The sequence below is a fragment of the Centroberyx gerrardi genome, chromosome 13 (assembly GCF_048128805.1).
Source record: "Centroberyx gerrardi isolate f3 chromosome 13, fCenGer3.hap1.cur.20231027, whole genome shotgun sequence".
NCBI lineage: Eukaryota > Metazoa > Chordata > Actinopteri > Beryciformes > Berycidae > Centroberyx > Centroberyx gerrardi.
The window spans coordinates 19,890,188-19,958,072 of NC_136009.1; the positions used below are offsets into that span (position 1 = coordinate 19,890,188).

The window sequence follows — 67,885 nt, forward strand, 5'->3', positions numbered from 1 at the left end:
CATCTTTATCAGGGCTGACAATAATTCTGGAGGGCATTGTATGTGAGGTAAAATACATCATCACTTAAAAATTAACACATTTTCTGTGGGAAGGGTGCAAAATAAGAAATAGAATAGTATATAATAGAATAATATATAAACACACACACACACATGCACACAGGCACATAAACCCAGCGGGACATACTGTGGCGGCTGTGAGTCAGTGAGCACTTGTTACTGGTCAGGCTCTTCCCCTCCAGTTGGCACGGGCCCCCAGTGACTCAGAGAGACTGGACGACCAGGAGCCAGAGCGAACAGCAGTGTCAAAACACACCAGAACTGTGGGAAGAACACAACTTGTATTAGAAGCTTTTCACAGTATCACACCGACTGAATCAGAGCTCACATTTCAGTTTTTGTTTAGAACCGGCCTCACGTGTCTCCAAAATTGACTTTCCCCGCTCTGTCCGTCGCAGGATCTTTAGTTACTCAGCTCACCTCTGCGCTGTATTGAAAGATTCCTTTGGCGGAAAGCCCTGACAGGTTGTTTTGAGTTTCGACTTTTGGAGTTCATTTACAATCAGTCAGGCAGAGTCCTGGGGGAGCCTGATGATTTTTGACATCCGGACAAGCAGGTATTCAGAGGACATGAATAAAACATACAGCCCAATTGACCAGAGACTGGAGGCTTTCCAGTGGGCTAATGAAATATGAGGCGTGATATCAATTCACAAAAAATCCCTTTGTCAGTTAAACTTGACGCAATATGAAATATGTATGACATCTGTGTAGCCTGACCTGGGTGGCTAAATGGGGTTCAGTTGTGGTTATGACAATCAAACCTGAGACAGGTTTGTCAAAGAATTTGTCTGCTGAATGGAAGGGAAAGCAATGGACCTGCCACTACTGGCCAGGAATATAGAAATAAACATGATTGTGCCCATTGACACCCATGTGTTTGCTCCTAACAGAGACTATACACTTATGACATTTATGACATTTCATCAACCGATAAAACAGCATGCGTGTCGGACAGCAGTGTGATAAGATGCATGTTCCACAGTACTTTTCACACATTCTGCTCTTTGAGAAAAATATGAGTTGTTGTCCTTTTTTTTTTTTTTCTTTTTCTTTTTTCTTTCCGTAGAAAAGACAGTGAGAAGGCTGGGCTCGGCAGTTCAACCCAGTGGGGGGGCAACAGAATGCGTTACCACACCACCCACTCAAAGCTTGTCCTGTATTTAAGCTAGAGAAGCAATCACATCATCCATAGTAGAACTTTAACTGTACAGGAGAGCAAAGCACAATTCATTCAAGTGAGAAAATCAAAAGAGTGTGATTGTTTTGTTTGATTGCATGATGTCTCATTTTGGTTCTCTTTGACAGGGGAATACTTACCTACCTCTATTTTGATTTGTGTGCATGTCCTTTTGTCATTGTGCTGTTGTTCCTGTTTTTATTTTTATATTTATTAGAGGTGTGGGAGGGAGTGTTCTTCGATTTGTACTCTGTTTTTGATTCATACTCAGTTTTTATGCGGACCGCAGAAAGAATAATCTTTGTTCCAATGTTTACAGCCAATACAAATTTAAAGGAAATGTACAGAGTCTCAAAATACATTTATAACTCATGGTAACCTGTCACATATCGTATCAGTAGCTCAGTGAATCAGTTTAACGGTGAATAAATGTTTCAGCCCAAGGAAGTTAAACATAACCAAAGCTGGTAGAGGAGTGACACTGGCTCAACAAGGGGCGTCCAACTCAGATTCTAGATTTATGTTTACTAGAGTGGACAAATGGAAAAGTCAAACATAAAATAATTGAATGTCATTGTGCCTTAATTTGGACCAGTTTGGGAGCTGGTGAGAGTTATTCACTGCAACAAATCCCTTCTTGTAGAGAGAAGACTCGAAGATTACAAGCAGGAGAGGGAATAATAAAATATACCAACAGCAAAAGAACAGAATAGAAACAGAGTAGAAACATTACCTTTGGCTTCACTGTGTTGGAAAACAAAATTAATAAAGAATCAAACAAAATTAATAACGAATCAAACAGTACAGGACAACAGGGACGACATAACCGAGCTTCCAGGACACACTCCAGGTGTGCAGTGGAAGCTGGTGTGTTGTGAAAGTTCCTGGTGGAGAATTGGTAGAGATTCAAATTAAGAATTCAATAAGGTAAAGGCATATGGGATGAGAGACTACTGGCTCTGGATATTCTGTAGCGCCTCCCAGAGGGCAGTTTGTGAAATTCATTAAAACAGGCAGTGAACCATTGCCCATATTTCACAGAGCTTTCTGCCTGCTCTGAACCACACACATCTCAGACAGTTGCCTCAGTGGTTTTCCAGTAATTTTGCTGTCCGTATTCACAGTCTTTGCCAATTTGCTCCAATTCTCTGCCCCCAGGTTGCCATACTGAGTTGAAATCAGTCACAATGCTTTTAATGAGGCTTTGGTACACTGACTCTAAAATGTCTTTCCTTACAGCAAGACTATTCAGCCTCCTCAGAAGATGCAAACATCACATAGAACTTTTCAAAATCTACTCTGTATTTACAAACTAAAAGTACCGAGATACTTAAAATCCTTTTATTGATTTTTACAGGCTGACTGGGTTGGAGGTGGCTGCTATTGCTGCTGATAACCAATTCCTTACTTTTCTTAGCATTTATGACTAGAGCGCTAATCTGACACCCACTAACCAGCTCACCAATACAATTAAAATATGACACTTTCTCTGCATCATCCTCCTGCCCTCCTGCAGTGGCCCATGTCATCGGCATACTAATACAAATAAGACGTTGAATCTGGTATTTGCATGTAGCAAGTAGTTCAGTGAGAATATGTCATGTAGTACCAGTGGTTTAGAGCAAATACAACGTGGGTAACATAAAAGCAGCTCGAAAAGATCTGATCAGTCTTACAAGATAGGGGCACCTTGCAAAGGTTATTTTCATGCAGTTCAACCCATATCACACAGCCATGTTATGAGGAGCGGTGTGACTTTCTGCATGGAGCAAAATCAAATTGTCAGGCTGTTGTCATAAGATGCATGGAAAAGATGAGGAGGGCTGGCCTTGCATCCTACAGTTACTGTTCTTTTCTTCTCGCTTTAGACCTCTTTCTCAAATTTTGTTAACACCTGCAAGTCCACTCTACTCCCACTCTTCTTTATCTATCATATTTGGTAAAATGTTGGGTGTCCAATTTGGTCAATCCACCTCACTCTCTCCTCCGCTCACTCTTGTCATATTTGCACCAGCAAGTTCAATCCACAAAGGCTGCATATGGGCCAAAATACCAATTGTGAGAATGTGGTCACTGTGTTAACAGTGAGCTGCAGCATGAGGAGAACTGAGAGGGAGATTGCCCATGTTGCAAAAAAATACATTTCACAGATACTTGAGAATATGTTTGGAGATATTTATACATATATATGCCAAAAATGGCCAAAAAAATCACTTGTACAGTACATGTATCATTTGCTTCATTTGAAATATATTGAAATTAGGGTTCAACCAATATGGGATTTTAATGGCCGATATCAATAATGTTAATAATGTATTCAGTGTTTCCTCCTGATTTTTTTTATTGGGCTGGTTGGAAAAACCTCTGAAACAGCACAGACCATTATGTAAGACTAAAACTCTCCACAGCATGTATTCAATGGTAGGAGAAACTCTGGGACACACTGAGCCTTTAAATGAAGAATTAATTTACAAGATTAATTTACAGACTATGTTTCTGTATCTGTGGTCAGGGAGGAACCTCCATCATAACAGATGTGAACAATATGACTGGCCAATATTGGATATTTAGCCTAAGAAAAGACCAATATTTGCCCCCATATAGTCATATGGCAAACCAATATAATATATCAATCTATCCAATACAACTGAAATAACCTAGAAAATCAATTTCAATTGTTCAAAATCTCTTTCCAATGGAACATGAAAATATGTATGAATGAAATATATATTTTTTGCAGTGTAGGTAGCTATCTGTGAGGAAATTCCTGCTCCTGCATCTTAAAAGTGTCCCCGAATGCTCAAAAGAAAGCTCTATCTATTGTCACCTAGAATATAATCACCACAAAGAATTACAACAAAAAGCAAATCCCCCTTGCCACAAAAAATAAGTAGATTGATTTTCATGAGATGTCAATCGATGTGCCGTTTTGCTGATGGCATCAGAGGGCGGAGTGTCACATTTTCTGCCGATGAGATTGAGCGGCAACGAGGAGCTTTAGTGGCAAATAAAATCGAGGAGTGTAAACATACCGGGGGCCACAGAGGCCGATCAATGACTCCAGTCTGGGATTGATTAATTACTCCAAGAAAGAGACTGAGGTATGAGAGCAACAGAGAAACCAGATCAGAACAAGATTTATCACCCAATCTCTGTGTCACCACTCGCTCTCACTGTTTTTATCTCTTGGGCTACTTAGTCTTCTTCTTCTATATGTGTGTGTGTCATGTGAAAATGAGAATATGTGAATGAAACCCAGACATGGTAAAGCTTATTCCTAACAGAAAAGAACTAGGCTATAGTAACCTTATAATACATTTTAGAAAGATACTCTAAGCTCCAAATGTCACAGCAAAACTATAAGTCCCCATACAGCTATTAACCTATATTGATATTAAAGGAGATAGAAAATACCATAAAGCATGACAACGTCACTATATACTCACTATTGAGAATCAATAACACACAATAAACCCCTATAGGAATATTCTGGAAATATTATAGTGATGTTTTCTTAGTGATTGTTGTGTGAAAAGACTTTATAGTCTCTTAAGAATTCATAGTGTGAAACTGCTTGAATAAGAAAAAGCACCTGTAGTCTTTATGCAATGGTGCTGTAGTTTAATTCAATGCATTGAACAAGTTTCTACAGAGGAATGTCCCGAGAAAAACATTCCTTTGTCAAAACGTTGTTTCTTTTTCATGCATTGGATAAAAGCACTATTTACATCAAGGCTGTGACTTTTTCTTATAGGCCAGCTCTGTTTTGCTGCAGCGCCTCAATATCCCAGGTGGGTGTTTCTCTTTACCTCCTTGAGCAATGTGACAATACTACCAATTGTCTGGCTTCCATTTCCCCTCAACCTAAAGTTTCTTTTAATTTGTTTTCTGTGGTCTTCGGGTTTATGTTCGTGTTTCAAATAGAAAAGATGCTGGCAGGGAATAGTGGAGAGGAGGATGAGATAAGGAAAAGTTAAATCTTTACTGCTCGTCACTAAATGTAGACAAAAATCAGGCTCACATTTCAGACACAACCACAACCAAGCACACAAATGTAGCAGTTTCTCTCTTTCCTCAGGTCTGCAATTACACTGCAACTAACTGCAAATCATTGTGTCCTACAAAATGATTGCAGCAACACAGTGTGCCTGGGTTTGGCTCAACTTTAAGGAGTATCCACACTTACCATCACTATAAACCTTCAAGAGAACAATGGAGTTGTTGATTGGAGATGCCGATGGTTCACAGGACCCATTCAAAGTTCCCACAATGCATCAGTTCCATTTGTAGCACATCTTAATTGCACCATAATGATAACATGCAGGTAATCACACAGTGCACCTGATGAGAGAGAAGGACAGAAGCAGACCTGGACCTGGATTAGTATTTGCAAATACGTATTATAGTTTGTTTTAGACTACTTTGGTGCCAGATCAGTCGGGTCGACCTCACAGGACAATAAATGTGAGTGAAGAATGTTTAGCAAATCACAGTGTGTGAAAGCCAACTTTTTATATTTCTCTATGAGTGACATTCTATCTGTCACTACCCACATTATCCTGATGTGGTAAACCCCACCCATCTGTGCTTCATTCAGGTTAAAAACAAACCAAGAATTGAATTATTTGCAATCATTGCAGGAAACTAATTATTTTCATCCACCAGCCACAGTGACTGCTGGATTCCAAACCTGACCAGCCACTTGAAACATTTTACCAGACATGACTTTACAGGAAATAACTTCCAGCTGAAGGCTGCTTACCTGCAAGAGCGGCTGGTTGAACAGACAAATTTACTTGCCACAGCAAATAAGATAAGATAAGATAAGATAAGATAGCACTTTATTTATCCCCTTGGGGAAATTCAGGTGCCACAGCAGCAGTTGACAGACAAAACCAAAGAAGTAAAGTAAGTCAAGTACAGGTAATAAAGAAATAAAGGAAATAGCTACTAACATAGAATAAAGGTAATGAACATAATATACAACAATAGAGACAATAGCGATAGTGCAAATAATGCAAATAAATGCATAAATAAATAGTTACTAGCATTTGCATGGTGGTAATTTCCCACACTGTTTGCAACTATTTGACCCGGGTCAGAAGACAACCATTCCACACAATCGTTGCTGGCTGTGTTTATATAAGGTCATGTCATTGTCTTTTGTCACTGCACTGTATTTTGATTACGTTAGTCTGAAAATACACTGAAAATAGTGTTTTCAAGATGTTTGAGTATGCAAGAAAAATACTGCATAGATAATCTGCATGGTGAATTGATTTTAGTTTAATTTTATCGGTAATTCCTTTTTTAACAGCAGGCCAGATATAACTGAAAAGAACTCAATTAGATTTGTGACATCTAATCCCTCAAGTTTGGTTTGAGTCTATCATGACATTTTTGGCAGGATCACATTCCTCCATTTCTGTGCTAAATGTCAGCTGAAGTTAGAACCTGGATCTGTTGAATGGTATTCTCTTTCCCGTACGTCATGGTTCTACCCACACACACACACACACACACACACACCTGTGCAGGCATACATGCATGCACAATAATGAATACAATATTATTGTCTATTCACAAACCACATTTCGAGTCAATATGCTGTTGTAGTCCATCATATTAATCTCATCTTTCAAGACCAAAAGCCGTGAGTAAGGACTGATCATTATAATAACCAGGAGGATCACATGACAACGCTGATGTCTGATGCATGACTGTCTCTCCGCTGACCTACATCCTCACTCGAACTAATGATGACCTTTGATTCCCAAAAGATGTCAGGAGACAAGAGAGAAAACGCAAGCGCACCCAATTAATTTAGGGTGAAGAAGACTGGAACGTGTGAGCACGTCATGCTGCGGGAGTGAATGGTGAGGGGCTCCAGGAAAGACAAAGCACAGTATAATTAGGATTCAGGAGCCCCTTTGTCAAAGATAATTAAAGTTGACAGCCGCTGTGGAGAAGAGAAAAAGAGAGCAGAAAACCTCTTCAAACTACATGCCTCACTTTAATAGACTCCCAACATAGTCTTTCAATCTCTCTCTCTCTCTCTGTCTCACACACACACACACAAACCCTCAGCGCCATTCATCATCCTACCTTGCTTTGAAACTGCATACTGGGCAATAAAGTAGATGACAGATTAATTGAGAGAATAAAAGCAGTTATAGCATCTATCGGTACAATCTTCGGAGGTTGAAGTCAAGCTGAACAACATCATCATCATTAGAGGCGACAGTTTCAACAGGGTACAGACAGCTGGCCATCTCCCGTGTGTGTATGTGTGTGTGTGATTTAATTAGCCTCCTCGCTCTTTATGGGGATTGTCAAACTGGATGTTGTCTTCAGTACTTCACTAATTACCAGAAGTTCAGTGTCTTTCATAGCAGGAGTGTGCCCTTTTGTTGGATCCCCTAAAAACTAGCCTGTGGTCATCTTGCATCCTTCATTTTGGTCTATACAGTTCATTTTCAACTAGTCTCTTGGGTACTTACTTATTTATATACAACAAGCTCAGTGAAAGGATGTGAAATGATGGAGGAACATAGTGCCATAACAGTATTACCAGGAGCTGTTACATCTGAATCTTCCAAAAAAACACAACAACTTTGTAATAAAATCATGACAGGCACAATATAGATTATTATCTTTATTTTGATAATACAAAATCATTGCTGAATGATCATATAAATGGGATTTTCTTTCTTTTTTTTGCATGTTCTCCTTGTCAAGGTTTGTCTGCAGGAATGGAATATCTTAACCAGTTGTACACTTCTCAGAAGTTTTATGCAGCATCAGTTTATTTTCAATTGTACCATTACATTAGCTTGACATACACATAGACAAGCTCTCTCTCATATGCACAAATACATAAGCCTACACTTACACATACGTCCTTCAAAACTGAAATGACACAGACATGAAATGAAATCACATATACTGTACCAAACTGACGTGTCCCTGAATAAGAACGACACGTCTTCCAGTCTCAAGTTTTGTTTGTTTTTTGACACAAATAGTGCCTTGTGTACTGTCCATGTAAGTCCAAATGAGAATCTTGTAGAGGCTAAAGTGCATCATCACAGAGACCACCAGAGCCACTGTAGGGAAGGCACTTATTAGTGACAGGTGAATTGTGATTGGCTGAGTGTGAGCTTTGATTGGAGGAAGAGTTGTGGAAATTTAAGAATACTGCTGGGTGAATTTCTGGTGGAACTCCTTCACTTTATTTAGCAGGATCTTCAGCTTGTCCGTCGGTGGCAAAATGGTCATTCTGGATCGGGAGGGGAAAGGACAAAGAGAATATTAATAATGAACCAAAGTGACACAATCACTTGCAGACGCCTTGGTAAACGGTTACACATTACGGATCGTTGAAATGAGTAATGCAATAACCTGAGAGGGTCTAAAAGGCAAAGTGTGTGTGACGAAAAGTCTGACAATGACATATCATTCCCTTTCCTAAACTTGGCACAGATGTAGTGAAACGTGGTTTTCGCAAAGACTGTTCTGCACCTGAAGTGGTAGGTTCCATCCCTCTGGCCGAAGCCGCTTCCAGGTACCAGGCAGATCCCCGTCTCCTCCAGCATCTTCATGCAGTAGAACATGTCTGGAGCCTGGCCCTTCTCCTGAGAAGGAGAAGAAAAGAAAAGGAGGGAGGTCAGGAATACAGTTCCTACATGGAACAGCAGATCCCATCGCGTATTGGGTGGCGATAAATGAGAGTTAAATAACTACTGCCCCTAGCTCAAGGCCTTTCTTGCCAGATATTCTATATTAAGCACTTACCAGTCTGGATTCAGGGCTGAGCACAGCACCAACTCTCTAGTCGTCAATCACATTGTGTCTGTTTTGGATGACAGGCAAACTTGTGCTGCTCTTTTTTTTGATTTGTCTAAGGCGTTCGACACAGTGGATTCACTGTTCATTGTTGGATTCACTGTTCATTGTTGGATTCACTGTTCATTGATTGCTGTTAAATAGACTTTCACTCGTTGGTTTTGATGCTGCTGCTTGTGCCTGGTTTGAAAAGTATCTGTTGGAAAGATCTGAATGTATAAAGGTGGGACATGTGCAGTTTTTAAGGAAAACTAAAGGGGTTCTACAAAGATCAGTATTAGGCCCCATCCTCTTATATTAATGACATCACTTCTTAGAGAAATACCTGTAAGGTACATCTTTATGCAGATGACACACAATCTGTGGTTGAGAACCTACAGCTTGCCTTCAGTGCTCTCCAGAAGGCTCTGATTGGTCTCAAACTTGTATTAAATAATGTTGAGATTTGTACTATGAATGGTACTCATATTGAGCATGTCCCTCATCAAAATTTGAGCTTCTGGATTGATGATAAATTTGCATTCAAAACCCTTACAGGTAATTTGGTAAAAAGTTGCAGTTGAAACGGGCCTGCTTCCCATGTCTTGTAGAAAGAAGGCGGTGGAGGGATTATTGCTTTCTGTTCTGGATTACAGATGTAATATATAGACATGCAGCTGTCTCCACCCTTAAGCCGCCTGGTCGCTGTCTACCATTTGGCTCTTACATTCATAACTGCGGATAACTATAGCTTCATCATTAGACCTTACACAGAAGAGTGGGTTGGCGTTCCCTTCATGTAAGAAGAAATCAGCACTGGTAGTCTATTTATTAAACCCTTTTCCACAAACAGCCTTTGAGTGGCTAGAGCTCCAGGTACTCGTGTTAGATCAGAGTTAGGAAAGACTTTAAATTAAATAACCCTCATACCTGGAACAAATTATAGTGTATGTTGAAGCTTGATACTCTGATAACAATTGGAGTATTGAGTAGTACTTTGGGTAACTGTAGCGCTGTTGTAATTATGCTACCAACTGCTTCGTAGGAGCATCTTTCATTATTTCCTCCCCACGCCCCTTTTGATCTGTGACTTACAAGTTCACTGGAAAGGATTAATAATTTGCAGAAAATCAAATCCATTGAGTCCCAAATTGGACCAAAGGAAAGCACAAGCAGCTCACTTGAGCTACTCTTTGTATCAGCAAAAGTCACCTCCTCTAATGCCAACATGGGAATGGGTAATCACAACTAAATTTACAGTAATAAAATTTATGGAAGAAAAAAAATCCTGAAATCCAACATCTTTTCATGTCAATTCATTTTTACTTCACTATTAATTCTAGCAAGATTTATCCAGTGTTGGGCTCGTTACTCCAAAAATGTAATTTATTACTCATTACTCGTTACTCTTTTCAAAAGTAATACTATTACTTTACTTATTACTCCCTGCCAACAGTAATTCGTTACACTACTCGTTATATTACTTTTCCGTTACACCCCACAAAATTGGTAATTGCGTCCTTTCTCCTCAAAATTCAGAAGATTTGCATGTGTGTCTCTGTGTGAATGTCAGGGTAATCGCCGGTAAGCGCAGCTACGGCTTCAAACTAGCAGTTTTTTTCTACAGCCTATGAATCCATAAAAGTTACAGGCTAGATGAAAAGCACACCTGGCTCAAACTGATGACGAGACACAATCTTTCTGTTATTTGCACGCCGACGTGCACCTTGTTTTGCGGCAGGTCGTTTTGCGACGATTACGAAAATGAATCAACAAAAGTAAGGTTGTAACAAGTTATTTTTTTGGGGGGTAACTGTAATATTATTACTGAAATTTTATTAGTAATTAGTTACACTACTCGTTACTGGGGAAAGTAATATTATTACTGTAACGCGTTACTAGTAATGCGTTACTGCCCAACACTGGATTTATGGTACTTTTTCATGGCAACAATTGTCCTTTTTTTGCCCTCATCTTCCAGGACTATTAGCACAGGTGCCCTTCAGAGTTGTACACCAATGAAGGCAAAAGCACTCAAACCTGAGCCTACATCACTGGAAGGCTTTGAGGAAGAGACAGGAGAATTTATTCAGAGGTGCAAAGATGACTGAAGGTTGGCGTAAAGAAAACAAAAAGAGATGGTTACAGATTTGAGGTGAAATAAATCTGGTGTCCTCTCCTTCCCCCTGGATCAATAGCCTTTGTAAAGCCTTTTCAAAGCCTTTTTAAAGGGTGTCAACCTTAGAAGGACCCGAGTATTGCGATTGAGTCTGAGAACAAGCTCAAGGTTATGGACTGAGCAACAGCTAAGATCACAAATCCTTTTATATAAACTGGCAATTTTAATGTTGACCACTGTGTTTTGCAACTTTCTGTTTTACAAACAAGCCCTGTCTTTTGGTTCTACGTGTGCTTTTGGAAATAAGCGCACCCAAGACAAGGCAAAACCTCACCGTATGATCAGGTGTCAGTAGGTCAGCTTTACACCGACCTTATCCTGAATAAGGCAAATCCGATTCTCAGTGACTGCTCATCCCCCCAACCTGAATTTCCAACTGAGCAGTCAACCTCGGGACAGAATTGAAACAACGTATTGGAAATCATTTGTTCCCTCAGCAAACAAGATACTGGACGTACAGCACGCCTAATGATTTATGTGGAGCCTGGTTAATAATAATTTAATCCAGCATAAAGTGATGTATGAGATGTAGGTTTCAGGAGTTTTCGCATTGTGTACCATATCTTATGCGGGTGTATTTAATGCAAGCCCTGATTTGGGTATGTATGAGTGTGTGGGTTGCAGATTGTGTGTGTGTGTGTGTGTGTGTGTGTATTGAGGGCATGCACTGATGAATGAGTGGGTGATGTTGTACGTGAGGGTCAGTGCAGATTCTTGTATAATTATATAATTAAATATATTCCACTGAATTCTTTTCATTCTTTACTGCACTTGACCAACATCATTTTCTTGAAGGGATAAAAAACTCAAACTTAAACCGTGAAACATTTATCAGAGCAGATTAAGCACTGACCTTGGCCTCTTTGATGGCCTTTTCAGGGATGGTGATGTGAGGGAAGGAGTACATTGCACCCTGCACAGGATTACAGCTGATGCCAGGCACAGTGTTCAGAATCTGCTCCGTCAGCTTGGCCTTCTCCGCTAAGACACTTAGGGTGGCTGTGCGCTCCTGGGCATGGGACAGAGAATAGAAATAGAAATGGAAGTAGAGGGAGGGAGAGAGGGGGAGAGAGGGAGAGAGAGGGAATGAGAGAGAGAGAGAACAAATGAAATAGTGAACATTGGTAACATTTGCACTGCCTGGGATTTTAGATGCTTGATTGTACTGGACCTGTAAATAGAAGTCACATGAATAACATGCGGTGAACAAACAACCTTATCACATGCACAACAATTTCACACCTACAAAGAGTCGTGCCTTTCAGGAGTTATCATAGGTAAAGAATCTGCTACGCACCACAAGACCTCTACATTTCCCAAAACAATTTGACGTCAAGATGTACAAATATGAAGTCAGTAAAGACTGTGGACAGGACTACTAGAATCATACTGTAGATAATGAGAGTCGTGGGATTAAGAACGTAGGTCTGTGTACCTTGATGAAGTTGTCGTAGGAGGGTTCCCCAGGCTGGGGAGAGTTGACCACCAGGTCCATTAGGGCCTGTCCAGGAACGGGGGGACACAGACGGACCGACACCAGCTTGGTCAGCTGGGCCTTCACCTCAGCGTCCATGTTGATGATCTCCATGTAGCCGCCGCGGAAACCACACCTAGGGAACAGAGAGAACATTATGATGTGACCCAGCAGAAAGGAGGCAGCTTTATGAGACAGAAAGAAAGAGAGACATGATATGAAGTAGGGAACAAATGAATAGCAAAACACAAGCTAAACATCTATTCCAAGCAGTTATGAGTACAGATAAAAAAAAAAACCCTGCAAATACTTTTTGACTTCGAGTTGATTTTAGTCTACTTAAATGTCAAAATTGGTGAGATTTGCCAAACAAAAGAGCCAGAAAATGAAAGGAAATTACTTGAAAGTTGATTTAGCATAATGATCTGACTTGACAACTTACCTGACATTATCTGAACTGACCTGATGTGATAAACCCCATCCATCTGCTACTCCAAGCCAGTTAAAACAAAATGCCACTATTATTTTATCAAGACCTGACATAGATTTATCTCAGAATGAAGGTAAGATGACTTACTCTCCCATGTAACATTTAGAGGTGGAGTGGAAGGATGCCAGTTCCACAGCGTTGGAGTACTCTGGTCCCATCTCAAACAGCACCTTCTTAAAGGAATGGAACTGGCAACCATCAGCATACACATTATCCTGGTAGACCTGGGTGATGGACACAGAATGACAGATACAACAGGGTAAAGAACACAATAAGGTAAAGTAGAAGATGACAGAGACAGAAAAGAGACAAGTTAGTCACAGTCATCTGGCCGGTTTACAGTACCTCATCAGCCATTAGGAAGAGACGCTCCTTTGCGGCAAATCGGATCACATCCTCAATGCACTGTCTGCTCTGAACTTGACCTGTGAAAGAGAAGGAGGTCCATTATCAGGGAAAGGACTGTGTGGTGATTTGACTGGCAGTTATATCATTTGCTGCCATCTAGTGGCTCTCATTGGAGAAGTGCATGGTATCTGTGGTTATAAAACTGACTGACATTAACTGGTCTTTTTGACTCTTACAGTAATCATCAACAGTGCTGGACAAGACGATGTAATATCTCTATTGATATCATGATGTCTGTCCTGAACAACAGCAACAGCAGCAACAATGGCAGCATTACTACTACTAGTCATAATAAGCTGGTTGTGGTTATATTTCAAGATCCCTTTGACAATAAAAATCTCATCGTTTTCCACTGTATGATGACGGAGCGTGTGACGTGAAGTCTACCGGTGGGGTTTCCAGGGTTGATGATGCAGAGGGCTCGGGGGTTGCAGTGGCGCCTGGCCTCCTCCAGGGCGCGCTGCAGCTCGCTGATGTCCAGGCTCCAGCATTTCTGCTCATTAAGGTAGTAGTTGATCTGCACGGCGCCCAGTTCGGCCAGGGCGGCCGAGTACAGCGGGTACTGGGGGATGGAGATCATCACGCCTGTGCGGGTCGCGCCCTCACCACACACCAGCAGCTTCAGCATGGTCTAAGAGCGACGGACAGGGCGGTAAAGGAGAAGGACGTGGGAAATATGAATAGTGACGGGAGAATACAAGTCAGCACAACCATGTCACCTGCATACACTTGATTCCTTTTTACATTTTGATGTAGCTTTGTCTGCAAGTCACTTCATAGCTATTTAATGTACTCCAGTACAGTACATGTGTATGTATGATGTATTATGGTATATGACATGCATATGATGGTATGTAAAGCCCTTTGAGCCTTGACGGTGATAAAGGGCTATATAAATAAACAAGACTAGACTCCAGTCCGACATACTATGAACAATATGCACTTTAACTGTGAGGCTGCTTGCATTTTTTTATATATTTTTAACTCATGATGTTTTTAACTATTTTGCAGTTAAACAGGACGCTACATTAGGGGTGTGCACTTTAAAGTATGCACTTTATCCAGACATGTTATGTACTTGTCATGTACTTTATGGTATGTGCTTTATCTTGATATGTGCATGACACCTGAGGGTTGCTGACAACAAAGCACTGAAACTCTGAAATTATTACTATAAACTATTACTGCACAGTATGCATAATCTAATCGAATCTAAGATGATAAGGACTTATCTGTCCCACTGTACCACGATGCCGTCGCTGGCCCCTGTGGTGAGGTAGATGTTGTCTGGATCACAGGGAACACCGCCATCCCTTCGCTCAATGTAGCCAGCCACATCCTGACGCACACAGTCTATGCCCTGACTGGCACTGTAAGCACCTGAAGGAGGTTCAGATGGAGACAATGGAAAATTACTGTGACAAATAACAAGAATTGAGTAAACTCACAAAAGTTTAACTCCAGAAAGCACCAAGAGAAAGCCTACATAACACAAAAGTTAGGTATAAAGAGACTAAAAGGTGATAATGAGTGATAATAGTTAAATAAAAAGCTTACTGTTACATGCACAACATGCCAACACACTAAATACACACCTATACTGCTCCCTCCACAGGACTGCAAAATGCGGCGTGCTCTACTTTTAGCATCCTCTGGGAATGTGCTGTCATTCAACAGTTCAGGGTAAGAGCAGAGTGCCAAGACCTTGAAAAAAGAGAAGGGGGGTGTGGGGGGACAGGGGATTATGCAAAATCCTGCACACATTCCTCCACAGGACAGAGAAAATCAATTGACACCAACTTATTTACAAGGCAAGAAAACTGTTTTATCAAGAGATTCACAAATCATAAGAGAGCCGCTATATTTAGATGATAGGTCGGGGGAGCTTAGGTGCAGACCTGACGGAAGAAGGTGATTGGCTGCTGGCCCATGGCATGTGCGTCACCAATGTTGGCCTTGATGACCTCAGCAAAGGGCTTCTTGACTCCCTGCAGGACATAAACACAACATATAGAAACGGTGACATGGGCAGACTGGAGACAGGAGGTGCAAATGGAAAAGAGTTTGAAGAACAGACATTTCAAGCACCGTCTTCATTTACCCGTTTAAGATGTGATGCGATTGTCTTTTGTACAATTTAGGGTGAGCGCCTATGAGGAAACCTGACTTGATTTGTTAGAGGAAAGGGGGGAGGGTGAGAGCGGGTCATTGGTGTTATCAAGTGAGCACCTCCCATCTTTTAAAACTAAATTTAATTTGGGTAAATTGGTCCCACAAAACGTCCAAAGGGCTCAAACATCCCAGAAACAACCGCCCACACACCTACACTTACGCTTTAACTTTCACCCAACAACTTCACCCACAATGCCCTGCTGTCTTCAGATGGCTTGCTCAGCAGTTCAGAAACTGAATGTAGTAAACTTTTACCTACATTTTTTAATTTATAGTTACAGATAGTCGTGCAACACAGAATTATCAGGATTTTATTAATTTAAACTGGATTACTGAAAAAGGCCTATATTTTGAAAGTCCTAACATAAGCCTGTTCTGGACTAAAATTTGTCTGAGTAAATAAGAGGAGACTACAGCTTCTCTGCTACCTCAGGAATAAATGAGTGCTTAAATTAAGCCTCCAAATGGGCAGGTTTAACTTCAGATTTAAGTTGCTGCTTAATAGCAGGCAAGGAGAATGCAGAGTGTTCAAAGGTAGCGGCAGTAGCGCATACAATGGGCAAAGTACATTAAAACACATTGCTGATTCACACTTTTCTAGTTTTGGCTATATAATGTATTTCAATTTGTGGATTTCTTTTATATAGTCAGTAATTAGTATGATTTATCTCATTTCAGTTCCACTGAAACAACACAAAATACATATCTTTTAAATTCATTCCAAAGTTGAAAAATGAAACTTTCCACACATCAGATTTTCTAAGTTACAGTACAGACTCCAGAAATAACTAAACCCAGTTTCAGCTATATTCAGGAAAGCCACGTAAATGCACTAGCTCAGCCATTTCAGAAGAAGGCCTAGTTCTGAATGAATCTAAGCAGTGCCAGTGAAACAAGCAGTATCTGGAGCAGCAAGAGTATCTGGATCATCTGTAAATCTCTGTATCTAGGCTTTGATCATACCATTGCATCTGCCACTCATTGTTATCATAGGCAACAAATAAGAGGTAAGGATGCCCGTCAAACTGGACTCTGTGCTATAAGGAGAGCAGACAAGAAGAATGTAGCAAACTTAGAAATGCTTGGTGTCAGCTGTTCTCTCGCTCTTTTGTGCTCCCTTACGGTCCCTAGCAGTGTGTGAGTGTGTTCGCTCACACTCACACTATAGATACAGTACAGGACATTGCTTTACTGGCAGAAATGACTTCAGGACATTTTATGCAAGCGTGCATCTATTCTAAATAAAGAACATCATATAAAATATCGATACAAAACCACTGAGTGAGGTCAATTTTAAGAGTAACGAACAACATATGACTTGCGACCTTATCAACAGACTTGATGCAAAGAGTATGTGTAAATATGGGACCAAAGTTTCAACCTGCGCAAACGGTCTTATCGTACCGATAACCTTAACCTTCTGACACACAAACACAGAGACATACATTACACAGAGGCTTTTAACCTCGCTTAGTGTCAGCTTCCAACTGGAAAAAAGAGGATTTACAAGAGTAAAGCAGCAGTAAACTGAATATGTCAAACGAATGGAGAATGTAATGCTGAGAAAAAAAGGAATTTGGAGAATTTATTGCCGAAAAAGTGTGGTTGCAAGACTACTGCTTTCCAGGCCAATAATATAGAGCTTCTAAAACTACAGAGGACAAACAGCAATGCAGGCATGCATGTGCACACACACACACACACACACACACTGTTAACACCAGATGTTTGGAACAGCGTGACAGTGCGGAGAGGCCGCAAGTGGAGCCTCACAGCGACACCCTGCAGAAATCAAAAGCAGTCTCTCTGTTTGTTCTGGACAGGGAGGAACATTTGTCCAATCCAATCCTGATTTTAGAAAACAGTCTCTGACTCTCTCATTGGTCGCAGAGCGGAGGTGTCTCTCAGGCTGGGCCAATAGCACGCCGCAGAGTGAATCACACCCCTCGGCCAAGGTATCCTCCCATTCATGATGACGGGATCTTTTATTGAAACCGGCCTCTGTCCCTGAGAACCAACTCGAACGCCTGTGCTTTTACAGAATGTCCTCTATCACCGATAAAAACAGTCAAGCAAACAATCATTGTTGAAGTGCCAACACAGAAAACAGGAGCTCTTGTTGTAAACAGTGATCTTGGTGTAAAGCTCAGGCAGCATTTATTATGTACTCGCAGGGCCTTACAATGAAAACACTTCATTAATGAAATAATACCGCTCAAGCTCGTGTATGGTGTTGTGGCTTAAGCTGTTCCCATTATAAAATCCAAATAGCAGAAATATTTCATTGCGTAATATGGCTGTGTGTCATTCTAGTTTCTCTGGTTTCTTGTGGTAAGTCAGGCTCTCATTCATTAGAGTTCTCCAGAAGGTGATGCCAAATACATATTCAGTACAGACCAAAGCATTTGAAAATGCTTTGAGACAGAATACAAACCCTTGGCTTCCCTCCTCCGTGGAAAATATTTTTCTAGGTTTGCATAATGCCTTTCACACAACCAGAATGTGTGGAAAGAATTTGACAAAAACTAGCGTTCTGTTTCTGTCCCCGTAGAGACCCTTTGAGCTTTAGAGAGCATTTCCACAAGGTCCCTATTCATCATCAGCTGCTCATTAGCACAAAACAAAGACCACAATGTAATAACTGTACAGCCTTTATTTGGGGACTTGTTAATTGGTGGAGCATGCTGACTCAAAGTCTGCCTCTGGAATGTCTTATGTCCATTTGCTGTTTGGAAAAGCGCATAACAAATTGGAGATATTAACACATCTTTGGCATCAGGAAAGAGCAAGAACAAGGCAATATTCTGTCACAAAAGGTCTCATTTCTAAAAACAGGGTGTGTAGGAAATAGAAAGACGGCGACTGGGATAAGCAGCGTGCATGTGTGTGTGTGTGCGTCTGCGGGTGTTCATTTCACTGACAAAAACAAGTAAATGAAACCACTGTGACCCGCTTTCCCAAAGTAATCCAACACCATTCAGAATTGAGTTCGAAAAGGGAGGTACTCGTAAAATGAGGAGGGAAGTGGTCTAGAGGAACTTGGACCGGTCTCACGAGAGGCCGCACAACGAAGATGAGACAGCATAATGTAAAAATTACTAAATACTTTTCTCTGATTCTGCGACACGTCAAATTCTCAAATCATACCCACTTGCAGAGAAAAGGACTGTGATGTAGAACATGAAGAAAAACAACTATATAACAAAAATAGTACTATATGACTTGCACTACACACTAAGGCGAACGACTCAGTGCTCGATCCTCTGAAGGCTCTTTGGGGGTCACGGAGTAAACTGGGAAGACTGTAGATGTTTAGGTACAGGACACATTTTTTTGTGGCTGTCCAAAATGGAAATGGCAACACTTCCAGTACTCTAGTTTTTAGTGTTCATGAATATAAAGATAATTTCATCAGCAGTTGCAAGAGATATGGGTTTGGGCTTGGGCTTGTGTTTGACCTAACAGAATCCAACTGCAATTTCTTCTGCTTTTTGAACTTCTAAATGTCCGACAGATAACACCTGATCAAACTCTTGTACAATTGAGGAGAAAATAACACATCCCACATTCCCTGCTGAGAGGGATCGGCTGGATGAGCGAGGGTCTGAACAAACTGAATAGAAAATCTTTGATAGCATCTGTGCAAAAGGTCACCGCTGTCATTACCGTCCCTGCTGGCCCCAAGCCGCTAAATGTACCTTTCACCTGGGCAAGACCCTGTTCACATGCTCATCCCTTCCTGAACAAAGCACTCAAGAGAGGACACTTTTCACACCACACTGCACTCTGTACACCAAAGCGTTGGTTTCCGTGACAACAACAGAAGTAGCGCGAGAGGAAGGGGTCAGATGATACTTTTATAGGGAAATGCACCAATGGTTTTCGTTGATGGTGCCAATTCAGACAAATCAACTTGAATTGCGCAATAAAAGTGCTGCTTACATATAAGTGCTTAAAAATGCTGGACGCAAGATTTGAGAGCATATTATAAACATTCCTCTTGACTGCTGAGTGGACCATTAACTATGAGGATGTGTGCGTTGGGGGAGGAGGAGGAGGGGGGTGGTACAGACTAGACATTGCAGACAGCGTATACTGTTTCAGGTAAAGTGAGGCTAACAGAGTTTGCACATTCACTGCGAGGTCAGGCAGTGAAGCGTCGATGTAAACAGGACAGATAAATATCCACTTGTACATTCAGACTATGGACTTTCACCTCTTTCCTCAGGATCTCGCCATGAGCAGCTGTGATAACAGCAAGGAGAACGGGGAACAGGGGAGGGTGAAAAAAGTTCAAGAAGAAAGAGAAGGACTAAACGACCACAGTTAGAGATTATTATAGAGAGACAGAGGGTAGAATTTGCAGAAAGGGTTCTTCTTCATCGGGGTGTTGATGCATCTTCAAACCAATGATTGTTTAGTAACAGTAAACAGACTTTCAAAACAGGTCTACAATTCATCTGCAACACGCTCAACATATATTACTAACTAACTGATGGACTTTGATAGGAGGGTGTGTAAGCAGACCAGCAAATTTCAACACATGGAGTTTTCTTTTGAAGAATGTTGGTAATGGTAAGCACATGACAAGTAATGGACATCTGCTGATCTACAATTAGAGCTAATTAGATTCATGTTTCGAGAAAAAAAACTTTAACGAATTAATTTAATGAATTGCAAAGTCCAATTAACATTTAGAGCCCCTAGAGAAGGTAGAGAGAGGAAGATTAGTTGAGCTCTATTCTGGCAAGTCCTGAAGGATATTAATATCTCTTTAGCATTGTGAATTGTTCTATTTTAAGTCTTTGGCTTTTAAATAGAAAGACTAACAGTTATAGCTGTCAAACAGATGTCCACTTTATAGGCAGCATGACGTGGCAATGTACTTTATAATGGGAACTGGATTGAGACACAACATATTGAGACCGTTTGGGTGGTCAAACAGCTGCCGAGTGAGATTATACAACTTTTTTTTGTCACTGTCAGACCAGCAGAATGAGTATAAGACAATGGCTGATGTAATGCAAGATAGACAATGAGTGCACTGCAAAACAAAAACTTTACACATGCATGAATGAGAAGTATAGAAGCGAGATGAGATAAGGACACACAGCACGGCCTGTAAAGGCAGAGATAAAGCGGACATAGAGGCAGAGATCTGCCTGCCAGCTGGACAAACCTCTCTCAGCTCCTGCTCGATCTGCACGGCGCGCTGCACGATGGGCCCGCGCACGGCGTATTCCACCTTCTTCACGGTGGGGTTCATGGTGTCGATGGTCAGCACCTTGCCCCGGGACGACACTCCATTCTCGGTCATTTTCTCGTGGGGGAGTCCACGCCGCGTCTCGCTGAGTCCTGAGAAGGCTCTGCCGGGGAAGGAGGAGGAGGAGGAGGACAGAGTAGAAGTGACTGAGCGGACCCTCGGACCACACTCATTTCGCCCCCTGCTTAAAATACGGACGCTCCTACACGGGAACATTTGTATCCGTGCAGCTGACATGTTACACAGTCTGCTTGCAGTTCCTTAAAGTTGGGGGAACTTAAAAACTCTGCGGCGCGCTGAGACCACCACACTGGTTGCAACACCCGAGAGGACTGTCTAAGATCTAAGTTGTGCACGTGCAGCCGCCGCGCTCCGAAAACTAACTTAGGCGCCCACCTGCAAGACCTTTGGACTTTCAGATTGGGCTTCTACCAAATGATAAGACCCCCTGATAGTTTCTCTGTGCCCGGGCTGCAGCCACAGTGACCTAGCCTTTCAGTCTGAAATGTATCCCTCCTGCACACATGGCAACATTATACTGAGCCAGTGCAACCCTCCCCTTTGTGGGCTCTTCATTTCCACCGTCATGCCCTCCCCTCCCGTTACTCTACGCACCGTTAGGTTGTCAATCAGGACCGGTGTTCTCCGGTTACTGAGACGACAGACAGGATCAGAGGGCCAATGCCAGGGAACCGGGGCCGCTTCCAACTTCTGCAGCTCACTGCACTGCCTTCTTTTGTCATGCAGCAGCAGCAGCAGCAGTGTGCTCCGTAGATTTTTTGGGAGGAGACTTTCAGGGCTACTTTGCAAAAAAAAAAAAAAAAAATCCTGCTCCTCCTATTTGGACGTGAGCCCACTTAGCTCCCCAATAGCCTGCAGCAGCAGCTTAGCTCAATGCACTCCATAAAGCACATACGTTATACCATGCACCTGCCTGTGGTACTTAGTATGTTTATAGTGACCTTTTGCTGTGATATTTGTATATTAACCTTCTAAAACATATTATAGGATTACTATAGTCATTTTTCATTGGAGAAATTAAACCCAGCCCCTTATTCTCGGCCTATTTCTATAGTAAACCCGAACCCTTCTGTACAGTGAGTGCCTCCTGAGGCCAGTTAGGTGATGGAAACCCAACTACAGAAATACAGAAACAGATAGCAGACAGCCAAAGACGGTTTATGCAATTCTATATGGTGTATATGCTCCGGTTTGGAGTCACTTTAGCCTCAGCCTGAGCATGGCACGGTGGGAATTTGGAGGGTGGAGGAACAAGGTCAGACCTGAGAATGGAAATGGGTCAAATTTCACATTAAGTGGAAGGATCCTCTGAGGAAATACAGCATGTCATTTTCTATAAAAGACTCTCCACTCACTCACTTACTCACTCACTCACTCACTCACTCACTCACAATGAGCAGTCTGTCAAAAGCAAGCGTCATAAAGATGCTGATAGCAAACTGTGATTAGATAAACACTTGCTGGGATATGTTATTGTTCCTCAATGTGACTTTCAGTAAATCCCTGTGCCTTGACAAAGTAAGAGAGCAAAACATTTCTAAACATTTCCAGTACAGTTATAAACAACACAAAGGCGCTGCCCTCCATAATTATCATGACTTTGCCTATTTCATACGATAATGGTGTGTAGGCTATACAGTATTTTGTCAACAGTCACTACCACCATTATATCATTACGTGGCGTTGAATTATAGTGAATTTTGTTCCTTTGAAGGTCAGATTTTGCATATTATCATTATCACATCAGTGGTTTAAAACAAGTAAAATAACTCACTCATTGATACAAATGTCCTTAAAAGTAACCAAATATATTTAAAGTTTAAATTTACAACTGTTTTGTTCCCATGATCTCAGAAAATTAACAAAACACTTAACAATTTATGTGTAAAAACAGACATTACTTCAAGACAACTTATACCAGTATTATAATTCAGTCAAATTCATCCCATTTATGAGGCCAAAGGATTCAAACTGTCAAAATGATGAACAGCAGCACGTATTTGAACACACAGCAGATATTAAAAATAAGAAAGGCTAGAGCCTATCCCAGTGTAACTTTTCCCCATGGTTCTCCAACAGTAGTTCTAATAATCAAGTTTGAAACAGTGTAATCCCAGTGATTAGGGTATTATTCAGTGAACCAGAGGGACATTCAGGATTTGGACTGAGGTCTGACCAGCACTGACATTACTGTTACAGGGCCAGCCTTGAAGCCATTAAGGCTAGCTGTGATTAGGAAGGCACAATAGTGCTCTTAAATGCAAAACAAAACTTAAAGCAATATTTCACTTCAGTATAACATTTTCACCAAATTTTCAGCATTTTACAGGTTTCAAGGTTTATATCCTCAAATGAGTTCTTGAACAGTAAATCACTAAACTGGCTATTCAGACAATCAATAGTGAAACCACACCCGCTACGTTTCTTTCCAGTAGTCTGATAATTATTCTCCTGAGAACAGATGGACCAAGATACATTTTGTTCCTGGATCAGTTTTTCAAGAAGTAATTTTGCCTGTTTGCAATTATCAATAAAGACAGTCAGAAGAGAAGCCCGAATGCCAGCATTGAATAAACATTCCAGGGGAATAGGTAATATAGTGAATTAATGGCTGATTAAGTCATACCAGGCAAGCTTAATGAAATGTTGTGCCAAAGTAAAATGTCACATTAAAACCCAGTGGTTGCAGTGATAGCGGAGAGGGTCTGTGTGGCCACCGTGCGCAGGGCGAAGGTGGGTACTGAGAGCGGGGTGAGCAGGAAGAGCTGGTGCTGCGGAGTCTGTAGGCCAAAGCATTTACACTCCTCTGCAACTAGATAGCACTGTAGCGGCTGGTGGGAGAAGCCAAGGGCAAAGTCTTCAGTGTTGACTCTCTGAGCCTTCTCCTCCGGGGAAACGCACAGCGTCTCCTCCTGGCTGAAGTAGCGTGTGGTGCTGAAGATGTAGAAGAGCTTGAGGAGTTCCCAGCAGCGGGCCTTGGAGGGCAGAGTGGAGTCACTGGGCGGGGGGTGAGTGAAGCCCCGCACACAGGAGACGGAGCGGCGTGTTTCACGGTTGATGAGAAGTAGTGCCAGCACATCAGGGCGGAGGGATACAGATCCTGGCAGGCAGCGCTCCCCGACAGCCAGACAACCTCTCAGGGTCTCCACCATGGGCGACCACAAACGTCCCACCAGCCCGCTCTCGGCTCGGTGCAGGGAAGGCGTCGGGCCGCACAGCACGCACACATCTGCCCCCGGGAGCAGCTGGAAGCGGAGCAGGCGGTGGGCCACAGTGGGGCTGCCCTGCGGAAGGAACACTGGGTAGTCACAGGAGGCCGATCCAGATGCTGCGAGGGACCGCATCAAAGCAGCCAGCAGCACTACTTCCTGCGGTGCCAGGCGCCACCACTTCTCAGTCGCTGCAGCTATCCGCCCATGGACCATGAGGCAACCGAACTCGCTGTCCGCAGCCTGCGTGAAGCCCTCCACAGCCTCCTGGAGAGCAGCAGGGTTGGGAGGCAGCAGGCAGTCGGCGCAGTGTGTCAGGTTCCCCAAGATGCCCTCTTGCCTCTCCTCCAACAGCTGGTCAATGAGGCCGAAGCAGGATCGCAAGTCCCTCTTCAGCCGCTCCACATTCCTCACACTGGCCAGCTCGTCCTGCCCCAGCACCAGCACCATGCAATTCCACACATTCTCCAGCAACCGTCGTAAGTGGAGCTCCTCCTCTTTGCTGCTGCCTCCACCACCTCCCGCCTGTTGCCCTCCATTCACGGCGATGAGCATCACACTGTCCTGGAAGACTCTCCACACCACTTTCCCCCCACGTTCAGTCTCACAGCTGGACAACAAGACTCCCTGGCCACCTCCGAACATGTGAACCCCATTCAGGGAGCCAATGACAGAGAAGGGGAGTTGTTTGGAGGCTCCCCTTGTGAAAAGTGGAACCCCACTGCTGGCTGTGAGGCAGAGGAGCTGCGTTGACCCATCCTGCAGCATCATCCTGGGGTTGAATCTGGTGACTCTTGCACCACAATCAATAGATCCGCTGTTCAGATGCGGGAGACATTATTCAGCCAGGTAATGCTGTTCATTAGGCTGGTGTAATGACAGTCAGCAATAGTTAACTTTGGTTTGAGATCAGTGAGAAGAATGGTAGCTAGCAGCCTAGTTACAAAGTTAACCTAGCTATTAGCCTCAAGTTACCCAATTTAACTGCAGCTGGCTGGCCTGAAGTACGAACAAGGAGAAGACAAACCATCATGCAGCAAAAGTAAGTTGCAACTATGGTGTCGGTTACGATTGGGCCGGTCATTCACTGGCCACTTAGCTTCGTTAGTTCTATTCAGCTTGACTTGCTAGTAAATTTTAGGCTAACAACTAGCTTGTATCTGTACCTAACGAAACAACCGTCGTTTCCACAGCAACTCGGTCACATGATTCCTTCTTCGCGCTGGCGAGAGATTGATGATAGCTTTACTGAGCTGATCTAGCAGCAGTTATTCCTTACCTACTCTCTTATAAGCACTCGGGGAGAGAGATGAGAAGACCGACCTGGGTTCAGTCAGTTAGCGGTTCAGCGTTTCTCTTCCGACTTCCGCTACCTTGATTCTCGCGAGAGCCGAGCGCTTTGGGACAATCACGTGTTCACCAACAGAGGGCGCTGTAATACAAGCAAGCACACTGCGAGTAGAAGGATTTAATGATCAATCAACTAAAGTAATATGTAATAAATCTTAACTGATCAAAAAAAGGTGATGTTAATGTTTGTTTATTAATTTCACCTCTCATACTATGGCAGCCAGCTTCATGGGAGTGTTGACCTGTGGTTCATGTTGCTTGTTCCCTCGTGATCTCTGGTCAGGATTACTTCCAAAACGCAATCGGATTACCTGATTACGTTTTTAATCATTAGCCTAATGTAATCTTCTCTAATCTCCGAAATCAGTAACTTCATCCTACCACTGTCAGTTACATTTATATTACTTTGCCTTCAAATCTATTAAGAATATGCAGATTAAACTACTTTTTACACTGGTGTTATCATCACCATCTTCTACAATCATTAATTTAGGTTTGGGAAGTTTGACGTCATGCCGCATTACTTCTTGGAACAGTCTTGGAACATTTCACAATTTAGATGCCATCATCCTGCAAACATGTTTCTGAGTAATACACAGAGTAATCACCTACTGTTTATTTATTATTCATATTCGAAATTATGTAACCTGATTTGCAACAGTTTTTACATAACTGTACCTGTTCAAACTTGATTTAAACAGATGAATTCAGTGGACGGCCATCATGAGCTAGAAGTAGTACAGCTGAGTCAGGCACATTCAGGTTTTGATCACAGTAGAATACAGTTCTTTATATGATACTACAAAAGCCTCACTTTCTAAAAAAAAAAAAAAAAAAAGGCATTAAATTCACTGTGAGACAAGCGCTTACTGTTGCTGCGTGACTATTATCATCTTGTTTACCTTTCAAATTACAACCAGTCAACTGAAGTCAGATGCTGGAAAGCTATGTTGCACACAAATGAACTCTTTGAAGCCGTCAATTGAGTTTAACTCTATTTTAGCTTTTCTATTTTACATTCTAAACATCAGGTGCCTCAGTAATCCAGTTACTCTACAAGAGGACCTCTAAATAAAAATGCTTCTGACAGCACACTGATGCCAACATGTTTCCACAAGTAGTTATGTCTATCACTTCAAATAATTTGCTTATGTGACCACAAAAAAAACAGAAAATGCCAATCAACAAAAACTTGGAGTAGTAAAGAATGTATTTTAATCATTAAATACAAAAAGTCAAGAACAGTGATGACTAAAATAGAACAATAGAAAAGGCACAATAATTTACTCGAAAATCACACTGTGCCATGAAAAATAAAACTGTCTCCTTTCGTCTACTGTGGCTGAAAATAGATGGTCATCTTGCTGACATGATTCCAACGTGTTTACACTCAGAGAGATCCCGTGGCAGTATAATGGCTTGGCATGAGGAGCAGTGTTGAGGTCAACTTTTCCCTGTAGCATCAAAATGAAGGCCTGTGGAACCGGAAAATAAAAGCACAAACAAAATATTAGAGATTAGAAATATGAAATGATATCAAGAACAATGGTTAAGGTGTGTATAGATATTTAATTCTACAATATAACCCCATTCATACAAATTGTAGAGATCCAAACTGACCCCTCAACCAAATAATTTAGGAATAATTCATGAAAATGTGAAAAAAAAGTGCTTTTAATAGTGCACAATTTGTTTCCCTGTAGATGAACGCAATTAACCCTCTAACCCCCATAATGGCAGTGAATGGCCATATTGTAATCTACTGTAATCTGCATTGTACAGCTGCATTTCCTTGTCTTTGCAGCATCAAAAAAGTACTGATCGGCCATCTACTTAACTGTGAGATTCTCAGTGAGAAGACTGGAGTGATACAATAACGTGTGGCTATTTTAAAATGTTGGTGTTTAGCTAGATAAAAATGGGATACAGCAGCTCTACAGTGAAACAAAGTGCTGGTGGAGGTCTGCTGACCTTTACATTACTTGGAGAACAGCAGAGAAAAGTGAATAAACAATGAGCTCTAGACAAGCAAATCCTGGCCTTTATCTCACTGTTGCAAGCCTCAAATAATTCTTCTCAACCAAAACAGTGGATAAAAACAATGAGCTTTAGTCCATTACCGCAGCAAGAAAGCTGGGTTAGATGCAATCTACTGTCTAGCTAACTAGCGTGTCAACTAACCATTTCTGAACACATGGAGAATGTGCATCAACAGCAACACATTGATTATGTTTTCTGCATTTGGTTATCCTATATGCATCTCTATAGAATTCAAATAGAAGCTCCAACTTGTTTCACATTTTTACTTTGGGGTACTTAATATCAAACTGAAGTATGTATCTAGTCTTTAAAAATAAGAAAACCTAGTAAGCTGTGAGCCTGCTCTAGGATCCTGTTGGGGTCTAGAGGACCTTTTTGTATTTTTATAAACTTTGCCAAGGTATTTCATTCTACCTCAACATTTCAGTCATCCAAACATTTCATTGGCCATTCTTGAGTCTCTGCTGGACTAAATTAAAAGGCTTCCACTGTAGCGAATTCATTTTATTCCACAAAAAGACACGATAAACTGAGAGGCACAGTCAGGTGCATTTCTGAAATTCTCTCTCCTTCCATTAGTCTCACTCAAAATGCTTTAAAGAAATTACGAGCAGTACTTTGACTCCTTTTCAAAGCTTTATGAAGTTTTCCAGAAATCTCAAGGAAATTCCACCCTGACGAGGATGAAGAAGATGCCGACAGCCTACACCAAGTGTTTGTGCGTATGCATGTACAGTATGTCTGTGTCTGTGTCAACAGGGTGACGTACTCACCAATGAATGCAGTGGTTTCACAAGAAGGAGCAGACCTTCTGTGGCCTGAAGGGGTTGGTGCTGGAGGATACACCGGTGAGCAGGGGGTCCTGCATGGCGTTCTGCATGCAAAACTGTTGAAGGTCTGCAGCTGCCTGGGAGACCTGGTGATGATACAAGGGACCACAGAAGAAAAGTAAACCATGACATCAGCCAGCGGTCCTCAAATAGTTATCTACAAAGGGGTCAACCTACAAAATGTATTGTTTAATTTCCACTTCATTTACAAGAAGCGACAAGAAAGACAAAGCAGGACATTGTAAATTTCAATCTCATCTCCCCACCTGCAGTATGGACAGTTATACTGACCACTCTGTTTCCAACTCTTGGATCAACATCATCTCAAATAGGGATCCTCACCTAATGTGCACTTGCATTACTGCTGTTTAAATATAGTTTACTTTGTAATTTTGATTTTAAATTGTCATAGTGTTGTCAAAGGCTTCTTGTAGTCGGTAAATGTCAATATTACCATTTTAAATCTGTAAACTACTTTAAATATAAATGTATCAACTACTAAAATATTACCGTATTTGTTTCCTCTGGTTTCCTCAGCACTTTGAAAAACACTTTTCAAAAACAGTTTCAAATTATTAACATTATCACAAACCAAACCAGGTCGTTGTTGGTAGTGCGTTTCAATTTCAGTATTGATATTACAGAACAAATCAGAAATAAGTTATTACTTCTGTTATCGCTACTCTAAGTATCAGATTTAAGTATGAATAATCCAACAACTGTAACGTACCCCACCCAATTTCCAGAACTTTGATTTGATCGAGCAGAAGGATGACAAAAACACAGGGTATCAGCGGTATTTTTCCACATTTTTAAGGCGAGAGAGAAGGGGTAACAGAAAAGTAACGTAGCAGGTATTGTAACGAATTGCTGCCCCTAGGACGTAAGAACATTACTTTGTGATTGAGCAACGAGTAATGGATTATTTTTTTTAAAGTATTATTACCGGTTATTGATACGTTAGTTGGATGCAAGCTAATAAATAAAATCCATCTCCGCTTCTACTCTACAATATAATAACGCCAAACAGTGTTAGGACTGATTTCAATCCTTCCCCTTCTGTCCAACGCCCTTCTCCGCTAAGCAGCGTTAGCGGCTAACGTACCGCTGGAAACTGGTACTAGCTAGCGCTGTTAGCGGATCAGCTTGATGGCTGAGGTTTTTCCACTCGTTTTGAGCCCAAAAAAAACAAACCCATACCTTCACTCTGTTTATGCTCGCCTCAAAGCGGAGCTGCTGTACGATTTTCTTCATGGCTACAAGATTGGAGGAACCCGACATTCTCGCTATGTTTCTCTAGAAAATAAACGCTGTGCGGTGGGTGGGCTGCTCGGCTGGATGCGGAGACAAATGCAAAAGCAAAGATGATGACATCCGGATTCCGGTTCTTGTAACTGCAACTCCTATTAAAATTCACTAGCGGGCAGCAGATCGGAGGGAAAAAACAAGAAAATAGCTCATTAAAAACACCTTTATTGCACTGTTAGACCAGCAGATCATAATTAATCGAAGTTATATAACTATTATAAGCGTCCATTAAAATGATATTCATAATCTATACATCTAGAATGAAAGAATATGTAAACATTCAAAAGAACTTTCAACTAAAAACTAATCTTAAGCATCCAACATCTCATCAAGATGTAGAAAAATGGGAGTGTTCTTGAGCTCCAATTTATCCAATTAGTGCTTTGTAGATATAACCTCCTCCACCTGTAGCTTAATGTCTTTTAAATGCTGATTTGCCTATAAAATAATAATAATAAAAAAAAAAAACATTGGCAGATTCATTAAAGTGCTCTCTTGTTGGATCAGCTTTGGTGAATGATAAATGAATGTCCATGATAAAGCAATGGTGTTGCAAAAAAAATAGCTATAATTATAAAGTAAGTGGCATCCTGAGGCAGTGTTGATGGCAGTCAATCATGGATTGTTGCTCAAGTTGTCTGTGAAGTGAAGTCCACAATAATGGCACTGAATTGTCTTCAGTTGAGGCTGTTTTCATCTTCGCCCACAGAGAAGATACTGAAGTCTGCACATCGGACTCTGTGTTTCGACTTGACCCGAGTGTCTCCCCCTTGGATGGTGCTGGACTCTTGCCAGCTCCCTCGCTTTGAATGCCTGGAGGAACTGAGAGGGGGAAAAAAAAGTATTGACTGTGAATGAGGTGGTCCTGTGTAGTTCAATGGGTATGGCATGGGTTTGATCTTCACTGAGTCCATGAAAGATGGAAAGAAATGAAATCCCAGTAATGCAAACATGCCTAGGAAACCTAGACGACTGTCGACAATACTAATTTCAGTGACTGAATATACCTGCTGTCTGGTATTAGGCGGAGCGTCCGGTAGAGTTCTGCTGTGGATGGCACGCCGGCGCTGTGTGCAGCTTTAGGAGTGGAGAACGCAGCGTATGTTGAGGATTTGTTCAGCTGAGTTGTTGTGGAAGACGCTCTCATCTCTGGCTCACTTCCTGCAATGAAAATGATACACAAATTAAGATCAGTGTCATGGTATATTGATCATATTTTTATGGATCAGGTATGTTTATGGATGAGGTATACTGCTGTATATACACACAACACACAATTATATTGCAAAATGTGACACAAGTCGATTTCTGAGTTTCCATGCAGACAAATAACTAATTTTATGCCATTAGTTAAGTGGTTTACATGTATAGCATGAGAATATTCTGTTAAGATTCCCTATAGTTTCGTTTTTTGTTTCTTATAGCTTGTGTTTCTTTAGTTTTCATTCAATTGCACAAACTGCAATGATGGAATATGTCTTGTGTCTCCTCCCTTATAGAGGAAGGGGGTAAACCATTTAGGGGCTATGTCACCCTCTACCCCCGTCTTATAATGTCTTATAACTGTATTCCAATCAATTTGCATGCATGTAAACACCAGTGTAAATATAATTACGACTTACTGATTGATAAGGCACTTTGAGACACACTTTCAGACACAGAGTGTCTCTTGCGCTCGACAAAGGGAGTCATGTTCAAAAACTGATTCTTGAGCCAAGAGGCACGGTCCTCCTCAAAGGCCTTTTTCTGTGGAATACAAAAAGGTTAAATGAATGTAATGCAACTACAACATCCACAATCCACGCAGAACAAAATGAGTGTACCACATAATAAAGACTTGAGCACCTCTCGCCCAAGGCGAATAGCAGCCTCTGTGAAGTTCTTCCTCTCCCTCTCAAAGTTCCTCTTCTGCTCCTCAAAGAGCCTCCATTCCTCTTTGAGTCGCTCTTTCTCTTCCAGCGTGTAGCAGTCATTAAGAAGAGCTGCCGTCTCATCATCAAACGACGAGTTGAGCTGCTGCTGCTCAGGCAGAAACACACACACACATACACACACAAACACACTTAATTCATTAACCAAATAACTCTTCATCATTTCAAGAGTAACAGCAGGTGATGTACAAGAACCAGAGACTCAATTATCCCCACTGCAATTATTTCTTAATTTGCACATGTAGTGAAGTAATAACAACAATAAACTAGTTTAAGTAGTCTCTTGTTGGTATAGAAACTTTGTGCTCTGCACCAATAAGCACATTTTTTGCCCTGTATGGACCTATTGACCATCTCTGGTCTTATTATTAACTCTTAATTAACTGGCACAGGCACCGACCTGGAGGAGCTGCTGCTGGGTGTGAATGAAGTCTTTGCACTGCTGCACTTCAAGCCTCATCCTCTCCATCTCCTCCTCGTGGATCTCCCTGGCCACCGCCTCTTTACCAGACTCCAGCTGATTCTGCACTAGGGATGCTTGGGAAATGAAAACATCTATGATTGATAAACTCAATATCTTTCCAGACAGATGTCCGTAAATTCCAAATGAAACAAAGCTATAATGTTCTGGGCTCCAAATTGTTGTTATCTTACATAACAGTATATATTGCTCATTGCATTGGCTTGGTATATAAAACGGTAGCACTTTTAGAACTTCAATTACTTTTTGCAGTATATCAGGGTATGTGACAGTGCCACTGGTACCTTGGCTGTCTAATCTCTCCATGTGGTTCTTCAGTCTCCTCCACTGCTGGCGGATGCTGTTGGTCAGCTGCTCCCTTGCATGCTCACAGGATTGGTCCAGGGTTTCCCTGCTGGAGTCGCCCGCCTTCTCCTCTCCGTCTGAACCAGCCTGAGCAAAACAGCAGAAAGAGACAGGGGAACTTTTCAACATTCATACAAAATCATGTGTCTAGTCACATTACAACCAACTTGCAGGGTCCGAAATTACCCACCACCAAGCACCAAATGCCGGCAAGATCTGTCTTTGGCAGGTAAATCAGTAAGGGTCACCCATCCCACTGCCGGTAGCTTTGAGACGATAACATTTGAAAGCCTCTGTTATATATAGTCTTTGCCTGTTCTCAAACTTTAAACCTACACTTCAAAATTCTTGTTTGTAATCTGAATTCTGCTGCACTCCTTGATGAATTACAAACTTGTTTCATTGTATAAGTAAGTGAACAAGTTTTAAATTAACTACTGAAAACATGTAAGGTGACAGTAAAAATGTATATGAATTATTTGGGCCAGCAAAAATCTTGGCGGGTCATTTTTAAAAAAAAGTTTATCAGCCCTTGGCAGGTGAGCCAAAAAGTTAATTTCAGACACTGCTCTTGGTTTGTGACACTGAATAAGTTGAACTTCACCAAGTTTAATCATACAGTGTTTTGAAATGGTATTCCAGGTTTGTGGGTCGTGTTATTTTCCAACAAGCATTAAGACACAATACAGTGCACACTGTGTTATTGCTCAGTGTCTGGGTTTGGAGCCAGTGTGTGCATAATGTTTTCAAATTAAAACCCCAAAGGAACATTTCACATCAAAATCAGGCTACACAGGAACAGTCTGGAAAAATCAAGTGGACAGTAGAAACCAGAATTAGAAAATCCCCCAGCATAAATTATGCCTGCTGTTTGGGAGAATTATTGCTTCCCATATGGATCAAATAATAGTGGGAGAAGACTGGTGGATGAAATGGCAGACTGTATGCAGACACTGCACAATAAAATGACCTTATGTCTGTGAATTTTTAACTCCCTCTGGTGTGACTCATTTCTTTCCAAACTGAATATGTACAGTAAAGCACGGTGGCCCCAAAACTAAAGTGCATACCATACTGAATTTTGTGGGCACATCCTTCAGACAGAGCCATACACTGCTGCAATGCACAAACACCCAAGACCTTGTTACATCATCCCTGAACCAAACAGCGACATACACTACATCAGACCAGCTTTTTTTTTTTATTACTACAATCAGAAATAATGATAGAAATACCTGTTCGTGGCTATCATCAGCATGGGCTCCTCTGGCACAGGGTTTGCGCGGACTCAGGATATGCATCATCTCTCTCTTCATCTGCTGGAGGACTTTCTTAAGCTCAGCGTTCTCTAGCATCAGAGACCTCTGACGTCCCTCGTAGTCGCTGAGCAAGGACTTGTACATGTCTCCCTCGTGGCTGCAGAGAGGAATTTACAAATCGATATTGTATAATCTTAAAAACACGGGAAACGGCTGACTGGATTGCAAATTACATAAGGCATTCTACCCGGTTGCCACTTTCGCAGTCCTCCACTGGCTCCTTTTGCCGTCTGACCGTCCCAGGTAGTTCAATACATCAATAGCTAATTGGGAAAGATAGATAGATAGGGAGCCAGAAATAAGTTCAGTTGTTCCATATTCTCCAGAATAAAAGAAGTAAAAGCTGGATGTATTGCATTTTCCACATACAGTATATCTGATAGGAAAGTATACATCCATGCTGGAGACTAGCGTGCTTACCTAGTTTCTTATCCTTTTTGTCTACCAGTAGCTGGCTGAGGCGTTCCTTGAGCTTGGCACACTCTCTCTCTTTCCTCTTGGCATCGTGGTTGTACTGAGAGGCACGGCTGGCGATGATACTCTGGAGCTTCTGAACCTGTCCAGGACGGTCGCAGGAGAGTTTGTCAGGTTTGTGCATACACACACACACACACACACACGTGCTCACTGAGAAACTGAAATCATGGATGCTGCTGATTATATGACAAAGTAACAAAGTGAATGTTTACCTCATCTTTTTCAGTTTTTAAGCAGCTCTGCAAAGTCTTAATTTTGAGTTGTAGCTGCCTCTCTGTCTCATGCAGACCTGACTTCTCCCTTTTTGACAGTTCCAACTGATCCTGGAGGGAAATGCACAAAACCCTATCATGAGTGCAGCACAACACACACGGTATGAATCTACTGTATTGCATTTGCCTTGTGTGAGATGATAATATGAGCAATGTTTTCTATAAGCAATCAATTCAGAGTTAATCCAAGAGACACAAGGATATAACTCATGGGAAACTGATAAAGAGAGAAAGGAAAGTGCGCTGCCTGGTATTGAAACAGAAGTAACAGCAATCCTAACAGACTGTCATACTTGCCTTGAGTCTGGAGTTGCTGATCTGCAGGTGATCCAGGGTGCTGCAGTTCTTCAGCTGCTCTTTCTCCAGCTCCTCCAGTGAGCAACGACTGCGTCGCTGAACCTGCAGCAGCTCGTACATGGCGTTCAGAGCTGGCACTGTGTTCAGGCTGGCTCCCCCTGCTGAGCTGGCCTCAATACATGTGGAGGAGAGGCCCAGTGAGGCAATCTCCTGTGAAAGAAAGAGGAGTTGCATCACTGTCGTGGTGTTAGTGGGTCATCGCTATAGAAAAATGGTTAAATACTCATAACATACAGCAAAAAAAGGAATGCACTGAGCATTTACAGCAAGTATACCAACACAAACACAGAGATACACTGGTACAAATGTAGAATCAAATCTATCTAATGTGATTGACCCCAAGACTGCACACCATTACAGTACCTGATTGATGTATGAAATGCACTGAGGAATATTCTCCTCTGTACAGAAGGCACTTATCACATTGTAGGAGCTTTTGGACAGAGGCAAGGAGTACATTGACACAAGGTTGTTCTGCCTGGAGGGGGACATCGTCACATGTGATATGCTGGAGATCTCATGGCTTCCTAAATGCAGAGGAGAGAGAGACAAATAATGCAGACAGTCAGTACAGTACAACTACATTCCACTGCGGAGAGGCTTGAATTGGGCTATTGCTCTAAAATGAGGACAAAAATATAGGTCACCCCTAGCAGATCTCAAAAACATAGCCTATGGGCCTTTCTATTCTTGAAATATCCTTACAGATACACCCCCATTTGGCGAAGCTGATTACCCATAGACGTCTCTAGTGGTGCAGTTGTCCACCAGTCTCCCATATCACCAAAACATCAGGACACTGGCGAGGTCATGAGTTATGCGAGGCGGGCGGGTGGATTAGCAGTCATGCAGCAGATCGGAGGCTCCCACTGGACCAGAGCCCTGAAATAGAGCATCAAGCCATGACACAGAGCGGCACTAGATAATCTGGGTCGGCACTTCACCAACACAAGATTAATTGTCAGCTGTGTGCCAGTGGGGGTTGGACTTGGGGTTTAAGAGGCTCTCCTTTTGGCTACTGGCAACTAACCTACTCAATTGTAGGCTAGTTAGATTATCTTTGATTCAAGAAAATGCGTTTGTAAAATAATGCACTTATAAAAACATGGGAAACCATTACACAGGAGCAACATCTGTGTATTTTACTAGTCTTGGTCTTCTAGGACAATATGATCTTGACATGTTCTAGTAAAACAAGCTAAACCACATTTCTACGCCTGCCACTCCCACTATTCTAGTATATAAAACCCCATGTTCCAACTTCTGTTTAGACGCTGTACATTGCTGATAAACAACGGGAAAACCTTACTGTCGCATTCAGTAATGCAGCAAAAACAGCTTGAAGTTAATGAGGCTAACAGCTGCTAGAAACAGGTAGCCTGGCTCTCACTGTCAGCCACAATGTGCTAAGAGGACAACATCCTAGCAAACTCTCTCCTTATCTATTAATGCAGAAAACATTCAGCCCTAATCTAAAGTTCATGCCGCATGTAGCCCTGAGGCGTTGAGTGGGTTTCAAGTACTCTAGCTAGCTGTACACTGCTGCTGTTGACGATGTTGATGACAATACGGCTAAACTTTGCGTAGGATTCACGTAATTGTAGGTAACGTAACGTTGGTGGACACAGTTAAAATTGTCCTTTTATTGCCAGTGTGAGTGACAGGTTATGGTGGGTTAACTTAACTTACTACCTAGCCGATATAGTTTAGTTCAACATGCCTGATCTGTAAGTTGAATTTAACGTTAAAATCATAATTTACAAACACACACTATTCACCTGCTGGGCCTATAGTTAACACTGTTAGCTAACCTGGATAACATGCTAAATATACTCACGCGAATGAGTCCGACGGCGTGAAACGTGTCACTTCAATTCAACACCAAGTTCAATAATGTTGACAAAATCGGAAAGATTTTCTTCAGCGAAACACCAACTGCCGTGCCGAGTTCAGTCGCCACCTTGTCAGTAGCAACAACTGGCTAAATCTCACCTGTTTAAGCCCAATGCGGCCCAGAGACTCGATATCCCAGCGGTTAAGTTAGGTGCTGATTGTTTTGAAGCCTATTCCTGTGCTGGCTTCAAACCAAACGCCGCTGTCATTGGAGACTGCGTTGTTAAGCAACCAGTATCTGAGCCGTGCATTGGATGTGAACCTGGAGTGGTCGATTATGCAAATGAGAAGTGCCGTCAGGTGTTAAAAATCTGTTTGCCACTCTTGTGCTAGTGAGAAGCAAATTTTACCCCCCCAAGTACAGTGGATTACAGGCAGTCACGTGACCACACTCTTATAATAGAACACAAAAATGACAAACATTTGGTATTTATTTACATAACTGTTAACATACATTGAAAATACATACATTTCCCATATACATTGAAAATACATTTCCCTTATAATATGACTGGAATATAGCAAAATAAATGTCCCACACACCATGCTTTGCATAGACAATGGAGACACTCTAGGCTAGCTTTTTCATAGCTGTGTTAAGCAAAACATAGAATATAATCAAATGCTCCATTCAAATAATCTGAACTATCTGGGGCTGATGCCTTATTCAATTTCATGATGTCAGATCTCTGCTTGCACTTCTTATTTCATCCAAAGCAGCAACTTGGAGAGGAGCAGCAGGACGCTGGCTCTTCATCAGTCTGGTATCTTCCAGACTCAGGCTGGTCCCTGCACTCCGCTATAAAGGCCTGAAGCTGGGACACTGGCACCTTGTCTTGTTGGTGATGCTGGAAAAGAAGCAGTGTGCAGTAGTTAAACCAGGTGCATTCAAGTGCAAGCATAAATAACACAGACTTCTGATGTTGTGCAGGTGATTGAGGCTGACCTTGATGGTCTCGTAGGTGTCAGTGATGAGAGCGATGAACAGGCTGAGCACCATGTAGATGAAGAGGGAGATGAAGGTGTAGAGGTAGAGTCTGCTGAAAAGCCACACCATGTAGCTCTTCTCCCTCATCTTTAGAAAGGTGGCGTACATGTCGTCCCCATTGATGAGAGAGAAGAGGCACTCTGTCACCTTGTCCAGCGTCCGGAACTGGAAGAGAAACAGTTTGGTGACTGGTATGAAGTCTTATTATTTCAATGGTAGATGCACTGCCAGAACATATGAGCACCACAATACTCTAGGGAGTCTATTAGGCTGCAGATAGCATGAGGACATACGTATCTTAGATGTGATTAGGCAAGGCAAGTTTATTTATATAGCACATTTTGTACACAAAGGCAATTCAAAGTGCTTTACACATGGTATATAAGACCTTAGATAAGAAATACAGGGATAAGATAAATAAAACAAACAAAAAGAGGTAATAAAGTGTATAAGAAGAGAGAATAAATACAGAATTAAAATGCATAAAAAGAGAATAAAGATCAAGATGCATAGGCAGTGCAGAATAAAAAAAAAGATTTGAGCCTAGTTTTAAAAGTGGTCAAAGTTGGGCCGCTTTTGAGATCTTCTGGGAGTTTGTTCCAGCTCTGTGTAGATTATGGTTGTCTTAATTACTTTGTCATGGTAAGGCCCAAGAACGATCCAACCACAGAAACAGTATCCAAGGTAGATCATGGCTGCACAGCAGGAGAACCGGATCACATTTGGGAACGCGGCCCTCAGGGTTAGGATTAAGATCTAGGAAGGAGTACAGATTTTGTAATTTTGAACATGTATTTTCAGATTTTTACAGCATAGTCTGATGTATTATGCAAAAACAAAAAGCAGTTCTTACGTTGTATTTCTTGAAGAAACCAAGGTAACGAATCACCCCGACCCAGACGAGCATTGTGGCTGTTCCCAGCAAAATACTACAAACATCATAGTTTGTCAGGTACTGTAAAATGAAGAAACATACAACTGGATGATGATAGATATTAAATCAGGACTAGGCCCTTCCCTTGTGTCATACGACAAACATAAAGGGCTTTATAATATATCAAGTATCATAAAAAGTGCTGATCTTAGACCATTAACCAGGTTCCCTTGACCAGCTCAGTCATTATGTCATGAAAGGCAAAACTGATTCTAGCTCAGCTTTCCCACCCTGAGATGTTGGATTACTTTGAGTCAAAATATCTCCAGTAAAGCTAAGTGATAAACATACCTTTGTTTGAATTCCTATTTTTAGGGCCGACCCTGCGATGGTCAGTGTGTCGCTCACAATGATAAGGATGTACCAGCCGTTCACAAACTCCATGCGATCTGACCAGGACACGATTTTATTGTAGTAGGCATGGAAGAATATGTTGTACTCCTGCATGAGAGGAAATGCACATACTGTAAAATGCATCAGTTACAAGAAAAGAACACATAAAACATGAATTTATTTATACCCATGGCAGTTAGCTTGCTTAATTTGCATATGAAATTATTTCATGTCTGTTGTCTGTTTTTATGTTGCATAAAAATGTATAACTGTGTGGCTGTTGAAAAGAACTACACGGTGTTCTATCTTTGCCAGTGAGTAAACCCTTAAATTGATTTTGATATTGATTACTTGTTCTTCAAAACGTACAAACTGGAGTTGGATGCCGTTGATGATGGATCGTGTGCAGAGGATGAGAGAGGTGAAGCAGGCGAGGATGACCAGAGAGTCAAACAGCAAGAGGAGGTGGTCGTTCTTCCCAGCTAGATAAGAGAACCATGAGTTTCAAGTGTGTTGTTACATTAATGCTACTTCTAAAAAGCTGAGAGATACTGTACCAGTCTCTTTCAGTCTCTCTAATACAGGATCACACTGCAAGGGTTACAGAATATTACAACTGTGCCCTCTTCTGGCAGCAGTAGCAGTTATAATGAGTACTTTTGTTTGTTGGGGTGCACTTAATGCATGAGTTAAGGAAAAAAGACTTGTCCCAGTTATTGTGATGATACTTACAAGTGCCTGCCACATTCCAGTCTCTGCATTCATAAATCCCGACATCATTTTCAACATCAACCTTTATCCTTCCACTGTGCGCACGATTGTCAAAGATTATCTGTGCAAAAACAAAGGGACAGTTTGTGGATGGTGGGTTAGAGGTATAGAGACATAAAAACAAGTTATTTAATGTCAAAAGATGATTATTTACTGGAAAGCAGAAAAAGCGCTTCAGTGGGAATTCATATTAAAAAAGAAGGTGCTCTTTGGTAAGGGAATATCAAAATCATATAAAATTATTAACGGATTCAATATGAATTAGCCATGCAATAAAGGTTTTTTAACTTTTTCAATTGAAGGAGAGTTGCCTTGGTGCTTTCCTTCTTTTTCACCTTCATTTAACACTGGAACTAACCTCTACTGTATTGTTATGTTCCCTGAATGAGTATCGTCTGTTAAAATATTCTGTGAAAGCTCAAATGAAGGTGCAGGCTGTCCTGACTCATGTCACCTACCATTATATGGAAGTCATAACAGTCTGGTAGCTCATGGTGGCGTACAGTCTGCAGATTGATGGCTTTCAGAGTAAGGTAGATGTTCACTGATAGCAGCCTAGATACACAAACATTTATTAGCAGGCAGCACTCTCCTCACCTGGCATGAAACCAGTATTTTTAGTTAGTCACCTTTTGAAATCGAGGGAGAAGTTCAGGTGTCTTGCCAAACTGTCATTGTCAAATGACTGCATGGGGTATATGGAAATACAATCTGGAGGGAGAAAAGCACCAAAAATGTTTAAAAACAGTTTAATATCTCACCAGAAAAAATGATTTGTCAGTGATTTCTCTATTCTGCTGTGTAAGAGCTTCCTCTTTTCATATAGTCACAAGTAAATCCACATTGCGATTATTTTCCATTTGTGCCATGAATCAGCTTCCATAAATACCAAAGACCTAGCATAACAACTTCAAACAATGTAGATACAGCCAGTTGTAACTATTTAACAGGAAGACTGTATATTTAGGGTGAACCATATTAGTATTCGTCAATCTATGATACATACACATGATGGAACTGTCCAGTATAATATGTAGTTGGTATACCATAAGTAACAGTGAAATACAAGTGTTTAACTTCATGTGTCTGTAAATAAAGCCTGATTCAAGCACATTTGGTGAATGAATGAATGTTCCAACTGTGTTTAATTGTGTAGCTTTTGTACCTTTTTCAATATGTGGATCAATGTCAAAGGTCTCATTGCCGGGGTCGATGCTGCCGTTCCTGTAGAACTCCTGACAGACAGACAGAGGGGTATACGCTCCGTCAGTCCTCTCATATGCATGATTGCCTACTGTCAGGTTTTGGAGATTGATGTACTGAAAAAAGTATGGGGAGAAAAGTGAAACATATCTTTTTACATGAAATCAAATGATAAAATCACAATTTTGTCAAGAAATCCTGATGTGAAGTCTGTATGTATTGTCAAATGAGAACCAAAGAAACATCAAAAAGCTTCTACTTCAACAGATCCAAATTCAGGTTTTCAGTACCCTATTGATAATGTAGTGGATGTGATCATACACATCTGTTTTTGTGTATAATGAATATCTCCCCAGCTTTTGGTCCTTGTATCCTCTGAGAAACAGATGTCTGAACGTCATCAGGTTTTCGTCTTTGAAGGTGACCATCATTTCGTTGCTCAGGCCGAAAGAGACTAACTGAAGGAGGCAAAGATAAGAAAAAAATACATCACAAATAGATATTTAACCTCTCCACACAACGTGTACTCTACAGCATTCATATTACATGAGAAAATAATAAGTGAACAAAGCGTATGCTACCTGGATTGTGATGATTGCGATTTTTAAGATTTGTAACATCAGTTTCCACGGTTTGCGCCCCCTGGCTCTGTATTTCTCACAGGGGTTCATGAAGAAATACTTGAGCCTCCTTCTGAAGTTTTCCACCACTTTAGACTCTGCGCTCTGCTTAGCATCGCTCCAGCTGCAGTGGCCGTTCAGCGGCCTCTCCTCCAGCCGCGCAGCCAGCAGGGGCTCAGTGTCCTCCATCTGGACTGAAAAACAGGGTGTCTCAAAGACAGAATAGAATAGAATAGAATAGAATAGAATAGGACAGCACACATAAGTTTCCTTTGTTGTACTCAGCAGTAAGAGAAGATTACCTGTCATTTCACTGTGTGCTTATCCAATACAATCCATTCACATTTGTATATTGTGACAATTTTTCAGGACTTCTTTTATATATATTTTTCAGGATGCCTCTCTTTTTTTGTTGTTAAAAATGTGATATACATCGAAAGAGTTACTTTTACGAGGAGACAAGGTTAAAGTCTAACCATACCAGTCATTCTGATGTTTATCAAACTGGTTCTCCTGCATGTGCTGACTGCTGTCATTCTCTGCTCTCCTCAAGATGTAACTGGCTGTGCAATTAAACTGTACTAAAAGAAACTCTAATACTCTGGAAAGCCACAATTGTGTGGTCTTCAACATCATTATATGATTTGTAGTTCACCCATAGTTCATTATAACAGAACTGCCTGCAGTAACATGCATACGACACAATGTACACACTTGAACTTCTTATGAAACACATTAAAGACTTTAAACGATGTATTGCTAAGTCATTATATTGAATTCAAAATATTTGCAACAAAAGCACTCCAGCAAACAATAATGCACAAAAGTTATAGGTATTTAAGTTATGGAGATTTTATTATTGTCTATGGCAAATTCCATTATATTTTAACCTATATTGCATTAATGTGTAAATTGGAGTGCAAGCTCCAAATCAGAGGGGAAAAATAAAAACATATTTATAAAATGAATTACCTTCCAACACCTGCCTCGCACCGGGAGCTGCTTGCCAGTGAGCAACTTGTCTAATGCCTGAAGAGTCTCTTTGCTGTCTGTGAACATCAGTCAGTGCAGTCACACACCAGCCGTCACCACAATGACTGTCATTCCTCCGCGTCATTTTGAGCTTTTCCAGTTTTTCCAAAACAAAAATAGAGCTCCCGGTTACAGCAGCTCTACACACACAGGAACTGATAGAGGCTTCTGAGGTCTGTGAGTGATTTCATCTTGAACCTGACTTCATCCAAATAACATTGTTTTGCATGAGGCCTCAAAAGAAAATCAGATTTACACTGAATATTTTATGGACAATATTGCTAGAAAGCAACCAGGTCAAAGACAGAGGGATTCCTCATAACATTACAATGCATTTAAGAATTTAGAGTTACCTGAATATATGTTTTATATATATATATATATATTTTCACTAGCACAGATTAAAGTGTAAAGTAAATTAGGCCAAATGTTTGTGTAGGAAAGGAAACATGTACTTTGTCCAAAATTATAGAGCCCATTCACAATGAGAAAACCCATACAGACACTTATGAAAAAAACAAACATGAGGTGAATTAGTATATAATCATTTTAGTTTGAAATAAGGTTTGTACATGACCACAGAATGAAAAAAATGTGACATGGTTTGTATCCCACAACATGTTTTGTGACCCCAGACTTCTGTAGTGATGATAATGTAAAAATGTTGACTTAATGCTGCATTGATAGAACTGGAAGTCATTATCTAGAGCTATACCGCTCAGGTCAAAGGCACCGTCTTACAGGATCAGACTGTCTCATCAAGTGTGTATGCTCAAGTATTCATTCCAGTGTTTAATACAGATTTTCTTTTCTCACTGCACCCAAAACCTGTAGCTGCTGTGTTTTCACACGTAACCGTTTGTCAGGAAATCACACATTCAAAAGAGAGAAGGTGGGCAGCAATGGTGAGAGACATGAGTCAAAATTTCTTGGCTCAGGACAAAGTATAGTCATTCCCTCGCCAAAACCAAAAAATGACTGGTACAGCGGTAATATACAGTATATATCTAATGTACAACAATCTCTTACTAACTACCTAATCAGAAGGCATGGAAAAAAACACCAAGGAGAATGAGAAAGAAAGAGAAAAAGGCAGTGTGTGTGTTGTGTGTCTGTAATTGAGGACTTCTTTTGTTTCTCCCTTTAACTGCATGAGGAAGGTGTCATTGCGATTTTGGAGGAAGTGCATAGATGTCCCTATATGGCGACGTCGGGGTGAGGGAGCGTGATCGGAGGGGCTGGAAGTTGGGGTCCCCGCCGCTACTGGCGCACCCGTGCGCTCCGGCGTCCACGTTGGGGGACGGCTCCGCCAGCAGCTCCTCCGGCAGCGCGGGTGCCCCCGGGTCTCCGGGCCGGGGCAGGGTGGAGGAGGCTGTGGACGAAGACATGGCCACGCTGCCCCCGCCCCCGCAGGACGAGTCTCCCTCCTTCTGTATAGAGGGCAGACTGAGCGACCCCACCATGTCTGAAGTGGAGGGGCTTCCTTCGCCGTCTGGGTGGAAGAGCATGGTGGACTCGTTTGAAAATGTCCTGGACAGGTCGCTGGTCGGTCCCAGAGTGTTTAGGCTGCTGTCTGACGAGGAACTGGAAGCCCCCGCTGTGGAGAGAAAGAGTCAAAGACAGCAGAAGTGAGAAGATAGAGAGGACAGTAGAAGATCGGGAAGGAAAGTATGTGATTAAATTGTACCCTAAAGAACACAATAGATTTTGCGATGAATGGTTTGCTCTTCCCTTCTTCTCGGTCCCACGTGAAAGATCTCATTACGACTCGGCCCACTAACCTCTGAGAGACTCGATCTTCTCGTTTTTGGCCTTTTGCACCGCGTCCGTGATCTTGGCGATGATGAAGTTCTGGGAGCGGGACTGCTGGATGGACTCGATCAGGGCGTCCAGGCCGCGGGGGTTCTCCGCCAGCATGTCCAGCAGGATGCCCGTCCTCTTGGACTGCGTGGTCCGGCAGCTGATTTCCTCCGCGTCGTCCCGCGTCAGGATCCGGCGGGAGCGCAGGTAGTCGAGGTGGCGTTCGGCTCTGATCTTGTCGCAGAGGTAGTGCCGCAGTTTGGTCAGCACCTGCAGAACCACAGGCAGGGGGGGGGAAAGGGAGAATGAGGTGAGCTTTGGACTAATTCTTTGCTTTAGCTTTAGGTAATGTAGATGAAAGCATGTAGAGGTGATGTGGTGTAAAAAGCAGAAAAAGCAGATTGAGCAAAGATAAACTTCAATATATATTTACAAGAATGTGTGCTCAACCTCTATACAACATTATGCTATTGTCAAATCAAAGATGGGAATGGGTGAACACACTGTGATGTGGGCACACAGAGGGTGTGGTGGAGCATTTCCTACTCCAACAGGCCCTTTAGGCCATAGGGTACACTGTATAGACATATAACCTATGCTACTTTCTGTATTTGCCACCAACTTTTCTTTCCCACAAAGATTATTTAATTGACAGAAGCTGACAGAACTCGCATACTCACATCTTTCTTAATCTCTGCCATTTCATCTTCTGTGAGGTGAGGAACATCCATCCTACTCACCCGTAAAGTGAAAATTCAGGTGTTCCGGGTAAAGAATGGAGACTTACTGAAAGTTAGCAGCCGAGTAAGAGTTTAATATACAGTAAAAAAAAAAAAAAAAATGAACTATTCGCGTTAATACATGCGCCGCTGCATTATTTTGTCGTTACAAAGCAGCGTATCCACTGTCCACACACGTTTTGTGCTTCAAGAGCCGCAAAAATCCCCCGGACTTCCTGATTCAATGGAGGTTTACGTCGACAAGAGCAAGAAGAACACAGAGAAGAAGAAGAAGAAGAAGAAGAAGAAGAGACTCGTCCGCTTCAGTGCCGGCAGTTGTTCATTCAGTGAGCTGCAGATAGGGAATCACAGGTCTACGTCCAAGCTGAAGCTTCTCTCATAACAGCAGGCTTCGTCTCTGGCCAACTTTCCTCATTGTTTCGTATTGATCGAGTTCAAGTGTCGAGGTTTCTGACTACAGGTGAAAGCACGTTATTACTGTTAGCGCCGCTGGATGGCGCTGTTAGATCTGCTCATACGGAAGAATAGGTTTCACACACTTCACAATCATGCCTGGAGTTAGGTTTCACAACATACAAAAGTGGCCAAAATATAGTCACTGATTGTTTTTGTATTTTGCTTTCATTTTGTCTGTTTGTTTGTTTTTTATTTAGGTGAGATTTCAATATATGCCCCTAGGTTTTTTTTTGTTTTTTTTTTTATCTCACATTTATTTATTTATTTATTTATTTATTTATTTATCTATGTATCAATACATTGTACAAATAAACTTGAACTTGAACTAGCTTACTTGCAGATAGATTGTTATCTACAGCACAGAGGAAGAAAATGTATTCCCAGCATCCAAAATGTATTATGAATGTCACCAGCATGTACAAATGTTGTTGTTTTTTTGGCCAAATTTGTATATTTTAAAGCATATCTCTAAACATATTCTGAAGTGTATGTGCAATGAATGCTTTTCAGTATGGGTCAACTAATGCATTAACCCAGCCAGCATCTGTTTTGAAAAGTCCATGTAACAACATTTATCACAGAATAATGACTAGGCATTAATGGTGTCTGCTAAGAGTATGTAACTGTATGTTGAACTCTGAGATGATCTACCAAGAAAGGTTGAAGGATTGTGGCATTAGATGGCATTAGACATAAGAGAGATAACACCAGTCATACATTCAATATTAAAGTCCACATATTCTTACTGTATTATAGGGGTTTGGGTGGAACACGGATAGAGGAGGAGAGGGAAGAGGACAAGTTGCCCCCATGCATGAGAAGAACCACAATAACACTCCAATAAACATGAAATAAATAACAAAATGGCATCACACATGCAGCCTAGATTTCCACTTCCCTCTAATCATGATATTCCACAAACTCTTTGAGGACATGTGCTCCCTGAGGAGATTGTTGTCAGGCTTGTTTTGTCATGTTCTGCGGTGTAATATGTACTGTGCAGTTTGAAAAACACCTTCCCCATCCAGAAGCCTGTGCCACCTGTGAAGTGGCCCATGGCCTCCTGTTGCTCTCCTGAAATTTTTCCTGTAATTATACCGATTTGAGTGGGGACATACATGGTTACAATAAATGGATGTGCCTGCTGTTGCATCCCAGTAATTTCTCTAAGATCAGCTGAGAATTTGACTCAAAAGATGGCTATTAAATGTCAGCTGTATCGAGATCAGCCTCTTCACACAGGGCAAACCTTTGTTAAATGTTTCCGAAGCACCCACAGACACCCACGACATTGGTCCACTTTTCTCTAGAAACTAGCGTTATCTTGTGGGACAAGCTTTATCAAACTGTACAGTAAAGTAGCTTCGAAATAATGCCGTGTCAGCAGTGAGATCTTCAGACGAACACAGTGTACTTCCTTGTGACCGGCCCCTGCAGCGAATGAGACACGGAGAAAGGAAAACTCATTTATAGAAAATGATGTAATGAACTGGATTTGCAATCATGTCTGCACAGCCCCGACAGACATTCCTGTCTGTCATAGTGTGCATGACCCGCTCTCACATAACAGTCAAAACAAGCTTGTCCCAGACCTGTTGTGCTTTTTCACTGAGTACCAAGAGATATTGCCAACACAGCAGCTTTTGCCTGTCCATTCTCCAAAATGCTCTGACTGCTGTTTGTGCTACACAGAGTTTTAATTTTAGCAGGAATTTCTTTCTAGCATGTTGCACAGAAACATCAGGTAAAGACAATGATAAAAGCTCTGTGTCACTGACAGAATAATCCCCAGGATGAAGCCTGGGTAATTACATGTTGCATAACATCCCTTATGGGTCTGTACATCAAAGGGTAGAGTGACCATAGTAGCGCAGCTTGGACAGCACAACATGAGGAGAAAATGCTCCAAATAATTGACATGGTTCTCTTGATATTGTAAAACTTGTAATCCTTATAGATGTGAAGTTGTTGTAGGGATGATGGGGTTAGATTAACTATGTCTGGCAGCAGCAGGGAGGTGTAGAGAGGGAGTAGAGAGAGACCGTCTTTCAACCGGAGGACACGGAATCGGAATTAGAATGACAGGAAACAGAATTGAATTCCAATAAATTCCATGAAATTCCACTTGTAAGAGAGGTTGTCTTGACTAAACATTATAAATCAAACATTATGAATCAAATAAAGACAGTTAAACAAATCAAATGCATCCAATCATAATGTATGGATTACAATGACATGTTATGAGTCAAATACCACCTGAAAGGTACCTTTAATACTGTGATTCAGTATTAATAATATATACCACTCCATGTAATCTCAGATATGTGGTAAGAAAAAACAAAAAGAACATGGAATTTCACAGAATTTCATTGAGTTAAATTAAACATCCTGAAATTCCAATTCAATTCCAATTCTGTTTCCTGTAGGGTTTTTTTCTCTTCAAATTCCAATTCCAATTCCTCAGTTAAAAATGGAATTGATGACAAGACAATGCAAGACACTGAATCCCTATCAGCTCCAGGGGTGCTGACCCTGACCTCTGACCTCTGACCTCGGACCTGAGGAAGGGGGCAAGCAAAAACAAGAGAATTTCTCTATGGAGATCATTAAAATAACACATAATTACATTATTATTAGCATGTAATGAAAGATACTTAAATGTGATGTTCAGTGGGAATGGGAGGTTGATGTCTTCAGGACAGGAAACGGCTGCTTGAGTGCAACATTGTTAAACAGTTGGGTCATTCTTTAACGTGCCAGTTGGCTCCGCTTCCTCATCCTATTCACTTCAATTGTAATCCTTGTCCAAGTCATCCAACCACCTGCTGTATATCCGTTGTTCCTCTTACCTCACCTGGTTCTGCAAATTCTTTATATTTGCGGCTCTGAGGGGAAATTTTCCACTCCAAACCACAACAGTCAGCAATTTCCAGACATCGGTGAATGCGTTGAGCTCATGCTTGTGCGCTGTTCATCTGGCTGAGCTGGCACTGGTTTGAAAGGCCCTTTTCACCTCGGTTAAATAAGAAGTAAGAGGGAGCGCTGTGCCAGTCTGCCTTCCTCAGCATCTTGTTCTCACAGGTTATAATGAGAGGAAAGGCATTTCTCCTGATAATCTTCATTGTTCTTTGATGTGGGTGGAAGAGGATGCTTTTTTTTCCATGTGGTTCTTTCAAAGAAACCTACAATGTTCATCTTGACTGGAATGTTGCTTCAGGCATTACTCAAGCTTTTTGTGTGTGTGTGTGTGTGTGTGTGTGTGTGTGTGTGTGTGTTTTCTCATGCTAGACACACTCATTCAAACCGAACAAAGAATTCCAAAGGTTCAAACATTCCAGGAGGCACTCTTGTTTTGAGATATTGACGTTAAACAAACTCTAATCCATCCACACCCCAATAGATGACTGACAAGAATTTCAGCTGTGACTATGGACTTTTAGCACCAGCAAGGTTCTAAAACTCGACACTGCAGAGGAATATCAGCTTCACCTTTAAATCACCTTTGAAAATACAAACACTGACCATAGACAACGTGCAACAGTCTAAACACTGTTTCAGACCCAGCTGAGAAAGAAACTCAGTTGGTCATAGAAATATGTAGCTTTTCTTTCAATATTTATGTCAAGACTTGTGGTGTCCTGATGTTAATTCCCTTATGGGAACGCTCTCACAAGCGTGGGGCTGACGAAAGGCTTCAGGTATTCAACATTTAAATCATCATTTTGAGCTGCACCGCACTTTTATTGCATCTACATAACACAGTGTAAATGGGATTCATGTTTTTCTTTTTTCCATCCAAGAGTCTGTGCTGTGTCTCCAGTATTGGAATTAATATGAATTAAAACAGGAATGTAATAAAAAACAAAAAACAAAAACAAAAAAATTATAATTATTTAATTAATGTATAATGTGTCTAGCACTAAACAATGCAATGCATTTATTGAATAAGTACTAAGTTCCAGTGGCACTAAGAAAAGAAAAGAAAAGAATAGAATAGAATAGAATAGAATGGGATGAAATGGAATAGAATAGAATAGAATAGAAAAGAAAAGAAAAGAAAAGAAAAGAATAGAATAGAATAGAATACAACACAATGCAATGCAATACAATACAATACAATACAACACAATATATAATACAATTATAGAAGAATAGTTCCTTAAAGAAGGATGGGAATTCTTCATGATAGAAGAGTCAGTTGTGGTTCCACTTAATCATAAAACATATAAAAAATGAAGATTACATGTTTATGTAAATGGAAAGAAACCCCTGGCAGAGTGGGAGCTGGACTGGGTGGATCTTGGCTGACTGAGCGAGGGGAGGAGGGGCAGCTCGGCTCATGGGAGGACGCGTCGAGAAGCATTCCTCTCATAGTTTCTCAACACCTCGTCAGCTCACGCATACGTCACATCTGCTTCTCCTGTGTATAAAAGGAGATGGGGACACCGCAGAGCATGAGCAGATCAAGTCAATCCAGCAAGTAGGCTACATTTCACTGCTTGGCTTGCCATTTGATAGAAGGAGCTTTTCCACCTAAGAACGCACCATCAACTTATGAAGATGTGGACAGTCTTTGCTGTTGTTATCCTCTGTGGGACTCTTACATTGGTGAGGCAGTAATCATTGTTCATTGATGCTGCGTTTATTTAGCTGGTATAAGTTGACACATTTGGAAGTTAACCTTTGACTGATCATGTTTCATCTCATGTCTCACTGCAGGCTTCAGCATCGTGCCCTAAGGAATGCCGCTGTGCTCCTGAGGTCCCACGATGCGCGCCGGGAGTCAGCCTCATGCTGGATGGCTGTGGCTGCTGTAAAGTTTGTGCGCGGCAGCTCAATGAGGACTGCAGCAAGACAGAGCCATGCGACCATATCAAGGGACTGGAGTGCAACTTTGGAGGTGGCTATGGTGCAGCAAAGGGCATCTGTCGAGGTACAAAGACACTACATTGCAAATATTCTATTCTATTCTTTTTTTTATTCTTTATTAAAATGGAACTTTCAACTACATCATTTTGCAGTCATCCTTGTATTGATCGCACTCTAATGTTTTGGTGAAAGTACTTTTTTCAGTTTGCCTTGCACTTCTCATTTTAAACTAACTTCCTCTTCTCTAAACAGCCAAATCAGACGGCAGATCTTGCGAGTACAACAACAAGATTTACCAGAATGGGGAGAGTTTCCGCCCAAACTGCAAACACCAGTGCACTTGTATGGATGGAGCTGTTGGATGCATCTCCCTGTGCCCACGTGAGCTCAGTCTGCCCAAACTGGGCTGTGCTAAGCCCAGGCTGGTCAAGGTGCCAGGCCGCTGCTGTGAGCAGCTGGTCTGCCCCGAGGAAGCAGCGACACGCAGATCGGCAGCCAAGAAGCTCAGCAAAAAACACAGACAGTCTGAAGATGAGCTCACTGACAAGAATGAGCTGGCTGCTGTGGGGAGAGGAGGACTCAAGTCTTTACCTGGTGAGCAGTTTTACAAGTCATCCTCTCTGGTCACATTGTTAAACTCTGTTAAAGTGGATCTATGAAAGTGAAATTACAAAGCTAAGGAAATTGATGTGCAAGTGTTTTATTTTCATTTGACTACCAGTTGATTCATCTTTACACCTTTTTCTAAACTCTTTTGAACTTTTTGTCAACAGCTTTCAGGAGTCAGCCCCTGGGCCGCATGTTGTCCAGAGGGAGGAAGTGTGTGGCCCAGACCACAGCTTGGTCCCCCTGCTCCAAGTCCTGTGGCACTGGAGTGTCCTCCAGGGTGACCAACAGCAATAGCCAATGCAAACTGGTGAAAGAGACTCGGATGTGTGAAATCCGCCCATGCAACCAAATGGCTTTAACCAGCTTGAAGGTATACTCCAAACTTTTTATATCAGTGTTGATTGTCTGCAATAGCTGATAAAGACACATTTTATTGTATTTCATGCTGGTGGATCAGATTGATGAAGTGCCTTGTGAGCACTCTCTTCCTCTATGTTTATAACATTGTTCTTGATCTCTTTTGTCTAACAGAATGGTCAGAAATGTAACCACATGGAAAAGGCCAGCCATCCAGTAAAACTGTCCTACGCAGGCTGCCGTAGCCTGAAGAAGTTCCGGCCCAGGTACTGCGGCTCCTGTGCAGACGGGCAGTGCTGCGGGCCGCACCGGACCCAGACGCTGCCTGTCCGCTTCCGCTGCAAAGACGGAGAGACCTTCAGCAAGAACGTGATGATGATCCAGTCCTGCAAGTGCAACCTCAACTGCCCCCGCAGCAACAACAAACCACCTGCTTTCTACACACACTTCAATGACATCCACAAATTGCAACAGTAAAGGAGACTTTAAGTGGAAAAGAGAAAACATTGTTGAGTGACAGAGAAGTTGGCTGAGAAACATTAACTAATTTGCACTGTTAGGCTGCAGACATCTGTCAGATGAATAAAATTCATCATTTATGATTTTGCTTCATAATATTGGAGCCTCATGGTTTGCTTCTTTGTGAAGCTAGTGTGTTACATTGTAAGAATTCAAATTATTTTTTTACTTAAGCCAAATATGTTGTCCAGATTAATATGCATATTTGTTTTTTAAATCGGAGATTCTTTTGACAAATGGTTCTTTTGACAGTTCACATGCTAACATGGAAATAACAACATACATTATGGCAGCTACTAAATAAGTCATTACATGACATGTCATCATGTTTCTGTATGTTTACTATACTTAATCAATTTATTTATGAGAAATTATATTTTTGAATATCATGTTTCATACTGTATGCATTGTTATATTTAATAATTGTATATTGTACATTAATACTGGTACATTGTCTTGGTTTGGCATCCTGTTCTCTATATTTGTATTATATTTATGTGAAATGTTTAGTTAGACAAACAGTTTCTAATACATCCATCAACTGCCAACATGTCATTTTTATGGTTTTATTGCTTTTATTTTCACAAATAAACACACAAAAAACAATGCAGTTTGCCACTTTATTTTTATGAAAAAAGTGAAAAATCAAAAGGTTTGAATTTGCACTAATCACAGAAAAAAACTGAAATTCTGAAGGGGCTGTTATACACATTTCTGAGTGTCAACTTAATCAGTAGTCTATACTTCCAGACGAACTAGATCCCTCCTGCATCTGGCTGACCCACTTCTGAGCAGACCTACATTTCGAGTAGTTCAGAGAATGACTGTAATGTAAACCTGTGAATGTCTTTCCCTCTGTTGGACAAATGCCGTGTGAGCGAGCTGCAGTATATTTGGTTTTGTGAAAAATGTGATTACAAAGGTATCAAAACCACAGTTTTAACACGTGCAGAATTGAGGAACATGCCACATCATATTGGCTAAGCACAACCACAAACAGTCCTGCATCTGAAATGTGTTCCTCAGACTGCTGACTCCTGGATATTACTGACATTGAATGCTACAAAGTATAGTGCCAGTGTAGATAAATATAATTTAATTCACTTTCCCTCTTAATTTGTCTTTCAAAAACCATAAGTAACGTGATTAAATGCAGATTAAAATGATGTTGCCCATTCTAAACTGAAGTATAACTGTGTGGTGAATGCAGATATGCAGTGGTATTCTTCTGACAAGACTTAAAGTAAACCAAAGTACCAAATGAAAGTTTACACACCAAACACTGTGTGACCTTCAGAGTGGATACAGTGTATGTAACATTGTAGAATCTATTTGTTTTTAATAATTGACTCAGCAGCACTCAGAAAACAGTGCATCCAAATCTTGCAGCTTTTGTAAAAAAAAAAAGACGAATGGCTCATCCAACTCAGTGGAGTCTAATAAGCGCATAAGCTCAGGGTGTGTCTATCATGGTGTTGGATTGTGATAGCAAATTGCCAAAAGTCAGATGTAAGCATATTTTCCAGTAAACAGTGGGGAAAAACAAATTCCCAAAGAATGATCAACAGAATTACGTAAACGGGGCAAGAGCAAGAGACCAAGAACCAGAGCAAAGGGAAGAACAGAGGCGCTGACGCACGCCGAAACGAAGCGGTTCCATCCACTGACAGGGAGCACAATGGAGCTTTGTGTTTGAGAACTTGAGAGGAGCAACGCTTCCTCTGGGGAACAGGTCAGATGCAAGAACACATCAGGGTTTTGCAGAGGACAGGACCTTTGAAAGTTTATTACCATAGATATGGGGCCACGAATCTAGCAACAGCAGCAAAACAAGAAGCTCCAAGTACAGTACAAAGAATGGAAGTCGAGTTCAAATCCTGCCGTCATCGTTTCAGGCAGATAACCGGGCCTGGATCAGTATAAGCTTGGATAATATAAACATTTCCCCAGCAAAAGCATTACACTGAATGCACGAGAGCACACAAAGAGCAGATGTTTAGTCGTCTGGCAAAATATCAGTGTTGACATGTTTCTTACTAAGTATGTTTACAGTTTTTAACCCTGGAAGAGTGTGCTGACAGCTAAACAGCAGATTTTAAACCCAACGCATTTCCATCCCACTCAGAACCAGATTGCACCTATCAGTACAAATGCCAGCACAAAAAGACATTAACACAAGCTGGTTTTCGGGGATCAGTAGGATTACAGTGCAATGAGCGTTTCTGTATGTCAGGGCTCAAAAATTCCCATGTCATCAGATGTGTCAAGCACAGCTCAAGTTAGAGTTACGAGGGTTCGAGTGCCAAGGTTAGGGCGGCAAGCTGGAGCAGGGCATCTTTCATGTTTGCACAAAGCACCATATGACTTATATTGGTTGATTTTGCCACGTGTATACTTGGCTGGGAAACATGCACCAACACCATAGAATTCTGTTTTCTAGTAGTATTAGTATTAGTAATTATTAGGAATTAGGCATGTGTCTGGGTATATAATTATGGGCACAATAAAGTACAAATATGGCAAAAAACAACTTTGATCTAGTCTTATGGGAATAAGATACATTAGCACCAGCAGTTCACAGACCCAAATTTTGCATACACACATAAAGATATCTATAATGTCCCTGGAGAAATGGGCCGAAACAGGTAATGAAACCTCTGAGGCTGAAACAACCATTGGTACCGTTTTGCTCAAAAAGGCTGACAGAAACCTGAAAGAAAAATTGCATAATATTTGAGTTGTAGAGTGTCAGCTAAAACATGACAAATGTGTGTCTGCAAGTGGGTCTGCAAAGATGCATGTTCAAGTCAGTGCAGATACAATTACAAATACATCAAATTTATCAAAAATAAACTTTAATTCCTCTATCTACAACAGATAAAAACTCTTTCCTCCATACACATTTCATTCTCCTGGTTTAAATAGGACTCATACCAAAGGCAAACAGATAAATCCTTAAAAGCAGTCATTTTAGAAAATACGAGGATCCAAAATTCGACGTTGGAAATCCCTCATCAAACATTGTCGCGTAAGAGTTCTTGAGGAAATCTACATAGTTCTGAATGCTTTGCTTGTGGCTCTCTGATTGGTCCAGGCTGAGCTGCAGGTCTTTCAGACGCACCTCAAACTGCTTCTCTGCCTAAAGATCAAGATAAAGACAGTCAGACTGATTTCGGGCGGCATTCACTCAACAGCGACACATCTCAGTTGCCATCAAGGATGAATTCAGTGAAATCTGAGCATGCATGCTACATGATATTTATTTGCATCAGAAGAGCCTGATACTCACAGACAGCTTGCTCTGGCGAAGAAGCTTCAGCTCAGTCTGCCTTCTGCTCTTCTCTGCCTCCAGCTCCAGGATTTTGGTCTGAAGAGCCTCCTCTCTGGAAACAGCCTTGTCTTTTACCTTGCTCACCTGGCCATGGGAGAAATGTAAATTATCCGATAACGTCACATCCTGTGGGCGAGAGCATTTTTCCCTGGAAACACCACTACTGGGTGTTTATAACAGCAAATGTAGCAAGTGTAAAAGCTTTCATGAACTGGGTGTAGACTGACTCACTACTGTGTTGTATCAATCAGTGATAAAGAGTAGTGAAACAGAAATGTATTCATAATAATAACTACTTTATTTTTATAGCACCTTTTATAAATAGAATAGAGTCTTGTAAAATGACACTGAAAAAGAAAGAAAGATATTAATAGGTAGGCATTTACATGAAAAGGTCACGGATTGTTACTTTAACTACAACTTAAACATCATCATGAGATCAATACATTCCTATTCAGGCCCCACCAGACTGCTTCGGAGCGTCACCTGCTGTCTGACGTCTGACAGAGCTGCCTCTAGCTGTCGGTTGAGGGCCTGGCACTCTGCAGAGCGCTGATCCAGCTGCCGGTTACTGTAGCCGAGAGCCTCTTCCTGAGCCGCCAGCCTCCGCACCAGCTCCAGGTTCTCCTGCTGCAGATCCTCCATCTTCCTACACACACACACACACACAAGTACACACAACCACACCCGTTGTTTTAACCAATTCTTATGTTTTAATCTACAGAAAGGAGACATTTGAACTCAAATCTGACCTCTAGATAACGAACATGAGAGGATGTCTTACTTTTGAAGAGAATTTACTTTTTCTTGCAGTTGTGAATTGGCCTCATGAATGGAGTCTTTCATCTCCACAGATGATCTCAGCTTTTTGGCTTGACTGTCCATCTGTGCATGTAAAATAAAATCTTCAGAATTGCTATTTTGATATCATCTGCCTTTGGGCACAAGCAAATGGAGCATAGAAGATGGTTCACGTCACATGCAAATTCCTAATTGGATAAAATAACAGTCCATTTAACACAATTTGCCACAACATTGCAAACAGAAAATGGACAATTTTCAAGTCACCGAGTCAGCATCGCTGATATCAGCCTACAAAGAATTTGTGGGAGACTGAAAAGGAGTCACAAGCACAAAAACACTCACAAATGGATACACGGGTACAGAGGGTTGCAACCTAACTATTTCCACTGCAATCAGAGAACGTTTTATCACAAACATCAACACCAACTCAAAGCAGGACCAGAAAAGAGGACTGGGTAGGAAGACACATGGGGTTTTACTACCACCAAGTGGTCAGATGTAACAAATTACTGCATTTTACATCCTCCGACCACCACAGCTCTTGTTGCACACCTTAACCTGCAGTTGCCTAATGGACTCTGACTTTTCTGAGCACTTCTTCTCAGAGCGTCGCAGATTCTCCTGGCACTCGAGGAGCCTCTGCTCGGCTGCACTCAGTAACTCAGGGTAAGCATTCAGTTCCTCCACTCGCCCCTGCAGCTCCTGCCTGACCTGGGCTCCGGAGGAGGGTGGCAGCAGGAGTGGGGGGTTGGGGACAGACAAAATATTAGCCTAGAGTTCACACACATCTCACACTATACCCCCACTGCGTATAGAAGCATGCAATCGTTTAAAGCATGCAAAATATGCCAAGATTCATCCTTAGACTGAGCATCGGTGTTGTTAGTATAAGTGCTTTGTGATTGAGACTGCTCAGATTTAGGAGGTTTAGTAGATGGATGTTATGCTGCCAAAGAAGCACTACGCCAAACAACGCATTCACTGGCCATTCAGCAGGACGATAAACAGTGCAGAGCTGTACAACCTGTGGTTAAAACCACCGACAATGCTGTTAGAGAAAAAATTGGTTAGAAAACAGACAAAACAAAAAATGAAAGAAATTAGTTACCTGAAATGTTGCTTATTGCTAAATATAGCTGCTGGTATTAATTAGGAATGCTGTGCACATTAATCAAACTTTGCATGACTACAGTGAAAACGTAATAACCTTTTATATGGGGGCTTTACCTTCTCAAACTCTGCATCTTTTCTATCTCGCTCGTTCTCCGTCTCTCTTAAAAGACTCCGATACTTTATCCTCAGATCATCTACCTTGACTTGAAGCTCTGCAACCTAGAAGAAATACACAACAATATACAGTATATTCAAAACTCCTGTGTTCTTCATGCAGTTGACAATTGCAAACTACTACTGGTAATAAATTATGATAATAATGAAACAATCCCAATCTGGACTGTACAATTCTAACAGAAGGCTGCTCAGAAGGAGCTGATAATAATAATCATCATCATCTTTTTTTCTAGAGCTCTTTTCAAAACACTGTTTCAAAGCACATTAAAAAGGAGTACATACAAACAAAAAAGAGATAAAAGGGAGGATAAAGCAGCTTAGCATTTGCCTGGCTGTTGCATTGCTCTACAGGCTATGGTGCTCAGTCAGAGTCTACAGGAATAAAATCAATGAGCGAGTATCAACCTGACTTGTGTACTGTTCGGCTTGGTGTTTCCTCTCCTGGGACAAAACCTTCTCCTCTATCAGCGCAGCCTCAGAATCCGCTAGCTGCTGCTCCAACTCAGCAACAGATGCCTGCAATCACACAAACATCCAAATCATTCTTCTCATCGCAATCATATCAGAGACGGCCTGCTTTACCATTCTTATGGGTATGACAGTGATGTGTCATCATATGAGCTTGCAGCAAGTATTGACGGCATCACTGAAAAACCCTTAATCACTGTAAGGGACGTCCTCTCAGATATTGTGGCTTTTGTGCAATGATTATGAACTACTGGCTGTTGTTTATCTGTTATACATAATTGCCTGCAGAATGCCTGTTTGCACAAAACTGCCCACTGAACGGCTGTACGAGTAATTACAGCAAGGCAGCAAGTTCTTTTAGAGTAGTACATAAACAATTGATGAGAGACAACTGTTTGGCAACTATACCTTGAGTGTTGCATTATTGATGCTGAGGTCTCCATTTTCAGCATTGAGTTTTTCAGCCCTCTGCATCATAATCTTGTTAGCTGCACTGAAATCATCCCTCTCCATCTGTAGCCTCGCTGTCAAGTCTGTCATTTGGCTGCATTGGAGAAACACATTTTACATTTATCGGTGCAAATTGGTAGCATGTTGAATGCCACTACATACTAGAAGGTGTGGAGTATATAACAGAAAAATGACCGACCATTTCAGTAACTCTATCTGAGCAACTAGTCGGTCCCTCTCCTCTGTCATCTGCTCCTGTTGGCTTCTCCAGGACTCCCTTTCCGAACGAGCATTGGCCAGCTGAACATCCTATATGCCAAAAAAAGAGGAAGATTTGAGAGAAATAGCAAGACACTGAACCATCTGATCATCAACAGAAATAAGAAAGACCATTTTTAAACCCAACAATCACTGACATTTTGACCGCATACCTTCTCTCTCAGCTGTGTGTAGCATTTATCAACAGCAGCTTCGAATCTCTCAGCTCTCTGTTTCTGGGCTCGCGTGGCCTTCTTGAGAGATTCCTTGTCCTGCGCTGCCTTCTCAGACAGAGAGGAGATCGCACCTTTCAGATCATCAACCTCCATCTTCTGCTCAGTCAGGGTTCTCTCCAGAGTCTGGGAGAGAGCAGGAACCAACACGAACATGTTATAATGTTACACACTCTTTCTAATGTAGTTTGTTGTTTCTCTGATACACAACAGGTGTTTGTACCCGAAGCTGCACAGTCAGACGATTGTTTTCGGCTTCCTTGTTGCGTAGCTGGCCCTGCAGGTGAGCGCGAGTGGCCTCCACTGACTTGGTCGTGTGAACTGCGCTCTCTATGTTCTCCTATGAAAGTCAACAAGGATAGATGGTTTTGAATGCACTGAATTTGTTAGTGTGTAAACACATCCGTATCAAAACTGATGTTATGCTTACCTGCTCTTTTCTCCGCAGATCCATCAGTTCCTCAACTCTTTTTTCCGTCTCGCTCAAATCTGTTTTTAAATGCTTGTGGAAACAAATGAGAATGAGCAGCACTTAGTTGGTGAAGGGGGACTGGATCAATAATGCATTAAAATAGCCATATTTTTACAAATCCTACAATAGATGCCTTTCTACCACATCTTTCAGTTACCGTATCAATTCAGTACATACATGTGGCTCGGTTGGTGACCCAATCCTTGATGTTAATTTGTCCACCTCTTACCAACTGACCCATTCAAACCACCAAATGAGCCATTAACCTCACATAAGCAGATTAAGCCTTTTTAAAGAGTAAACCTTCTGCCAGGGTGCCACAACTTAAGCACACCAGTGTGCGTTTCATTGAAGGTCTTCCCTTCTCTTCACTGTATAAATGCTAATGCAACACTCACCAGATTTTCGCTTTCCGCCTGTGTGATCTTATTTAGCAAGACATCAATCTGTTTGTCCGTGTCAATTCGATGAACCTAAATTGAGAGATTGACAGAAGTGATTAAAACAAGTTACAGTCAGCATGTCCATCTCCTGTATTTCAGGATGTGAGGTATAAACTGAACTCCTACTATGATACTACTACCATGAGCAGTACACAAGGTTGGGGGTTGAAGGCTTTGTAGCAAACCTCTGCTTCCTGGAGCTGCTTCAGTTTCTGTCGAACAGACTTATTTATTCGTTTAAAATCCTCCAACTTCTCCAGCAAAAGTCCTCTCTGCCTTGTAATTCGGCGCTTATTAGTAGCAGACTGTCTTGAATCCTTCATTGCAAGAGAAGAAGAAGGAAGACTATTAGGGGCATGCAAGTTAAATATACAGCATACTGATGCAAGTGTTTGGTTTCCCACGTGGAATTAAGGCCCAGGTTAGAATCCAATTTGTTATATGTGAAGTTGTAACGAACAAGCAAAACATACGGCAAATTCATCTTCCATGGCATCTTTAAAAGACACGAGTTGTATGGCTGCAGAGTTGGCAGCTGCTTCAGCCTCCATCAGCGTTTTCAGGAGAGGGCTCTTTCCTGTGTCGGCAAAGGCTCCATGACTACATGCAAAATAAGAAGATAAGGGGAATGCCTTGAACCGGTCTGGCTGAAAATCCTGTGCCTGCAGGTGGGTGAATGTTTTGCCCATAGACCCACATAGGACCTTACCAGCTGATGCCACCCTCTGGGTTTCTTGTGTGGAGACTGCTCCGTGCCCTGCTCCTTCTTCCCGCCTCTTGGGAGCCATCCAGATCACCACAACTCAGAGTCAGATCTTCCCTGGTAGAGCTGAACCCGAGTGGGGAGTCTTGGAGTGGATCCTCTGGAGACATGGTTCTCATTACTAACGCCACAAGGCAACGTTAAAAGACAGAGGAGGAAAGGATGTTAGCTAAGACAACGTCAGTCCACCATTATGTGACCTCTCAAATTAGCGGTTTTACTGCATAACATAGCTGGTACATTAACATAACACCTCTCCCTGACGGTCAGTATAGGTTAGGTTGTCAAGCAAGCTACCTATAAGCTTACTCCTTAGCAACACAAACTACACAGCCATGCAAGACACTAGTGCCTGCTTAGTTAGACTAAGAATAAGAAAGCATGCATAAGCAAATTCTTTAGATAGAAAGCTACATTTAACTACAATCTAGTAATAATTTCCAGTAGTAACTAGTACCAGTGAAAATATAACATTATTCTCTCTTACGCTGTCATTTGTCTTGGCTCGCCCTCTGCTACTCCAAACCGAATAGCTCCTTCTTGTAAGGTCTCATACGATTGGTTATTCCTGAGAAAACGTAAACAAACCGGATCGTGGCGTTGGAAAGTCGAATCTGGCTGTTGGGCGTTGATTTGTTCCCTACGGACGAAGTGGGCGGTTCTTCATTTGATTACAGATAGTAACAACCAATAAACAGAGGGATTCAAAGCCGCTCATGGAAACCATAGAAACGGATAGGAAGTTTACTCGCAGAGAATGACTACTTGGTAGCCACACTAACGTTAACAACTAGCAGTGCAACGTTCAGATATAAAACTTAAGTGTTGTTCAACTTTTTGTTCGTCGTATAAATTACTTAGCATAAGCTTAGCATTATCAGTGCTTTAGCTAGCAAGTTTAGCTAGCCAGCTAATGCTTAGCTTCCGTGGCGTTAGCCAGCTAACTCAGCTAAGTTAACGTTAATTGGAAATGTTCAAAGCAAAAATACTTTTAATTGGGCCTAATGAGGTAAGTAAATGCCTCTCTCTCTGATTTCAAAGCATATTTTCACTGTCAGGTTGGTTAATATGTGGTTAGCACATTATACTAGCGTTACCTCTGTCTAAAAGCGTTGGTTCTCTAGTATTGTAACTGGTGTGATTGTTCTAACGTTATGTATCTTTCAGAGTGGGAAAACGGTTCTTGCAAATTTCCTCTCTGACACAACGGAAACTGTAGGAGGAGAGTACAGCCCAACTCAAGGAGTAAGGTAAAGTGGACTGAGATGTTAGCTTTCCACCTTGTACAACCAGGGTTTGGTCCAACTCCTCAATCAATTAAAATAACATTATCTAACAGAATTCTTGGCAAGTAAATTGAACTTGAGTGTAAAATTCATCCACATGATTAGCTCAACCCTCTGTTGATTTCTTTGGTCAGCTGACATACTACAAATCAGTGTCTTTATGCTACAGTGAAGAGCATTACATATAGTCAGGTACCCATGCTATAACATTACAACCAAATGCAGCTGTTGTTTTTATTGTTTAAAGGATATTGGAATTTGAATCACAAAATGAAGGCAGTGGTGACAAATACTCAACATGTGAGGTGGAACTTTGGGACTGCGCAGGGGATTTCAAGTAAGCGTATAGCATAACAAACACATTTTGAACAAATTGAGGTTTAAAAGTTAACTTGTCCTATCTTGTGATATTTCAGATAGGCTTGAATGTAGATGGTGTATTTCTTACTGAGAGTCAAATTTCCTTTCAACTGCATATTACCCAGATATACTCCCTATCCTCTTTTGACACAGATTTGAATCATGTTGGCCAGCACTAATGAAGGACTCCAACGGTGTGGTGATTGTTTTTAATCCTGATGTTCCAAGTCACCTGAAAGAAATAGAGACGTGGCACTCGATGTTCATCTCCTCTCAGGGGCTGCAGGACAGCCAGTGTCTGCTGATAGCTCACCACAAGCCTGGCAGTGGAGCAGAGGAAGGACGGCTGCCTTTAGGTAAGCCTGTTGCAAACCACTCACTGTTCTACGAGTTATGCTTACCATTTCCAGGCTAACACATTCCTTCTCTTTACGCAGCCTCACATTTGAGCAGACTTGCACTGATTCACTCCAACCTGGAGGAGGAGCCAGAAGATGTGAGGCAAGCTTTCCGCAGATACTTGGGCAACGTTGTAAATACACTTTCGGAAAGTAGAGAGCGAGAGGAGATGTCTATCATTACATAGCAGCGAGGCCTAGAAAATATACAGTTTAATGCCCAAAACTGTTTTTCAGTAGCATCCATAATGTACTTTGTGATATTCTTGACAACTTATCATTTGTAAGGCATCATCGATTATACATTTTTGCTCTCAGTCAACTGTGCATAAAAGCTTCCTATACTTCTAGCAGAGTTTAATATTAACCTACATTTAGATTGGTGTTTTTGTATATCATTTGTTAAAATGCAATTTTGTAAATCTGCTGTGAATAAAATACAACCAAACTACTCAAGGTCATTTGCCTTGATATAATAATAAATACTCAAGAAACAAAATGTACTTCTCAAACTATAGACATCTGTTTATTGGAAAATTTGCTGCAACAAGTTGAGCATATAAGTGCAAAAGGAGAAAGAACAGTCCAAAATTCAAACATTGTATCCAATAATGCCTCCTTTGCCAATGCACTCTCCAATATAGAACCACATTAGCACCTCAGTGGTCACCAGTCCATTCCTTATGGCATCCTATGGAAAAAAAAAAAGAAAAAAGAATTCAGTCAGGGATCCTGCTCAAGAAAATTGCTTTTACAACAGTTTCTAGAACTAGAGAAAGTATGGTTCTTTTGTACATTTTACAAATAATTAACATTTTAGCGAGACTTGAAAATAAGAGTTACGGTAGAGTGCAATAAATAAGTCCCATCCAACCAGTGACAGAATACACACTACTCTCCCCCTCTCTTTGAACACACCCTCACTTATGCACTCTTGTCATGCATCAAGGTTACTTGATGCATGACGTACTTTGTTGTTTATGTGCTATTCTCTGCATGACATCATCTGGTGTCATTTCCCAATTAACCTGTGTCTCCTTGTATCATCTTGATGGTTTTTTTTCTCATTAGGGGCAGAGATGGTTTTTAGTCATCCACTCAGGGATTTTTTTGTCTCACCCAGACAGTTTACATTAATTGGCTGCTTCAGTGTTTTAATCATTTGTATGTGTACATAAACTAAACCATGTAAGTGTGGTGTACACAGCACTGATGACAGCTGAGCCAAGGGGGCAACCCTACATCTGGATGTCACACTTTGAAGCACATCAGGTTATACAACTGTGATACAATTGGTTATGTAACAGTTTTGATAGTCGACATAGAGTGCAGCACATTTAGACAATTTGGCTTTATTACTACTATGCTACCCTGATAAAAGTCAAGTGATTTCTACCCTACATGTTTATTTCTGAGCAATGAAAAATGTCCTGTTATGGGCCTATGTACCCTAATGTTCCACAACATGAGAATGGCTTATAGTCTGACAGTACAGGCTAGATTGTAAAACTATTGTAGGCGATATTGCTAGAGTGAACTGTAGACCTAGTCCTGATTCCTGCAGTTGTACCTTTTATAAAATAACCCATATATCCGGGCTATGTAGAGCCAAATCCAATCCTTTCACACATTATTGAATCCTCATTTTGTTTAAATATACCATACTTAGAGACTTCAAACACATACCTATGAAAATGGTCACAAGTCAATTCATTAATTTGGTGAGAATGAACAGCTGATTTAAAACCAACCCCACATAATTAGCTAACCCTACGTGGACTCACCTTCACTGTGGTTTGTGCGAGGCGTCCTGACTGGAAGCTCTTGATGAGGCCCGACGCGGCCTCAATGGCTTTGGGGATCTCAGCCGGGGAAGGAGGGACCAGCTCGACCCGAGCGTAGTACCAAAAGGTCGCTAGACGGGGTTTGGAGTATGTGACAGCGGCTGCAGATGACAACACGTAAACCGTATTAGGTCCAGGAAATACATCTGCTAGTAAGCCATTGCGCCTCAGTTCAGACCAGGTTCAAACGACTGCACCAACTGACATTACTCGACACACCCAGCAAACAAATTGGTCTCATAATTAAAGATTACAATGCAGATTACTTTGCATTCTATGCAAAGGTATCGCCGTGGTTAACTAGTCTGGAGACCTGTTGTCGCTACCAGGCCACACACAAGTTGCTGGTGTACAACTGCTAACATGCAGTAAAGTTAGCTAATCCTATATGCTTTACAATTTTCCACGATCTCATAACTAGTAAAAAGGGCAAATTAACTTACCGCCGACCAAAGTAGGCACTTTGGCAACCAATTTCTGCACTGCCTGTGCCATACTGAAGTCCCAATGAATGACTTTGACAGCCTTGTTTGCCTCAAGAAGACCACCAGGACAGAAGAAGAAGAACTAGTTGACGTAGAAAGACTTCCGGGTAAAAACAATTAAGAAGACTTCCGGGTTATATTTTTCAAAATAAACGTCCCCAAGAAAACGTATTGCACGACTTTCAGAATAAAACAAAGAATATTAAAGGAAGAAAATGTAGTAAATTAAAATACAATTGCGGTTTTTCCACAATCATGGCATTTTCATAGCTTATATTTGTAGCCATATACGCTAAGAAATATACAGTAAACCATGCGATATGAGCATTCATAGTAAGGAACAGACAGGAATGGCAAAAATTAGGCTAAATCACAAACAATGACTAAAACACACACCAACTCTGAAAGTGGTCTGCTATCTTAAAAACATCAATTTAACCCCACAACTATTTCAGTGTCAAAGCAGGATGTTGTGTTTGAGTGTGTTTGTATGAGACAGATTTTTTATGATGATTATATCATGGTCCTTTGATCGTTCATAATTACCAAATTGCATTCATTGTAAAGGAGGGTCTTAAAAGTTACTGATGTTTCAGTGAAACATTTCAACTGCAAAACACTTTTGTCAGAATGCTATTTTGGAGGAAATTGTCGCAAGTAAGTTGGGAGCACTTGATTTCAAAAACATTTTTTTTTTTCTGTTTTGTGTTTTTTTGTGTTTGTGTTGTGTGTCAATTCACCTCTCTTTGGTGTGTGTGTGTGTGTGTGTGTGTGTGTATCACATGGATGACTAAGTCTATTCACTCTCCTCTGACACACAGTAGTTCAGGGGTGATATAGGCCTACTGAACAAAAATCACATCTTGTAGTCTACATACCACAAATCAGGACACTTCCCAGGCAAACACTCAACTAGTAATGCCCTCTGATTTTCACTTTTCAAGAAAATACTAATTTATACATGCAAACTATCTTGTACATACATGCACCAATACAGTTAACGCCTCTTCACCCCCTAGAAGAACAAGACTGTCTGAGTGATGTCAGAGAAAGAACTTAAGGTTACTTGACGTAATATCACCTCATTTCCCAAATCCCTGCAGGACACAAGGAACACACAGGCTTGAGAATGGCATACCTCTGGTCCATAGGGGAGGTGTGGTGCAATTGGAGCTTCCAAAGTTGAATCACTAGAGGGCACTCTCCTATAGGTTACAATACCAAACTGAGAGAGAGAACGGCATCAAATATAGAAAAGGAAACGGTCGTTAGTCAGAACTCACACAGCTGCTGCATCTAAGCGGTTCAGGAGCCAGTACACTGAACTACCTTGTCTTTTGCCAAAGGATTGGTTGAGCAGTAGATTTATTTAATGTAGTTGTAGAATCACTTTATTGATGCCACGATGGGAAAGTGCTTTATCACTGAAACACCACAAGTGATGCAATGCACAGAACAAATCATAATCAGGACACTGCTCTCATGGACAGAGCAGAACACATTGGTAGCGAGCAGAAACACAGAAAATAAGAAACGACTGGTTATGCTAAGAGCAGAGATAACTACAACTACATTTACATTACATTTAAGATATTTAGCTGACACTCTTATCCAGAGTGAATTACAACTAGTGTGTCAGGAGAATGAGCTTCAATTCTTCAATTAGCAAAAATGACAAGCAACCAATTTTAAGCAGTGCAAAGGTCAGGGCCTGTGTGCCCTTGCAATTATTATTCTTGTGAGTGAGCGCTGGGAAAAGAAGTAACTCTGTGTGTTCATTCCAAGCCTCATTGAACTAAGAACAAACAGTCAGAGAGAAAGACAGTGGGTGTCTGATCAGACAGACAGATACACAAGACAGGCAGAAAAAGAGAGAAAGATATATTGACAAACAGACAGACAGACAGACAGACAGAGAAACCGGAAGATGTAGACAGACAGACAGGAAGGGGGGAGGCTGCAATGACTGAGTAAATCTTGCCTTTCATGGTCTAAAGCAGCCTGAGTACATGCAGATGAGATTAAAACAAATGACATCACCACCTCAGCCTTGGAAAGCAACTCAACACGACCGCATCTCGCTCACACACACACACACACACACACACACACACACACACACACACACACACACACACACAATCACAGACTTGGTAATCTGTTTTAGCACTTGAGGGAAAAAAGACAGATAAAGACATCAGCCAGTTAGGTATGTTTGTGTGTATTTGTGCGTGTGCCTTGTGGAAGTGTTGAGCTCATTGCCAAGACGGAGGTGATGAAGTCATTCGTTTTAATCTCATCTACATTCTACATGTAGCTATTTTGGAATTTGAAAGACCAGAGGAATTATTTCATTGCACGTCTCTTTCTTTTCTTTCCCTCTGTTTCTTATCATCTGTATTGTCTTGTCTCTCCCTTTTGGTCTCACTGACTCATCTCTCTCTTTTCTCTCTCTCTTCTGTCTTTGTCTGCCTGTCTGCCTCTCTTTCTCTCTTTGTCTCTGAGCAGAAAATACTCAGGATCAGTTGAAGGGCAATGTACCAATCCTCATCAGAAAATGAGGCCAATCCTTGTATCCGTGTCCGGTTTCCACTTGAGGCATGAATTATATAAAATGCAATATGTTTTATGGAATATGTTAGATGTTTTATATTCTGTAGTCATGTCCCCGTGACAGCAGGGGCTCTAAGGATCGTATTGTCGGTCCGTCGGTCGCTCTGTTCACCATTTTTGGTCACGTGGGTGAAAGTGTGCCGCAGAGAGTACGATTGCAAACTCTCAATCGGGAGACGTGTATTCGATTCTCGGTATACGCTTCTACAAAATTCAATGTTGCGGGGCTGTTTTTGTTTGAACCAGTTTTTACCAGTATTGGATCCTTACTAT

At 41.4% G+C, this 67,885-nt stretch overlaps 10 protein-coding genes across 12 annotated transcripts; 2 read left to right on the plus strand and 8 right to left on the minus strand.

Annotated features, from left to right (window-relative positions):
* Window positions 1-7,923: 7,923 nt before the first annotated feature.
* Window positions 7,924-21,783, minus strand: gpt (glutamic--pyruvic transaminase). Of its 2 annotated transcripts, XM_071910849.2 has the most exons (12): window positions 21,666-21,783; window positions 20,967-21,153; window positions 15,514-15,603; window positions 15,211-15,319; window positions 14,862-14,995; window positions 14,003-14,246; window positions 13,553-13,632; window positions 13,295-13,431; window positions 12,679-12,853; window positions 12,097-12,252; window positions 8,762-8,874; window positions 7,924-8,519 (listed from the first exon to the last, which is right to left on the minus strand). In XM_071910849.2, exons 2-12 carry the CDS (start codon window positions 21,102-21,104, stop codon window positions 8,429-8,431), a joined length of 1,467 nt encoding a protein of 488 aa, XP_071766950.1. In that variant the 5' UTR covers window positions 21,105-21,153; window positions 21,666-21,783; the 3' UTR covers window positions 7,924-8,428. The 2 variants fall into 2 exon arrangements, with proteins under 2 accessions (XP_071766950.1, XP_071766949.2); XM_071910848.2 differs by lacking the exon at window positions 21,666-21,783 and having other exon boundaries at window positions 20,967-21,287.
* A 1,210-nt stretch (window positions 21,784-22,993) lies between these two features.
* On the minus strand, window positions 22,994-25,364 carry fuz (fuzzy planar cell polarity protein). Its single transcript, XM_071912606.2, has one exon. It carries the CDS (start codon window positions 25,049-25,051, stop codon window positions 23,741-23,743), a length of 1,311 nt encoding a protein of 436 aa, XP_071768707.1. The 5' UTR covers window positions 25,052-25,364; the 3' UTR covers window positions 22,994-23,740.
* Window positions 25,365-28,460: 3,096 nt separating this feature from the next.
* Window positions 28,461-29,784, minus strand: LOC139928999 (guanine nucleotide-binding protein G(I)/G(S)/G(O) subunit gamma-5-like). Its single transcript, XM_071921737.2, has 2 exons — window positions 29,701-29,784; window positions 28,461-28,586 (listed from the first exon to the last, which is right to left on the minus strand). The coding sequence occupies exons 1-2, from the start codon at window positions 29,779-29,781 to the stop codon at window positions 28,461-28,463; spliced, it is 207 nt and encodes a 68-aa protein (XP_071777838.1). The 5' UTR covers window positions 29,782-29,784.
* Window positions 29,785-30,485: 701 nt separating this feature from the next.
* Window positions 30,486-37,045, minus strand: ssx2ipa (synovial sarcoma, X breakpoint 2 interacting protein a). The gene is made up of 14 exons (XM_078287982.1): window positions 36,828-37,045; window positions 35,727-35,872; window positions 35,354-35,517; window positions 34,931-35,140; window positions 34,574-34,684; window positions 34,305-34,440; window positions 34,072-34,147; window positions 33,801-33,981; window positions 32,505-32,652; window positions 32,140-32,276; window positions 31,654-31,827; window positions 31,431-31,554; window positions 30,816-30,969; window positions 30,486-30,630 (listed from the first exon to the last, which is right to left on the minus strand). The coding sequence occupies exons 2-14, from the start codon at window positions 35,767-35,769 to the stop codon at window positions 30,486-30,488; spliced, it is 1,803 nt and encodes a 600-aa protein (XP_078144108.1). The 5' UTR covers window positions 35,770-35,872; window positions 36,828-37,045.
* Window positions 37,046-37,296: 251 nt separating this feature from the next.
* On the minus strand, window positions 37,297-42,146 carry LOC139929003 (mucolipin-3-like). Its single transcript, XM_071921743.2, has 12 exons — window positions 41,694-42,146; window positions 41,403-41,570; window positions 41,075-41,228; window positions 40,539-40,620; window positions 40,368-40,464; window positions 39,871-39,970; window positions 39,508-39,620; window positions 39,097-39,246; window positions 38,725-38,826; window positions 38,505-38,627; window positions 37,830-38,036; window positions 37,297-37,731 (listed from the first exon to the last, which is right to left on the minus strand). Exons 1-12 carry the CDS (start codon window positions 42,039-42,041, stop codon window positions 37,591-37,593), a joined length of 1,785 nt encoding a protein of 594 aa, XP_071777844.2. The 5' UTR covers window positions 42,042-42,146; the 3' UTR covers window positions 37,297-37,590.
* A 1,136-nt stretch (window positions 42,147-43,282) lies between these two features.
* Window positions 43,283-45,567, minus strand: bcl10 (BCL10 immune signaling adaptor). The gene is made up of 3 exons (XM_071921744.2): window positions 45,245-45,567; window positions 44,546-44,834; window positions 43,283-44,361 (listed from the first exon to the last, which is right to left on the minus strand). Exons 1-3 carry the CDS (start codon window positions 45,293-45,295, stop codon window positions 43,928-43,930), a joined length of 774 nt encoding a protein of 257 aa, XP_071777845.1. The 5' UTR covers window positions 45,296-45,567; the 3' UTR covers window positions 43,283-43,927.
* Window positions 45,568-50,232: 4,665 nt separating this feature from the next.
* On the plus strand, window positions 50,233-52,646 carry LOC139928997 (CCN family member 1-like). Its single transcript, XM_071921734.2, has 5 exons — window positions 50,233-50,368; window positions 50,480-50,693; window positions 50,882-51,223; window positions 51,403-51,608; window positions 51,770-52,646. Exons 1-5 carry the CDS (start codon window positions 50,315-50,317, stop codon window positions 52,070-52,072), a joined length of 1,119 nt encoding a protein of 372 aa, XP_071777835.2. The 5' UTR covers window positions 50,233-50,314; the 3' UTR covers window positions 52,073-52,646.
* Window positions 52,647-52,735: 89 nt separating this feature from the next.
* Window positions 52,736-61,156, minus strand: LOC139929000 (outer dense fiber protein 2-like). Its single transcript, XM_078287770.1, has 17 exons — window positions 61,114-61,156; window positions 60,573-60,747; window positions 60,337-60,463; window positions 60,049-60,180; window positions 59,819-59,893; window positions 59,379-59,450; window positions 59,172-59,288; window positions 58,889-59,074; window positions 58,657-58,766; window positions 58,416-58,551; window positions 57,945-58,055; window positions 57,477-57,581; window positions 56,802-56,960; window positions 56,230-56,330; window positions 55,932-56,094; window positions 55,404-55,529; window positions 52,736-55,253 (listed from the first exon to the last, which is right to left on the minus strand). Exons 2-17 carry the CDS (start codon window positions 60,743-60,745, stop codon window positions 55,080-55,082), a joined length of 2,067 nt encoding a protein of 688 aa, XP_078143896.1. The 5' UTR covers window positions 60,746-60,747; window positions 61,114-61,156; the 3' UTR covers window positions 52,736-55,079.
* Window positions 61,157-61,346: 190 nt separating this feature from the next.
* ift22 (intraflagellar transport 22 homolog (Chlamydomonas)) lies at window positions 61,347-63,059 on the plus strand. 2 transcript variants are annotated; one of them, XM_071921740.2, is made up of 5 exons: window positions 61,347-61,635; window positions 61,794-61,876; window positions 62,160-62,249; window positions 62,426-62,628; window positions 62,710-63,059. In XM_071921740.2, exons 1-5 carry the CDS (start codon window positions 61,597-61,599, stop codon window positions 62,856-62,858), a joined length of 564 nt encoding a protein of 187 aa, XP_071777841.1. In that variant the 5' UTR covers window positions 61,347-61,596; the 3' UTR covers window positions 62,859-63,059. The 2 variants fall into 2 exon arrangements, with proteins under 2 accessions (XP_071777841.1, XP_078143897.1); XM_078287771.1 differs by having other exon boundaries at window positions 61,361-61,394.
* Window positions 63,060-63,171: 112 nt separating this feature from the next.
* LOC139929002 (ATP synthase F(0) complex subunit g, mitochondrial-like) lies at window positions 63,172-65,090 on the minus strand. Its single transcript, XM_071921742.2, has 3 exons — window positions 64,958-65,090; window positions 64,455-64,615; window positions 63,172-63,361 (listed from the first exon to the last, which is right to left on the minus strand). Exons 1-3 carry the CDS (start codon window positions 65,007-65,009, stop codon window positions 63,263-63,265), a joined length of 312 nt encoding a protein of 103 aa, XP_071777843.1. The 5' UTR covers window positions 65,010-65,090; the 3' UTR covers window positions 63,172-63,262.
* Between the last annotated feature and the right edge of the window lie 2,795 nt (window positions 65,091-67,885).

Excerpts from the sequence above, each read along its gene's own strand:
- gpt (XM_071910848.2), bottom strand. The coding sequence starts at position 21,287 with ATGTCAGCTGCACGGATACAAATGTTCCCGTGTAGGAGCGTCCGTATT. Across the intron at positions 14,247-14,861 it reads GGGCCAGCGACGGCATCGTG|ACCATGCTGAAGCTGCTGGT; the intron begins GTACAGTGGGAC and ends CGTCGCTCTTAG. Across the intron at positions 12,854-13,294 it reads TCTAAATGTTACATGGGAGA|GTGTGGTTTCCGCGGCGGCT; the intron begins GTAAGTCATCTT and ends TCTGTTCCCTAG.
- fuz (XM_071912606.2), bottom strand. The coding sequence starts at position 25,051 with ATGATGCTGCAGGATGGGTCAACGCAGCTCCTCTGCCTCACAGCCAGC.
- LOC139928999 (XM_071921737.2), bottom strand. The coding sequence starts at position 29,781 with ATGTCGGGTTCCTCCAATCTTGTAGCCATGAAGAAAATCGTACAGCAG. Across the intron at positions 28,587-29,700 it reads CGAGCATAAACAGAGTGAAG|GTCTCCCAGGCAGCTGCAGA; the intron begins GTATGGGTTTGT and ends TATCATCACCAG.
- ssx2ipa (XM_078287982.1), bottom strand. The coding sequence starts at position 35,769 with ATGGGAGACTGGTGGACAACTGCACCACTAGAGACGTCTATGG. Across the intron at positions 31,828-32,139 it reads CCCAGCAGCAGCTCCTCCAG|CAGCAGCTCAACTCGTCGTT; the intron begins GTCGGTGCCTGT and ends CTGCCTGAGCAG. Across the intron at positions 30,970-31,430 it reads TCAAAGTGCCTTATCAATCA|GAAGTGAGCCAGAGATGAGA; the intron begins GTAAGTCGTAAT and ends TTTTCATTGCAG.
- LOC139929003 (XM_071921743.2), bottom strand. The coding sequence starts at position 42,041 with ATGACAGGTAATCTTCTCTTACTGCTGAGTACAACAAAGGAAACTTAT. Across the intron at positions 41,571-41,693 it reads TCGCAATCATCACAATCCAG|TTAGTCTCTTTCGGCCTGAG; the intron begins GTAGCATACGCT and ends TGCCTCCTTCAG. Across the intron at positions 40,465-40,538 it reads TTCTCCCTCGATTTCAAAAG|GCTGCTATCAGTGAACATCT; the intron begins GTGACTAACTAA and ends TTGTGTATCTAG.
- bcl10 (XM_071921744.2), bottom strand. The coding sequence starts at position 45,295 with ATGGATGTTCCTCACCTCACAGAAGATGAAATGGCAGAGATTAAGAAA. Across the intron at positions 44,835-45,244 it reads TGGCAGAGATTAAGAAAGAT|GTGCTGACCAAACTGCGGCA; the intron begins GTGAGTATGCGA and ends GTGGTTCTGCAG. Across the intron at positions 44,362-44,545 it reads GAAGATCGAGTCTCTCAGAG|CGGGGGCTTCCAGTTCCTCG; the intron begins GTTAGTGGGCCG and ends TTCTCTCCACAG.
- LOC139928997 (XM_071921734.2), top strand. The coding sequence starts at position 50,315 with ATGAAGATGTGGACAGTCTTTGCTGTTGTTATCCTCTGTGGGACTCTT. Across the intron at positions 50,369-50,479 it reads TCTGTGGGACTCTTACATTG|GCTTCAGCATCGTGCCCTAA; the intron begins GTGAGGCAGTAA and ends GTCTCACTGCAG. Across the intron at positions 51,224-51,402 it reads AGGACTCAAGTCTTTACCTG|CTTTCAGGAGTCAGCCCCTG; the intron begins GTGAGCAGTTTT and ends TTTTGTCAACAG.
- LOC139929000 (XM_078287770.1), bottom strand. The coding sequence starts at position 60,745 with ATGAGAACCATGTCTCCAGAGGATCCACTCCAAGACTCCCCACTCGGG. Across the intron at positions 60,464-60,572 it reads CCAGAGGGTGGCATCAGCTG|TCATGGAGCCTTTGCCGACA; the intron begins GTAAGGTCCTAT and ends TTTTGCATGTAG. Across the intron at positions 59,451-59,818 it reads AGGCGGAAAGCGAAAATCTG|CATTTAAAAACAGATTTGAG; the intron begins GTGAGTGTTGCA and ends TGTTTCCACAAG.
- ift22 (XM_071921740.2), top strand. The coding sequence starts at position 61,597 with ATGTTCAAAGCAAAAATACTTTTAATTGGGCCTAATGAG. Across the intron at positions 61,636-61,793 it reads TTTTAATTGGGCCTAATGAG|AGTGGGAAAACGGTTCTTGC; the intron begins GTAAGTAAATGC and ends TGTATCTTTCAG. Across the intron at positions 62,629-62,709 it reads GGAAGGACGGCTGCCTTTAG|CCTCACATTTGAGCAGACTT; the intron begins GTAAGCCTGTTG and ends CTCTTTACGCAG.
- LOC139929002 (XM_071921742.2), bottom strand. The coding sequence starts at position 65,009 with ATGGCACAGGCAGTGCAGAAATTGGTTGCCAAAGTGCCTACTTTGGTC. Across the intron at positions 64,616-64,957 it reads AGTGCCTACTTTGGTCGGCG|CCGCTGTCACATACTCCAAA; the intron begins GTAAGTTAATTT and ends TGTCATCTGCAG. Across the intron at positions 63,362-64,454 it reads TCGCACAAACCACAGTGAAG|GATGCCATAAGGAATGGACT; the intron begins GTGAGTCCACGT and ends TTTTTTCCATAG.